Source organism: Dysidea avara, chromosome 2 (assembly GCF_963678975.1).
Source record: "Dysidea avara chromosome 2, odDysAvar1.4, whole genome shotgun sequence".
NCBI lineage: Eukaryota > Metazoa > Porifera > Demospongiae > Dictyoceratida > Dysideidae > Dysidea > Dysidea avara.
This window is the reverse complement of record NC_089273.1, coordinates 19,437,113-19,509,201: the sequence shown is the minus strand read 5'-3', so window position 1 is coordinate 19,509,201 and position 72,089 is coordinate 19,437,113. Positions and strand designations below refer to the sequence as shown.

Here is a 72,089-nt window from a genome sequence, read left to right as displayed (position 1 = left end):
TGTGGAACATTGTTGGGGTAGCTGTAATATGCATTAAGCAGCTGGCTCATTCAGTTTGACAGCTAGCTTGATCAAGTGCTGGTATGGCTGATGAAGGTAAAAACCCAAATCTCACTTAACCATACAACCACTAATTATATCAGTGACATAGAAAACTCTTTGAAGTGTTGCTGAATTTATCATAACAGTCTCATGTGACAACAGGTCTCTAAATGAAACTTAAGAGCCCTCACCTCAGGTCTCTAAGTGGTATTAATAACCTCATTAACTGTGTCAACATCAAAGAGAATTATTCATGTTGCTTTCTAAGTGTACGTTAGTCACTTTAGCATAATAGCATGTTATTCTTAGTTAAGGATATTTCTGAGATACAGACAGTAGTGTGTACCAGACCGCCCAGTTAAGAGAGGTTCCACTGTGTTTACTGTAGATGCTATGAAACTGTTTGTGAAGCTTTACGGACTGCAGTATCCTTGTAGTATCGGGTATTGGGTAACAGCTACATAAGCTGTGCTTATATAATGATGGCAATGGGCCATGTCCACTTAAATGATCAGATACACCTTTAATAATCAGTGTTGCCATTCAATGATCTAGTTCCATAGAAAACATGTATTGTACTACAATTTACTGTGTAGTAGTGTAGCAAGATCAAGATATTCAAATACAGTAGTCATAACCACACATGCTTTTTATATGTACATAGCTACGTATGCTCTAACAAAAAAGTTAAACTAGTTAAAATGAAGTATGGTTCTGTGTAGCTATAGAACAAGTGATGATGAAGGAGTATCTCTACTTGGTATTTTAATAGTGTACGACATTAAAAAGATGGCCAATTTAGGGATTTTCCCACTTTTCTACACAGCCAAGTAGGGATTTTCCCTCATAGCTACCATCATTTCATAATTCACTACTTTTTATAGTAGGAACCCTACACAAATAATTCCATAAAATTGTAAAATGTGACTGGATCTGCAAGAATCCCATATATTAGCACAAGCCTAATTTTACAGTAGAATGCAATAAATGCAATGGGTGGAGTATTTTTAAAATCAAAAGTGAAGGAAGGTGGTAATGCCAAATACTTTGGTACCATTGTGATCCCCAAAGCAAGAGGAGTTCGGAAATCTTAGCTTCATGTCAGTGCTCCCAAGGATATGGAAGATATGAGTATAAGTCTCTGCCTCACATTGGATGATCAGTTTCTCATATTTTCACCTTGAAGCCAGCAATGGATCCACCTGAAGCCAGCAATGGATCCACCTGTTCATGGAGAATCTGATGGTGTGAGTCAAGTTTCATCTCAGTAGAGGACTGCATTTGTAAGTTATGAACATTTATTTAAGTGCCTGTGGTTTATTTTCTGTATTGTCACTGTACTAATCAATTTTCCTGTTCAGTTAATGCTTCTAGAACTGAAACTTTAGTTGACCATTCCTTTGGCTATCTAGATAAAGAAAATGGAATAAAATGGAATTCAACAAATGCACTAACATATTTGGGTTTTGAATATCTGGTCACAAATAGTACTATGTTTCAAATTAATTTCCCAACACGTTTAGCAATGTGGCTGACCAAATTTCAAATTAAGTTTTTTTTCCGATAGTTAATAGTCTTTTTCAACATTTGGTAAATCAGATGAAACATGTCAAAAAGTCTAAATATATTTCCAATACAAAGTCCTTCACAGACCACGCCCACAAAATTTTTAGAATTCCGTAAAATGTATTAATCCTGTTGGGAAAACCAAAAAATAATTATTGCACTTTGTTAAATTACGTTCACACTAGAGCCCAAACAAACTTAGGTGAATTCGAAGGTTCGTTCGAACGAACAAACATTCGAATGCAGGTTGAACAGCTCGAACTATCGTTACTAATTAGATAGTGATATAGTTTAGCTATCCATTTTGCTTTGTTCCATAATGATGTGGAGGAGGCCAGACAAATGGTATTAGGCATTTAACCCTTTAAGGACCACTGTCGTAATATTACGTCCAAAGTAGGTATTGCTCGAAAGACCAGCGCCATAATATTACGTCCAAGATTATTGGCAGTAAACAAAGAGCTATAACTCCGCAACAAATGAAGCTATTAGATCGAAACAAGGACCACTGTATTCGCCATTCACAGGCGATTCTTTTGATATATAAGGCCAACTTATCACGCAAAACTAAGCCTGTGTAAAATTCCTAACAAAGTACAAACATTTAATATTTATACAACAATAAAACTAACCTTGTAGAAATCGCTCCATAACTTTGGCTATAGGCAAATACTTAGAAGTCATAAGTGTTGTGGCAAAGCATGATACTATAGTTCAAAGACGGCTTTCAGAAGGGCCAAAGAATGCTTCATATACATCAGCTGAAATTTAAAATGACATGATAAAAGTGTTGGCCAAAACAGTGACTGAGAAGATTTGTGATAATCTCAGAAAGGCTGGTATTGGGGCTGAGCGATACTATTGTTTTAGCAATATATCGCAATATTTTGAAAGTATCAATATCGCTATATTTTGTTATTAACTATCATGATACCATGCCTGTACATTATTATCATTAAAAATTCATTTGTTATGCTGTACTAGGCTAAGAATCCTTGTAAGTGATAACCTGGTCACCCCTGCAGAGAGGTGTGAACACCATAACATAACCTCAAAGCATGTGTTACAATAACTGTTACTGTAAACAAGGATGATAGTGGCTAGTTTGATGCACTTCCTGCAGGAATACTGAGCAATACACTATGTAGCACTAGCTATGATCGGCTTATTTGTAAGTATCGTGAACTATTCAGTATAATGAATAGTGGCTTCAGTATTCATTGTGATACTAAAATGGCAGTATCACTCAGCCCTAGCTGGTATGTATTCAATTTTGGCTGATGAAACCAAGGATTGTAGTAAGAAAGAGCAGCTTTCTCTAGTTGTAAGATATGCTGATGTCAACTCTGCAACCATCTTTGAACATTTATTTATCATATACCGATGCAACATCTGTGAATGCTGAAATCTTTTCTTCATATACAATAGGAGCATTAGAATCAAAACATTAAAAATATTGAGAAGTTCTTTGCCATTGTCTATGGCTCACTTAGCAAATCAAATTGTACCCTTTGCGCTTTGCTTGTCAATTTCCAGCTTGTTTTCATTCCTATGTTGACAATGGAAAAATCTGACGTTGATGATTATCTGGACTCCTATTATTTCCAAAGTGTATTTGAGGTATTTCTTTACCAAGTTTGATGTTGAGCGCAAACTGGCTGTGGCCCGTGAGCACTAGTTGGAGAAGTCGAATAAGAATTGTTGGCTCATTGGCATAGATTGGTGCAAGGAGGAATGAATTTGTTGCTATTATGTGATCAGTTGTTAAAGAAGTGGAAGATACCAAGTCATGTCGGTCGGTATGTGGTGGGCGTGGAAGGCTTCATCATTCTGACAGTCTTTGTAGTTCCACGTTGTAGTCATGACTACTTCACTCACTAGACTTATGTAATACACACATTCCAACAAATTTTGATGCGTAACTCAGCTGCTGGCCCTTCAGCCAGTTTCACTTTCACGTGTCATACGAGAGGTCACGTGCACAGATGATGCCTGAGCCAGTGATATTGGTGAATTCTACTAGCTGTGGTATAGTTTGCCATAGTTACTGCATGCTAATCGTGCAAGAGTGTTAAATAGTAAATAAGCTGCAGATACGTAACAGCAGTGTGTAGCTAGGTGCAATAATGCACTTAACTATTTTAAACAATACGAGTCCGTAAAAGACAGGTCTTGCATTTTATCTAATGCATGGGTAAACTTCATTCGTGAACAGGCTCTACTTGTGCCTCACCATCACAGAAATTCTGGCTATGCCACTATATATGCATGTGTGTTATATGTATCTTCTCTGCTTCCATCCAATTCTTCAAGGTAAGGGATAGCTAGTTGTAAACAAAATAGTTTGTACAAAAAACTCAGCCATTTTTTTGGTTTTGGAATGTTTGTTAATCACATGTATAAGAACTGGTGTCGTGGTAGTGGTCCAGCCTTTGAATGATCCCAAGTAAATGATCCATATCCACTTCCTCACGATTGGTTCCTCCACCACTATTGACCCTATTTTTGCATTTACTTATGTATCTTGTGAGTTGCAGCAAGTTACAGTAGCAGAATTACTACTCATATACCTTGCTGTATCTCATGGTTTCAACCATAGTTCACTGCTCCCACAAGTGGTCAAGATAACAACAATATCATTGTTGTAAGATAGAGGTGTACTATCCTGGTGTGCGAAGCACAAGCCTTCTAGGGGGTCTGGGGCATGTCCCCCCAGGAAATTTTTGAAAAACGATCACTCTAGGATTGAATCTGAGACCACTTTCAGCTACTTATCACTCAACTTTATGCACATACATTTTACAGAGAATTAATTGTGTTTATTAGTAACACATGTACAAAATTTGTATTGCTGCATACATATTTTACAAAAAAAAAACTATGAATCAATGTATATAATTATTGTACAGCCGGTTTGTAGACTTAGCTGGGCTAAATGCTTTATTACAAGTGGTGTTGAGTCAACAACACAGATTGAATTGTAACTATCCAACTAGCTATTTCTCTTGTGAATTGCAATAGATCAAAACTTACTCTTGAACCTGCCGCACTTGCAGAACTTTTATCACCTGCCTTTCAATTAATTAATTAGTTTTTTGTTATGCAAGAATCAAATAGGAGTGTATAGTGCATATCAAGTTAACGTACACTTAATAAGTTAATAAATGAATGCAAGGTAGGAGAATTAACCGTTTCTTCTGACAGAGAGTTCCATAGTCGAAGTATGAAGGAGTGATAGTAGGTGTTTCTTTTAGCAGGAATAGTCATAAATCTCATTTGATTCCACTTTCTACAAATTCTAACGACAAAATGGCCATCTTATACTTAATATCATACCTTCACTTCGCAAATATCACTTCCTTTTCTTATCCTGAAAAGCGCCACTCGTGTAGTCAGTGTAGTGATCGCTTCTTTCAACATCGACTGTAACCCACAATCGATAATTAGGGTAAACACGAGGTGCAGTGCTCTAGCTTACGCATGCACATCAAATCGATGCTTCAACGGGATCAAGACTTCACGTAGCGATTAAATAGCTTCGGTAAGGAAACGTATCGATACGACAATAATAATAACTATAATATTACATGTTATAAAGACTAATAATAAAGAATTACAGTTGTGAAAGATTTGATCGGCACAAATGGCCGACCAACGGCTACATTGATCGGTCAACAGCATAACTTGGTTGGAAAATGGCCGATGGCCGACCGTTATATTGTACTCTGAGTAGGTAAGTCAGCACTGTATTAGGTTAACCATATTATGAAGTTAAGAAACATGAAATTGGTATATAGAGCAGATACATGTACAAGACCACATTTCACATATCCAGTGAACTATTACATGTACAAGACCACATTTCACATATCCAGTGAACTATTACATGAAGTAGCCAAATTTATCTAGGCTATCATAATACTGTTTATTAAACAGTTTGTAATTACTCACTGGGTTACCCATTATGTTGTGTAGCACAAACTACTAATGACTATACTACAAGTCAGCACTGAAACCAGGTTGGGTCAACCTGTTCATCTAGATGACATTTTGCCCTGATCATCTGGGTCTGACCTACTTTTACAGATTATCTGGTCTGACCTGCACTAATTTTTTGTACTTGAACACAAACTGTCTTGTCCTTTGAGGTCATGAGTAATGTAAATCAAACTGGAAGTTGTTTGCATTTCCTATCCATTTTATGTACTCTATTATCTATGCCATGATAATGTAGAGTTCATGAAACCTCTAAGATATTGGACTACAGGTTTTCAAGAAGCCATTGAGCAAATAGGACGTTTTCATAGAGTTGCACTTCTTAAAAATCAGCAGAGCCACACATTTTGATAGGTTAAAATAAAACTGTCAGCAAACAGCCCACAGATGAACATAATTCAAGTCCTACACAGTCACTTACAGAATAAACCTCTTTATTATTATTTATTATTACTTTGTCAACTTTGCAAGCGAAGACTTTACACAGGGGGATATTTATGCAATTACAGTTGATTAATTTGATTCTTAAATTGTTCAACAGAGGTAATTTCTTTGATGAGATTAGGTAAGTTATTCCAGATATTACAAGCATTAGGTCCGAATGAGTGCTGATAAGTGTCTGTTCTTGCAAATGGAACTAAAATATTATTCACGTGAGATCTTCTTGTGATGGTGGATTCTGCTGTTGCTGTGGTATTAAATGAAATGATGTCACGGAGTGGGACACATGTCAAGTTGTGAATGATCTTGAAAAGGAAGCACAAATGGAAGTTATGTCTACAAGTTTCTAGTTGTTGCCACCCAAGTTTATGAATCATACTTGATACACTGCTAGCATGATAAAAATTGTTTGTAACAAACCTTGCAGCTCTTCAATTAATCTTCTCTAACTTCTCTATGTCTCTTCTTTGCCATGGCGACCAAATGATACTTGCATATTCTAATTGTGGTCGGACTAAGGAAAAATGTTTCTTTAAGGTGTTGATTAAGATTTCTTCTTAGGAAGGACAAGGTTAACAGTAATATTGTGTATAGATTTGGACCACTTTATAATGAAATCTGAGAGCTCCTGGAGTTGTCCTACGAATGTAAACAAGGGTAGAACTCTACAATTATAACTGCATTGGATTTCTAGAGCACTTGTACTATGCAAAGATCATGTCTGGGCCTAGAAGCGAAGACTACTGTACAGAACAAGGTTAGGTATGAAAATTGTATGAATTCTCATAATGCAGAAAAGGGACAGTTAAAAACACCATTATAATAGCTACATTTTGTAAACTGGTAGTAGTAGCAGTGTACAATATAAGGAAAAATTATTGCTTGGACAGAATGGCCAATCAAGAGTAGATTTGATTGGCCATTTCTGAAATTGTATGGCCAGATCGGATCACATGGCTACTGTATGTAACCATACATGTAGCACATCCATTTATCAGTATGGAAGTCTGTAGATATACACAAAATTCTGTCCGCAGATTAGAACTACACCCACTAATCAATTGCTATTATACAAAACACGGTTGTCTGGTAATACACCAGTTTCTTTATGGAACCACACTCACTTTAGTATTAAAAACGTGTGATACTTTTTATAAGCATATGTGGACTAGTGTTGCACCGATAATCAGATTGGTTATCGTAAAAACCATATACCGGCTGTGTTTTTTGTATATCGGTATCAGATTGGCACCAAGATGAAAAAAGCAGCAGATACAGATACGTACGTATATCAATCTATTCAGAAATACATGCTCATGTGCACCAAATGATGTCTACAAATGTAATGAGTTGCATTTTCCTGTATTATAATGTTGTTATTACTGCTTCAGTGCACTGTCAGCTGTTGTTGTAGCAATACTGCCACTATAAACAAGCTAAAGTGGTCCTTTACTAGTAAAAAATTACTACAAACTAGACATGTTGTACTATATCGTATCAGCTACGTATATCGGTTTGATAATATTATCCAATATCGGTTATCAGCAAAATCTCATATCGGTGCAACACTAATGTGTACCCACCCTAATTTATTAGTACAGTATGTTGAAATTTGTATGTTGCACAAAGCCACACCCACTTACAGGAAACACATCTTCTTGTCTACACACTTACGTACAACCACACCAAATGATGATATAAACCTTAGCTTTATACACCTACCCTTGTGCTTGACCTATAATGCTAGTCAAGTGTACAAAATGTACGTAGCTATTGGCTTACACCTCAGTTTTAATTAATCCACAGATTGCATACAGGTCAGAAGGTCATCTGAGTCAGCAGTACTAACCTGGTTTTAATGCTGCTTCAAGTAGTGCATGTAAACAATTTGATTACAGGTTTTTGCAATCAAATTCGTCGCCTTTGCAATTGACTTTGTCCTGTTTGCAGTAGAGTTTGTCACCTTTGCAGTAGAATTCGTCCCGTTTGTAATTGATTTTGTCCCTTTTGTAATTGATTTAGTCACTTTTGCACTAGAATTTGTCACGTTTGCACAAGAATTCATCATAATTACATTGATTGTAAGAAACCAGCCACTCATCACAAGGTGAATTATTTTCACCATGGAGAATACCACTTGAGACACCATAAGGTAGCTGGAGCTGGTTTTACACAAAGCCATTAGAGTTAATTAGCTTGCTTGAGAGTGACCACACCCATAGCTAATGGCAAAGTACAGTTGCAAATGTTGTTGAAGAAGCCATAGCTGAAGAATTATTGCCTTATAAAGGGTTGTTTAAAACAGTTGTACTTCAACAAGATCATGGAGCAGCTGCTACATCTTGTTTTCATGTTTACTGCAGCTGACAATCTTGTTACAGATGAATTCTTGTGCAAACATGACAAATTCTAATGTAAAAGTGACTAAATCAATTGCAAAAGGGATGAAATCAAATGCAAAACCAATGAATCCAATTGCAAACGTGACGAATTCTACTGCAAAGGCGACAAACTCTACTGCAAACGGGATGAAGTCAATTGCAAAGGTGACGAATTCAATTGCAAAAACCTGTAATAATGTATACCATTATACAACAAAGGGTGATAGTATAGTATTATAATACACTGTAACTTACTCCATACTGTGTATCCATCAGATGTGATGGTAGTATACATGAAAAGTGAAACACATCAAATAATAACAACATTTAATACCTGTACCACACATATCATACACATATACACTTGTCTACAAGACAATAAAGTGTATAACACTTCTTATTGTTTTACTGTGATTTAATATCAGCACTACTCCAGCCTTTTTTAGCACTTTTTATTGATGTGCTATGGTCCCTAGTGTAGTTGGAAATTCCAATTTTTTGTGTACTTGTTTGGTAACTTTTTGTTAAATAAAATTATTATGACTGGTGAACCTATGCATACTGCATCAAAAGAAAGAAATGGTGTAGAACTCCCAAGCTATCAATTATTGCCTAAAAAGTAAAATACCTTTACGTTTCGTTGTCTGCTATGTTCAACCTGTTACACAGCATTGTGAATCAAGAATTGTTTAAAAAGTACCACTGAATTCTAAGTAGCCACTATGAAAACTATGGACGGTTTCAGCTGCAAAGGGAAGCCATCATGTGCTACTGCCAAATCAACACCTTTTGTAGTCAGCAAAGATGAAAGGGATACAAAAGAGTACACTGGTAAGTCCATGAGAAAATGCATTGTATGCACTGTGGGATTCCAAAACACACATGTCCCACTGAAGCAATATATAACAGTGAAAAAAATCAAACCCATAGCCTGAGCCGTTATAGAGTTATGCTTGTCTGAAGGCATCAGTCAGTTAGCCAATTACTCAGTAGAAAATTCTGATAATATATTTAAATTCCATAGCAAATTGTTGAAAGCGGTTTGGATCAATCGGAAGGCTTGTTTGGGCCTAACCAATACTGCTTCATCATTGTCAGGGAGAAGTAAGGTTGGTTTTAGGGTGATGTTTCTCCATGGGTGATGTTTCTCCATGGGTGATGTTTCTCCATGGGTCATACCCAAACCTTTGTGGTCCCTACTATACAGTACTATTGTACTGTACATTTGATAAGGTTACTATTATTATGGAGAATATCAATATATCCTTGATTAAAGACAAAAGATTCACATACTCTAATAGAATAGTCAAGGACTTATTCCTTCCTCCATATCACAGATGACATGTTTGTCACTTCAGTGGCTAATAAAATACAATTCACTGGAATTCTTTATTAACAGTTTTTCAGGCATGATTACTGCCACCATTCCATTGATTTTGAGAGAAAGAGGTATTACTGAGGAATGGTCTGCCCTTCATCATTTACTCCAGCGACATGTTACTAACTGTTAACTATTGTATATTATGTATTTGTACACAACTATCATATATGTGTGCACTGTATTTGACACCATATAAGAGCTGACATGAATGTTTTAGTAGAGTATTTTACCAGATTTTAAAGGAATCTTCTACACACACCAAGTTCAGTGCTGCCACAATAGCAGAAAACACTACCATACATCACCAAGGTTGATATGAACATAAAACATGATACAGAACTAACTATAGCATAAGTTAACATTCCTCAGGTAAGCATACTTAACCACCATTAAATTCCCGACTACACATTACAAACATCGATATAACTGATTGGCTATAAAGTGGAACCTCGATTATCCAAGCTAATTCGGGGATAGGGTGTTCATATAATCGAACTGTACGTAAAATTGAACTTCCATACATTTATATACAGAGCTTTGCTCAACTACTCTAATAAAGCATACGCTCTTTGATAAAATACCCTAATTGAGTAGTCGATTTGGTGGCCGGATAATCAAAACATTGTTTGGATAATCAAGGTTCCATTGTATCATAATTATATCGCCAAATATTATCAAACAGTACGGTAGTACTGTTCAATAGTGTTTCTACCTAAAATGACACCTGCCTGTACCTAAAAACCATCATTGAAATATTATATGGGATGAAATCATCTTTACAGAATAGTCTTGCTCCATTAAACATTAAATACAGCATTAAAAAAAAGACAACAATAATACAGGAGGTCAGATATAAAATTCTTTTTACAAAAAAAAAGTCAAAACCCATTATTGTTGGTCTGCCTGCCCCACCGTTTGCCCCACTGCTTGCCTCACAGATCAGTACAAGGCTAGAGGCCAAATGAAGCAATGTACAGCCAACATTTTACGCCACTACAACAAACTCACTGCCTTTTGTGGTTCCGATGAATGCTCATTACAGCATTAAAACGGTACTACTGTAATGGTGTATGTACAATGCAAACTTTGTAACACTTCCATTAAATTACAACCTAAATTAACCCAAAAATGGGAGTTCAGCATAGAATATCAAACTGGACAAAACATGTTACACCTTGCTATCTTAAAAGGCTTAAAGCAGACTCTGGACAAGCAAAGCTCACATTGAAGCCCATTCAGTTAGATTCTTCAAATGAATGTAGTTCTTCACAATCACGTACATTAGACAGTGTATTAGTGAAGAAGGTAGTGTTATGCTTAAATGATAAAATTTCAAAACGGCCTTCACGAAGTGAGTGTACTCAAAGACAGCTTCTTAAAGCAGCCAGCAACCCATGCCAATCACGCATAACGGATTAATTTCAAATACTAAATGATATTGAACAATTGTTAAAAGCCAACTGGAAGTTGTTTGATTTGCTACAACAGTATAGAAAAGAGCAGTCAGAGACAATCATTAGTCATGATGCATCATTTACACCTATTCTAAGACAGCTTAGTTTGAATGCAGAAAGGAATTTAGATCAAGCTCCAAACCATCGGCAGCATTTAGAAATTCTAAAAAAAATCTCAACAGCTCTATTAATTTATGCTGGGCCACTGACATATGATTTAATCCAGAAAAACTTACCTGAGGCATTACCATCACTTCAAACTGTTCAGAGAATTATTTGTTCTGATTACAAAACATTTCCTGAAGGTTAATTCAAGTTCGATGAGTTTGCTTTTCACATCAAGGAGTTTAAGGCATCTACAGCTCTATCTGTTGGAGAAGATGCCACTCACGTAATATCTCAAGTAGATTATGACTCTGAAACTGATAAATGTGTTTGTTCTTCCATTGAATGATAACGGTCTTCCTCTTGTAGATTCTTTTTTGACTGTTTCTTTTAATGTTATGGAAGATATGTTCAGGTCTGCTGCAAAAGCTAGTATGCCTATGTTTATATGGCACAATCACTGTGCCTGACAGCTCCACCATTTTGCTTAGCCTGCATTGGCAGTGATAATAAGTTCACTGCTCAACATGTGATGTTGCGGTGGAAGCACATATATGAGGAATGCACCAAAAGTGGTTTGCTTGTATTAAGTTTTGGTAGTGATGGTGACTCAAGTATAATGGATGCTATGAAACAATCTGTGTCTTTGATGAGTGCATCCAAAGAGCCACTTTTACAAAGCATTCCTTCATCTTCTTTGGTCCCAAGAATATCAGCTACTTGGAAGGAATGGTTTTGTGTGCACCCAAGATTAACAGTATCTTATGTACACGATGTTGTACATGTTGGCGTAAAGTTGAAATCTAGGCTATTGAAACCTTCAATTCTTCTACCAGTTGGCCCAAATTTCTTTGCTAGTGGAAACCACCTTCAAATGGTTCGAATGGCATATGGTAAAGATCAACACAATCTCAGGGAGCATGATATTAATCATAAAGACAAACAAAATTTTGATTCTGTTTTGCATATTATGGGTTCAGTCCACTTGTTAAGCACCATTCCTGAGGCTAAGAGTACCTTTGTTTATGTAAAAATAATGGCATCCACAGTTGATAGCTACCTTGATATGAGCCTCAGTCCCCTGGAAAGGATAGAAAAGGCATGGTATGCTAATTTTTTTTTGTCAGATATTGGAGGGAGTGGATACTGCTAAATGAGAAACATACTTTGAAGCAGAATTTTCTCACCAACAATACATATCTGTGCATTGAACTCAATGCTCATGCTTTGTTAACATTCCTAATGAATACTCGTGACAATGTGAATAAGAATGACATTGTTTTCTTTCCTTGGTTACTAGGATCACAATCCTGTGAGAAGACGTTTAGGAGTGCCCACAGCATGAGCACTGTATTTTCTTCTGTACTAAATTTCAGTATTTTATGGTTACTTCGCCGATTGCACCACCTTAACATCCAAGCAACGCTACAAGTGGATGCAGAGAAATCCGGAATTAGATTTCATCGCCCAGAGAAGCACATTGAGAGATCTGGCACAACATCATATGTTGTTCCATAAGTTACAAATATTACCAATCAAGAAATTAGCAAAGCAGTTGAGAATGCATTGGGCAGAGCAAAGGAAACTTTGGTAAATCTTAAAATGGATCAATTACTGAAGAAACATTCAAAGTGGGACAATGTGAAGTGGAGTACTGTAGGTGATTTAAAGTGGACAATGTAGTGTAGTAAAGTAGTAATGTCGAAATATACGGCATTTACAAGCAGATGAGAGCCTTGTTTCTCCGTTCGCACCAAGCGAAGATGCCATACAATGGATATATGATTTATTCAGACACTATTGCTTACCATTCATATGAGGTTTCATAGCTGTTCAACTCATGTCTACAGAGAAAAGATAATGTTTGTAACAGACTGTAAGGTGAGTCGAAATAAATAATAATTATTAGTGGCGTTTGTTTTCACATTGTCAAGGTTGTCAATTTGTGGTAAAGGTGAGTTACATTCCACCTGAACTGTGTAACAGCAGCTGTTTATTGTTTTTGCTAACAACTCACCTGTTATTCATGGCTGTTTTTACTCTTGGTAAGTTTATTATGGTTTTGTGCGAATGATATGTATTTGCTATGGCTTCTTGTGCGCGTCATTGCTTTATCACCACCTTAATTCCACTGATTATTCCCGTGGACGTCCGATAATTCTAAAATTATGCCTGTAACCATCCTATTATTCCGGAATTATTCTCATGAAATTGTTTACCTATTATTCTCATAATTATGCCAGCATTTTAGGCGCAGGCCTAAATACAAGTCACTTGAAAGTTATATTTGCACTCTCCGAGAAGATTGCATTATCATAAAAAATGACAGTAGCAATAATGATTTATTGCCAGCAAGGCAGTTATCATTGACAGCTAAGAAGTTTTCCATCAAAGAGCAATGCATGGAGTCTGTACAAGTGATGGTAGAAGATTACAAAAAATCCAACAGTCGTCAGAATACCAGAGAAAGATCAAAAAACAGTGCTACCATAGCCAGTCCAGTATTAATACCTGATGAAAGTGAAGTCGATTTAGTTACAGCAAAAGACCACTGTGTAAAATGTGGTGGAATTTCCCTAAACAAAAGAGATCTACAGCGGCTTACCAGTGGAAAGGAATTGTCTGATTTACATATTAATGCATTTCAAAACCTTCTTGCAATTCAGTTCCATTGGTGGATTGCAGAGCACTCTTTTGCAGCAGAATAAGTCACCTCTTTCAAATAAAAGAGAATACAACTTGCAAGCTATTAACATATCAGTTAGTTCTACTGTTAAACACTGGGCTGTACTTGAAATTAAGAACAAAAGTATTTTTTTGTATGACTCTGCATACACGTCAGTTGCTGGTGATGGCAAGCAAGTTATTGCTCACCTGATTAACACTAATGAAGACCAACTTACTGTGCATGTGATGAATATCAGCAAACAGTCCAGGACTACAGACTGTGGATTATGCAGTAGCCATTATGTCCAGCTTGGCACTAGGCAAAGATCCATGCAGTATAGTATTTAAAAAAGAAGACTTGCGAGCATATTTATAGATCATCATTGAGAAAGAGCAAATAACAGAATTTCCATCTACCCAAAGGCGTAAGGTAAAATCAAGGATACTACAGACAGAAGTTCTTGATGTGCACTGCATTTGCAGAAAACCAGATGATGGATTGAAGATGGTGTGTTGCGATACTTGCAACAAATGGTTTCATTCCACTTGCGTTGAATATTCTTATAATAGAAAGAGCTGGTATTGTACTGTGTGTAGTGATGCAAAACAGTAACTGACACTTAACTATATGCAGTAAAGATATTCAGATATTTTTATTCTGTTGTCATTATTACAGCATAATATGACTACCACATAACAATAAATTATCAGTTTATTTAATTATCAACCAATGTTTGTGACTAAAACATAATCTTTTCAAACATTTGAGCTCAATCAGAATTTTGAGACCATTGTGGTAAATTATTTTCAAGCTATATAATTGTGTCAAGTTTACGCTATTTGTAAAAGGGTACTTTTCACAAATCCTGTCACATCTTGAATGATAAAGTCAAAATGTTACTGTGCAATTTGATATTATGAGTTTGATAGTGCTACTAGCTAGCTACCTTGCATGCTGTAAAGTGAGCTACACTATAGCTAAGTAGCAGCCTATGCTATAATTACAGTACAAGCTGAAGCTGATATAGCTAGCTACGTATGTAAGCAAAACCGCTATATATATGGCTAGCTAGCTGTTTGAATTGTAAACTGGAATCTAGGTATGGAATCCGGAATCTTTACCTGAAATCTGGAATCTTTATGAAAACTTGGTGGGATTCGGAATCTTACACGCAATTTCCAGTTGGTGTCAGGGCCCCCCGAATTGGCCACAAAGTTACAACTGGCCATGAAGCGACAAAAGTTGCAAACAGGTGCAATAGCACAGCTGAAGTGTGTTGATGGTCTAATGACGACAGTGTTGATAAGCAGACAAACGCCAATATGCTTGCTGTAAACTCAGCAACACCAGTAGTTTCACTGATGGCTAGCTAGTTGTGAATGTGGAACACTGTTGGGGTAGCTGTAATATGCATCGAGCAGCTGGCTTGTTTGGCTTGACAGCTAGCCTGATCAAGTGCGGGTATGGCTGATGAAGGTAAAAACCTAAATCTCACTAACCATACAACCACTAATTAAATCAGTGACATAGAAAACTCTTTGAAGTGCTGTTGAATTTACCATAACAGTCTCACGTGACAACAGGTCTCTAAATGAAACTTAGAGCCCTCACCTCAGGTCTCTAAGTGGAATTAATAACCTCATTAACTGTTTCAACATCAAAGAGAATTATTCATGCTGCTTTCTAAGTGTACGTTAGTAACTTTAGCATAATAGCATGTTATTCTTAGTTAAGGATATTTCTGAGATACGGACAGTAGTATGTACCAGACCGCCCGGTTAAGACAGGTTCCACTGTGTTTACTGTAGATGTTACGAAACTATTTGAGGAACTTCACAGACTGCAGTATCCTTGTAGTATCGGGTAACAGCTACATAAGCTGTGCTTATATAATGATGGCAATGGGCCATGCCCACTTAAATAATCAGATACACCTTTAATAATCAGTGATGCCATTCAATGATCTAGTTCCATAGAAAATGTGTATTGTACCACAATTTACTGTGTAGTAGTGTAGCAAGATCAAGATATTCAAATACAGTAGTCATAACCACACATGCTGTTTATATGTACGTAGCTACGTATGCTCTAACAAAAAAGTTAAACTAGTAAATAATTTAAAATGAAGTATGGTTCTATGTAGCTATAGAACAAGTGATGATGAAGGAGTATCTCTTCTTGGTATTTTAATAGTGTACACTTTGATATTAAAAAGATGGCCAATTTAGGGATCTTCCCACTTTGCTACAATGCCAAATAGGCATTTTCCCTCATAGATACCATCATTTCTTATTTCACTACATTTTATAGTAGGAACCATAATTATGTAAATAATTTCATAAAATTGTAAAATGCAACTGGATCTGCAAGCATCCCATATATTAGCACAAGCCTAATTTTACAGTAGAATGCAATGAATGCAATGGGTGGAGTATTTATAAATCAAAAAGTGAAGGAAGGTGGTAACGGCAAATACCTTGGTACCATCGTGATCCCCAAAGCAAGAGAAGTTCGGAAATCTTAGCTTCATGTCAGTGCTCTGAAGGATACGGAAGATATGAGTGTTAGTCTGCCTCACATTGGATGAGCAGTTTCTCACATTTTTACCTTCGCCCTAGTTGTATGAAGCCAGCAATGGATCCACCTGTTCATGGAGAATCTGATGGTGTAAGTCAAGTTTCATCTCAGTAGAGGACTGTATTTGTAAGTTATGACCATTTAATTAAGTGCCTGTAGTCTATTTTCCGTATTGTCATTGTACAAATCAATTTTCCTGTTCAGTTAATGCTTCTAGAACTGAAACTTTAGTTGACCATTCCTTTGGCTATCTAGATAAAGAAAATGTAATAAAATGGAATTCAACAAATGCACTAACATAATTATGGGGTTTTGCAGATCCGGTCACAAATAGTACTATGTTAAAGTATGTTTCAAATTAATTTCTAAACACATTAAGCAATGTGGCTGACCAAATTTCAAATTAACTGTTTTTTTTCCAATAGTCTTTATCAATATTTGGTAAATCAGATGAAACATGTCAAAAAGACTAAATATATTTCCAATACAAAATCCTTCAAAGACCACATGCCAACAAAATTTTTATAATTCCATAAATGTATTACTCTTATTGGGCAAATCATAAAATTATCGCACTTTGATAAAATACGTTCACATCTTACAGTAAACTGTCTTATATCCGTCAAAAACTAAAAGTACATCATATAACAAACCATTTTATCGACCATGCAGTAGTCTGACTAGCCTTCCAATAGCCGCCTTTTGGCAATGAAGTGTGGGTTTCAGTTGAAGCGCCCAATACGCAATGTATTGTGGGATTCGCCCAGAGGGGAGAAGGGTCTTCTGAAGCGTAACTGAAACCCACTTTATGTAAATATCGGGTAGATATATATTCTACCTTCGTGCCTCATTATATTGTCTCTACAAAAGGGCTCAAATAAGCGGCCTAATACACTACCAAAACTACATTTAGAAACAAGTGTGGTTTACTAATGGTGATTTACCTTTCTTCACTCGAATCTATAGTTGTTTTAATGGTTACAGCAAGCACTAAACATGAAGTTTGATCACTAGACATTACCAAGAAACAACATGCCTAGGTTAGTTGTGTACAAATTTGTGGTTTGCGGTATAGAAACCATACATGACTGTTATTAAGTACATTATTATTAATTACATTAGCTAAGCCCTTTTGTAGTGTGTCCATTTCATCAGATGATAGGTCTATATGCAGTGTTGGGAGTAACGCGTTACATAATATTATTACTTTTGTGGTAACTAAGTAATATAACGAAATACGCTATAAAAACAAGCAATATAACTCCAGTTACTTTACTTACAAATGTAACGCGTTACCTAAGTAATATAGTTACTGTAACGAATCTAATATTACGTAATATTATTACTACAAGTAACGAAGTTACTAATCTCGTTAGTAATCCACTGAGTAACGCTTAGCCACAACGAAGTAATGAAGCCTACTGAATGAGGCTTATTCACCAGCTTCTTACTTATAATCAAGATTTGCACGTTGTCTAACAACGCAATCGTGTCACATGATAAGGTGACACGATTGACACAGTTTCACACGTGACAGCTAAAGGCTGTGGACACAAAGTAATATAATATGTAATATTATTACAGTTACTTTATTTTAAGGGTAATATGTAACTGTAACTAAATAGTTCAGCTGCAAGTAATATGTAATATGTAACTAGTTACTTTTACAAAGTAACTTGCCCAACACTGTCTATAATTATGTGGCACACCATAATTGTTGGGGTGACTGATGTTCTATAGCCAGTAACTAAACAATGTTATATTACAAGCTAATATTGTATCAATACTATTTTTGTAGAATACTAGCTGTGTACTGACCAACAATCAGTTGCTAATTGAGAGGGTGATATGCAAAACTTTTTCCCACCAACACTTCAACATTGTCATCACAGATTGTCTTTATTATTCATGAATAAACTAACTGGAATTAGGAAGGCAATACACAAACAGGGCTGGAGAGCTAGGACGACAAAACATGCAGTCATGACAAGATCAGAGACAAACTGGACAATAAGTTTGTATCTCAGTGAAATAGTCACTAAAATGGAAAACAGAAAATGTGTTTGTTCAGAGCCAAGCAACAAAATGTTCAACTAAGGGAGGATGTAGAGACAGTAGCCAACAAACATTAAAAGCTACCAACATGGAACTATAGGGGAGACAAACAACTAGTAGCATCTTGGACCATAAAAGCCCAAACACCACAAGTCATGGAGTGGGTATACACACTCGAAATTCAAAGGCAACAGAAATTAGCCATCAACATGTAAGATTTATGACAGATACTTTTTCAAGCCAGTGAGGGTTGATATGGCCAATAAAGAATTGATTTCAATTGATCCCAAAGGCTGCTGTACAATATCAAAGTAAGGTCCCCCTGAAAATATTATGGAAACACTTTATGTGAAACAGCAGTTTGATGTTTCTTACAAAGCATGCCATGAATTATCCATGATTTACTCATCTCCCGTGCTGGTGTACTATTAACAAAGAAGCCAAAAAAACAACTTTTTATGTGATGTTTATACTACACCAGGACCATTCTAGGGGTACAGCAGTCACTTCAAAATGACTTAGTATAAAAATTGAAAACTTAATAATACAAAACTAGCCAAACATAAAGAATGAGTTGTGTATATGAATCAGAAATAACTGATGATGATACCTAGTTGAACTGTTACAGACCAGCAATACTTTAGAGGGCACAAACACTGTCACGAACTGAACTGATTATTATACTTTAATCTAATGATGTACTCTTACATCATGTAACACTACGTATTATATCTATTACGTCATTACTTAGTATTGTATAAATATGTTGATTTGTTATTAAAATTCACTTGAGAGAAAGTTCAGTTAAGAAGTAGTCGATTTCATTGCTCCTTGACTTCTCTTCTCCGCGACACAGTTTATTAGCACAGTGAGCAGGAAATATCGCGTTTTAGGCTACTGAGCGAAGATGTCTGGGCCAATTCGTAAGCTACTTGGACTCGATTACAAGGATATTTGGAGGACGCGGAGAAATTTCTTGTCTTGCCTATTAATGAAGAAGACATGGAAAATGAGGAGGTGACTATAGAGGAGTAGCTATGTAGAATGTATTAATAATAATGTTACTATTCCTGAAAGATGTGACTGTGAGTGGGGCATACTACTGAGCAAATTGAAAGGAGAGAAAAGGTCATGGAAGAAAAGGAGCATGCACGAGTAGCAGAAGGTACAGAAGGGTACAATGACACAATAATGAATGCTGGTAAGATTATAGCTTGTTTTAAAGGAAAATTAAAACACGTAAAGTGTAAATTCAAGCTGAGCCAGCAAATGGTAATGCTTAACTCACCTGTCCTAAACCATTCTCCGTTTGACCAGTCTAATGTCCACTCTAATCTCTCAAGTCAAAGTGTTTTAGATGGCAGCCTAAGTCAACGCAATAGTGTTAAGGTCAATTTACCTAAAATACAGCTTCCTTGTTTTGATGGGAACATTCAGCAATGGACTGAATTTTGGGAAATGTTTACTACATCTGTGCATCAACAAAATTTGTCCAAGGTGTCAAAAGTTTACTCTTCTTAAGGGTGTTTTAAGAGGTGCTGCAGCAGCAGCCATTTCTGGTATAGCGATTACAAAATTAATGATAATTATGATTTAGCAGTCATCCTGTTAAAGGAAAGGTTTGGAAGAGTGGATGTTACCATTGAATCCTTGTATATTAAGCTGCAAGGTCTTCCAAGGTCGGTTAATAAATTTACAGAAATCCATAAAACACAAGAACAAATAGAAAAGATATTGAGGTAATTAGAACTACAAGGGGAGGTTGTTAACAATCAAATAATACTAATCCAACTAGTTTTGCCAAAATTTCCACTTGAAGTGGTTATCAAGCTGGAAGAATCTAAGCCACCCACTGAAAGGTGGAATGTGGAGAATCTGAGAAAGGCAATTTTAAAGCACATAAGAGTACAAGAAAATGTTTTTCGTTATACTTATAACACCAAGGGTCAGTTCCAAGTACAAGGTGACAACAATAAAGGTTGGGGTATAGGGCAACGGTCTGTTTATTGTCCCACTAACAAGGAGACAGGTTACCAATCTCAGACCACTACAGCAGAAGTGTTTGCTAGTTTCAGTGGCAAAGGGAATAGTCAAAGGGTAATGCAACCTTGAATATTTTGTGATGGTGACCATTATAATGATCAGCGTGATAGGTATGCCACAGTTGTGGCTAGGAAAAGGAAATTAAATGAAAAGAAGCGTAGTTTTATCTGCCTGAAACCTGGTCATGTTTTGAAGAGCGGAGTTGATAATTCTACCCAAGGAAATATTACCTACCTCACCATCCTGTGTTGACCCCTTCGAAGGCTACAACAAAGGTCCGTATAGTTTACGATGGTTCAGCAAAAATGCAGACTGTTTCAAGTAGTTTGAATGACTGTCTACACCATGGTCCTAAAGAGAGCCTTAAGGAAAGGGATGGGCTGACAAGTGTTGTACTGGGATAAGTTGATGACACTGCTCTCAGAGGTGTAGGCTATTGTTAACACTCGTCTGTTAACCTATATTTATGAAGAGTTTGAGTCAAGATTTGTTCACATTTCTTAGAGGGTAATTACAACAATGCAATTCTCTTTGACACTGAGGATAATTTTGAAGATATTGATTATGTTCCCAATTTGGATTCGACACAAAATTTATTGCAGTACTAGAAAAAGAACCAAAACAACTTCAATTGTTCTGGAATGGATGGTCCAAAGGCTATTTACTCAGTTTAAGAGAAACCTTACCACTATATAGTACATGTGGGTCCACAATTACAAGTACGTAGACAACCAGAAGTTGGTGAAATTGTAATTTTAAGAGATAATGGATTACCACGCAGGGAGTGGAAATTAGCTAAGGTAGTGGAACTGATAAAAGACAAGGACTCTTGGATTTGTTCAGTGAAGATACAATTGTTTAATAAAACAATCTTGGAAGAGCAGTAAACTATTTACATCCTCTAGGAATCAAGTCAGTGAGTGGTAATGAGGATGAACCAGCTAAATCCAGTACCGCAAGTACCTCAACACATGAAGGAATCAAGGAAGTAGCCAACAACTAAGTTTTCCGCCATCTTAGATAGTTTTTAAACCATGGTTGACTGTATTAGGTGAGCTCCAAAAGGGAAGGAAGGCAGGGGCCAAGAAGGAGCTGTTCAAAAAAATTAAAAAGGAAAGTGTAGGGATGAATTAGGCCAAGTTACAAGCCATTCAGGTATCAAAACTGGCTAAAATGAAAGGAAACTCACAGAAGAGGTACTTATTAAACACTACAGAGCTGTACAGCCACATACAGCCATCCTCAGGCTGACCAGAGCTCCACTAAGGCCCCACATCGCATGTACGGATCACCACTGGGCTTAGGAAATGCAGCCAGCAAAACCAGACCACTCAAGTCTAGCTGATTTTGATTGTGAAATTAGGTAGTCTATTCATGTAGCTTTGTGTTCTGGGTGAAAAATTCAATCTGCTGATTTGAGCGACAAGACCGGTTTTCCCACAAATATGCTAACATATGGGGTTCATGCAAATTCAGTCACCTAATCCTTTATTGTGTATATAAATGACATGTCATGGTAAAAAGATTGACATACTCTAATAGAACTGTCAAGGACTAACATGATTGTTTTATTAGAGTATATTAGAAAATTTTTAAGGGATCACATACATTAAATTCAGTGCTATCTCGATATCAAAAACACTATATCATATATCACCAAAGTTTGATACGTACTAGTAATAGCATGGGTAGCAGTGAAATTTGGGATAAATACCATGAGTGTTGTATTGGAAATTTACCATTTCCAATGCAACAAGAGTGGTATTTATCCCAAATTTCACTGCTACCCATGCTATTCCCAGTTAATACCATACTCGCTGCATATACACATGCTGCGCATTAGCATTGCCATATACGCAATTTGTCACTATGTACTAAACACGCGTCAACACTAATTGGCGCTACATTGTTAACATAAATTCTAGCCAATGAAATTGCAATTACAACTTTTTCACTGCTACCAGTAAAATACGGGATAAATTTCACTGCTACTATTGAGACTTTTGTATGGGCAGTAAAACAGGTATGGTATTAAGAACATAACATTAGTAACTGTAAAATGGTACTATATTTTATTATTGTTATGTGACTACCTTTTTCTTAATTAATTAATCAATTTAATAATTTATCCCTTTCATGGCTGAATTTCCCGGCACACTTTACAAGGCATGCTGTATAAGCCTCACTGTACACTACACCACTTGTTTATTATACCTCTACGTAAACGCTGTGGACTAACAATCTCGACTGGGTTGTTTTTGTTTACATAAAGAAAACCACAAAGTAATTATAAGACAACAAAACTACAAAATACACTAAAAGCAGCTTTGAAAAATAGGTGGCCACTAATAAACTACCTACAAATAAGTGTTCCAGTATCTTATATTGTTTCTTTACTGAATCATTGTCTTCATGGCTGGATTCTTCAAGTTTTATCACAAATCCAGTGTCACACATGTATGTATGCACACGATTGAATCACGCCACATGTCTAAAAACCATCCACAGCTACTTGCCAGTTGTCTTAGCCTATCTATAACAATGTATCTTTGTTCAAAACGTTACTATCAACTAAAATATAAATGAAATAGCCTTTCAAGAGTAAAGTTTTATCAAGTAACGTAATAAACCCGCAATAGTGCGTGAACTATCTGGTGATCCCAGAAACGGGACCTCTGTGGGTATGCCCACTTCAGGGTTAGTGCATTGTACTATGAAATGCACAATAGGAAGGCTAGTGCATTGGAATTGCACTCAGCGTGTGTTTTAGACCATCATTCCGGAAAAATCCAGTTACAGCCATGAAAGGGTTAACAAAAAGTCACTATAGAGAGCTTAGCTATTAATGCAAGGATACCTTAGGTAAAATTGAACCATCAACACACAACTTAACTAAATACCAGACACTATGCTACTAGGGTTGAGACAAATAGTTTGAAGCTTTGAAGCTTCGTTCGGTCTCATAACATTCAGATGCTGTTTTACCCCACCAAAGCTTCATTACTTTGGATACCAACATGTTAAACCAGTTGCACAAGTAATATCACTCCTTGTGGAAGCAGCCATTTACATATTTTTTTGATGTAATTGTAGTCTAAACAATGGTTATATTGGAGCTATAACAAAGTGTAGGAGTTTGTGCTACAGTGTACACCCTAAGAACCATCAATTGTGGTCATTAATAGTTGACATGACATTTGCAACAAAGCTGTGAAGCTTCAGTAACATTTTGAGAAGAAGCTTTGGAGGAAGTATTTGTACATTCGTTCCAACCCTATATGCTACATATTGCCACCATCATACAGTACAATAGTACATAATAGGGACCACAAAGGTGTGGGCATGACCCATGAAAAAAATCACCTAAAACCAGCCTCACTTTTCCGTGATGACGATGAGGCAGCATTGATTAGGCAGAACTAAGCCCAAACAAGCCTTCAGATCAACTCGAAATGTTTTCAACAAGTTGCTACGAATTTTTTAAAGAAAAAACTATTGGATTTTCTAGTGACTGTCTGGTTGACTGAGCAACTGACTGACTGGATAACTGACTGATTCCTTCAGACAAGCATAACTTGGTAGTGGTTAAGGCTATGGGCTTGATTTTTCCACTGTTTGATATCGCTTCAGCTGGATACTATTGTTACAAAACAAGACAAAAAATAAAGCTACCACATAATCTATTTAACAAAGAATTGATTCAAGAGATAGTTACTGGGTTCCTGGTTTGTAGAAGTAGCACAGCATCAACTTGTTCTCTCATGATTTTTTGTAACATCATAATGTCCACACATACTGCAGTAGAAAGAAGAATAGGACCAGGTTTATTGTTTGTGTCTGAATGAGTGCCCCAACTATCAATTACTGAAATAGTGAAGTGATCATTAACCTTCATTTTCAGCTATGTTTAGCCCGTTACACAGCAAGAACATTATGAGGAGGACCTCTGCAATCAATCCAGTTAAAAAGGAAAACTCAAACAATTTCCAATACAAACGTAGGGAAGCCATCACATAGTGCTACTGCAAATTGACACCTTGTGCTGTCAGCAAAGATAAATGGTATATACACAAAGGAGGACACAGGTACATAAGTCAATGAAACATACATTGTACATGTGGAATACTATAAGACACTGTTGGGATGAAGCAATTTGAACAGTGTAAAAATCATTCATATAGCCTTAGCCACTATTAACTTCTCATATCAAGCAGTTGGTTGGTCAGTCACTTGGTAAGTCAGTCAGTCAGTCAGTCAGATAGTAGAAAATTCCACTTACACTCTGAAGACACTGCTGGACTCTGACCAATCTGCCAAGGCACCTGTGAGGTTGGTGTATTATTGGCCAGGAAAACCCATTTGATTATATATTATTTTGCTATAACTATAATTCAAGATTGTGATGTTCATAGTGTATATCAGGGATCATGAAGGTTTGAAAATAGACAAATTGTTTAGTACAACAACATAATTATAACAGGTGATATTAAAATCATAACAGGTTGGGATTGTTAACACTGGAAATAACTAGTGATTATAATTGAATAACATTATGATATATCATGTGATCACATCACTACTAATCCATACCATATTTTACCAGTTAATAGTCATGTAAACTAAGGATAGTAACTACGTCACAGAATTATAGTCATAAAAGCTACCTTTAAATAAGAGCCACTATTTCTATCTGAATATTCTGATAAAAGTGTTGTTAGTATTACATGTAACACTTTCACACCTCAGATCAAAGGAGCTGACCAGGCTACATTTTGTGTGTAGCACAGCTAGCCGGGCTACATACGAAATGTAGACCGGGCTACAACTGGGCAGTGATTATATAGATGTTGATACCAAAACCAATTGTGGGGATCGATTAACACTCACATGATTAGGATATACGACTTGGATTTTGCTATAAAACCACTCAAATGGTGAGCGTTTTGTTATCCTCGCGATCCTACAAGTTGAAAAACGTTGGGTTAAGGTGAAAATTAGTGCTATAACTTATTCATCAATCGTTTCAGCACATTTTGAAATACGGACATGCCCCCATCATGAAGCTACTACTATGCACGGAGTAACCACTCTACAAGAAAGCTTACCTGTCTAGGCCTTTATTGAACTGTGTAGTTTTTCCATAAACGATTCAGTAGCACTGATTAAAACATTAAACTTGCATAACGGACATTCTCTATCTCTAGGATATGTCCGTTTATCATAACCAAACGTAACCAGAACGTACTAGCTGCTGACCCATAATCGAAAATTTTAGGTATGCAAACAAATTAAGTGGCTGCACTTGTATTGGCTTGGGTGATTGATCGCCCTGTACAGGCTATCAGCCTAATAAATGTTACATAGTAGCTGTAACATGGGCATTAGGGCTTTGCCTGCTATGTATGCCCTCTGCCCTCGGGCAGTTAGGCATACATATCAGGCAAAGCCCTCATGCCCATGTTATAATTATTACATGTAGCTTGAAGTAGAAACCATACAAAAAGTTGCTTTAAGCCAGTTGTGTTCTTGAAGTAGTTTATTGGGAACCAAATGGAAAGATGGTTAAATGAGGTCAATCATTAAAATAATTCATATACACACAACTAGCTTACTACTACACAAGCTCATAGTAACTACCCTCAGATAGTAACCACATTCACATAGTAGCTGTATACTATTGTGTTGAATGGTATAGAAGTCACAACTATTAACTGGGAAAGTACAGGTATGGTTTTTGTGTTATATTACCATACCATTGTACTGGATTAGTATGTAACAATACTCACTGGTGTTATGTCAGCATTGATATCAATGTTGTTATCTATTATGGTAGTTTTAACCATAACAGCATCTCCTTTGCAAATAGCATCTCTCAGTCTCTCCCTCTCCTCCTACAACAAATATGTACCATTACTCACAAATGTATCACATGACCTTCACCACACCCACTAATTTCACAAATAATAAACAAGTTTCACAACACCTCTATACCAACCCTACATGTACCTGTATAGTACAATAGGAAATGTATATGGTGTACATGTTGTGATCATTTGTAATTTTGAAACTGGGAAGAGTCCTACACAGGACTACAAGTACATATTGAAGCCTATGATATGTAGAAGTGTTAGTAGTGGAATAGTGGAATAGTGGAAATGAAGAATTTGGTAGTTGCTACAGTAAATCATTCTTAACTGACACTACAGTGGGTTGTGTCATAACAATTCTGTACTAGTGTATATTACTGTGACAACTGGACTGTCTGTGGATAATAAAATTTCTTCAAACTATTAGACTATCTACAGACATGTACACACAATAAATTATATTACTCACCACAGTTGGTTTCCTTCCTGTCCCACGTTGAGCCATACCAGCACTACTACTATAGTAGTAATAAAACATCTCATAATGTGTGCTCTATACAACATTATAATGTACACACATGTTCAGACCACAACACAATCATTAACAACACAAACTGAATTACTCATACTCAATCATTATTATGACACACATACATACACATCTAATGGTAGGTGTGTGTACACCAGTGGTTCAGGTCACCTGGGTCACATTCAAGTCATCCAGGTCTCACCCACTTTATAGAATATTCAGGTCTGACTCAGATTGGATCACATGTGAAATGTGTTAATTAGTTTGATGGTGTGGAAGTGTGTTAACCCTTTAAGGACTGCTGCTGTAATATTATGTCCAAGTGTATATTATGTAAACAAAAGGCTGTAACTCAACAGTAATTAAAGCTATGAGCTTGAAATAAAGGCCATTATATTTGCCACCATTTCCGTTGTTCATTTCCATTTTCTGTTTCTGGTTTCCATTTCCATTGTTTCCAATTGCCCCATTCAGGGTCTTCAGGACACACCAGACACTGTCTGTCTGTCTGTCCATCCAAATTAAATTAAAATCAATAAACAAACAAATGTGTCAACATAACAAGGGAGTGTCACATATGCTGTAGGTAAGTCTGTTATTGTGGTCAAAGACTGACTGACCAAAGTATCACTTAGATTTGTGACTTGGACCAATACCCTGAGTATTACCTGTTACTCGATGATAACTATTAAGTTTTATGTACTTATCAATCATGAGTCAAACTTGTATCTTTGATCACTGACTTGGTATAAATCTAGCAGGATTGACTTGCAAATTTTATAATATTCACAGATCAATCTACATGGATCATACCAACTGGTTTATACCCAGCTTTTAATAAATATACAGTACACATGAGTAATAGGCCTGGCCATAGATACAGTGTTATTTTGATTGTGGAAACTATGATCAACCGACGATTTGGTAGAGTTTAAACTGCTACCCACTACCCAGGGATTGCAGACTGGTTGTTGATGGCACCTCTAGGTACCATCACAATCCAATTTGTTTCCATATACGGAAAGTTATTTGACAGAATTGCAAGTAACGTACAAGATGGTGGTAGTGTTCCCACTTGAGGATTGAACTTTGTACAGAGTACAAGGAGATGTACAATGAGTGAGCCAGTGCCAAAGTGTGCACAGTTAGACAATGAAGGGACCCTAAGGCACCATAGAACAAGCCAAGGAAGGAGACTGGCAGTGACGCATGGTGATGGTGAAGTTGGCTGAGTCTTCCTTGTGGTCCTTCTCTTCTTCGATGGTGGTGAACTTGTCTCTACCTTGACCTCAATTAGTGTAGCTGGAGCTGTTACATGTTGAATTACTCATGTCAATTACATAACCATTATTTTGTATGACGTACAGCAGATTTTTGTAATTTTGCCATTTCAAATATACATGTGTGGATTTTAAAACAGCCGTGCGAGCTGTTTGAACAAAGTGATGCATTTCTGGTGAGCCTTTTAATGATGTACAGTTCTGTTATGATTATTCTATAATGAAAATCTTCAGCTCTGGATGGCATGAACTCAACCGTGATATTTAAAAGTACATGTACATATTGAAAATAGCCATTGGGATTGTGCACCTAATAAAATTTACTGGTTTTAGCAGAATTCTGCATATCTACCAACATGGTAAGGCCAAAAACGCATGAGAAACGCATGTGAAATCATTGTGTGTTTTTATGCCATTTTAAGCATTTAACATAATTTTGGTGCGTGTCCCTTAAATCAATACATTAAGGTGGCGATAAAGCAATGATGCGCAAAAGTAGCCAAAGCCATAGCAAATACATATGACGTAACATATCATATACTACACAATTTGTGGTAAATCAGGCAGGCTTACCAACAGTGTAAAAACAGCCATGAATAACAGGTGAGTTGTTAGCAAAAACAACAAGCAACTGTACAGTTCAGGAGGAATGTAACTCACCTTTACAACAAATTGACAACCTTGACAATGTGAAAACAAGCGCCACTAATAATTATTATTTGTTTCGACTCACCTTACAGCCTGTTACAAACATTATCTTTTCTTTGTAGACACGGCTTGAACTTCAACTTCGTATGAATGGTAAGCAATAGTGTCTGAATAATTCTACGTATTAGTATATCATATATCCATTCTGTGGCTTCTTCACTTGGTGCAAATGGTGGAACTAGGCTCTCATCTGCTTGTAAACGCCATATATTTCGACCTGTAAATCGCTTCTACTTATTGATATGTAGAATGATTCTTGTAATAGTATGCTTTCATCATGTGAAGTATTGGAGCTAAAACTTAAGGTTATTGAGAGATAACACGTCTTCTGTAATCCACTAAGTCCGATTTCGAGAGCAGTTCTACGCTTTATGCTCTCTACAAATGATAGATTCTTGTATGCATAATTTATTTGTCTGCAAAATTAAGTACTAGCTTTCAATATGTCTTAAATTGAAACCACGTTGAGACACAGCAGATTGTTGTCAAGAATGCGTGTTATTGCTTTAGCGCCACCTTAATATCAAAAAATTTGATATTAATGTATTGATTATCAACCAAATAAATTCAATGCGAAGATTACAAAAAAATCGCTGAAAAATCACTGTAAAGCTATTTATTTCAAATGCTGTTACGTAATTATGGACTGTCACAGAACTCAGTTCCATGCTCCATCAGCGGCTAATAAGCTCCTGACTAGAGCTACAGAAAAAAGAAAATCCTAGGTAGAGCACCAGGCCTTAAATTAATGTGCGGTCAGGACAAAATCTGCACAAATAGCACAATGTTTGCACATAATGAGATTTGAGCGGACACACATGTCCTTGCTAAACCAATAGTGGTACCATAAAGCGGGCGTCTGGATTCAGTGGAATGGAATGGTGGACTGGAATGGTGGAATGGACTGGAATGGAATGGTGGAATGGAATGGAATGGAATAGTGGAATGGAATGGAACGGTACTTAGGTAATTTCAACTAGTGGTCACCTCTTTTAAAAGACCACCTTCTAACAAAGACCACCTCTTTACAAAGACCATTTAACTTTAATATCTGAATTGTTGTTTTAGAGCCCTATAAGACAGTCTTATTGGTATACCAGTGATATCTGATTTATGATACAATACTGTAATAGCTATATACCCACACAAAAAAACAGCTTGGCTATACAAAAAAAAATGTGTCCACGAAATTAAAAGCAACTGGCGGAGCTAACATATATACTGGCAACTAAGTATAATTTACAATAATCTTGGTCCTTTATCATTGACTTGTGCAGTCTGACTGTATTAATTCCCTGTAAATCTAATTGGCTAGTAAATTGGTACCTCTCTCAATAGTCTGGTGTTGTAGAGGAGAAAAAAGGCAGCTAGTTCTAAGTCCTTGAATTAGGTTAGGTGACCTAAGGCTGCAGCACATGTTGCTGTCAGACCTTCAGTGCTGGTCACTATAAAGTGCTAATAATAATAAATTACTAGCCAATTAGAGTTACAGGGAATTAATTAGGAATGCAGCAAGACTGTATGAGTGAATGATGATGGACCAAATTTTTATAAATTATAGCAAGTTATTTGTCAGTATATCTTGGCCTCACCCAAATAATAGCTCCTTTAGTTGTCAGTTACTTTTAGTTTGATGGGGACGTCACTATATACAGCCAAACTGTTTTTGCATGGGGTATATTGCTATATTACAAATCAGATATCACTCTGATTTTTCTAGGCATGTGGTGCACAACTGATCAATAAGACCATTCTATGGGGATACACTCTAAAACAACAAGATGGCAGCATTTTAAACATTAAAGTAAAACGGTCTTTATAAAGAGGTGGTATTTGTTAGAAGGTGGTCTTTATAAAGAGGTGACCACCAATTGAAATTACCAATATACCGTTCCATTCCACCATTCCATTCCAGTCCACCATTCCATTCCATTCCACCATTCCATTCCAGTCCATTCCACCATTCCAGTCCACCGTTCCATTCCACTGAATCCAGACGCCCCCATAAAGCTGATGTGCACATGTTTTTTGTAGTGCTAACAATAACTGTCACTTGGTTGCTAGGAGATACTACATTTTCCCAACCCAAGGATTTACAGGTAGGTATAAACAGTGGACCCAGGACCAGGGGAGCCGGGGGAACCACGAAGATCCAACTTTTTTTGGAATTTTATACAGTTGACAATATTCTATACTTGTACTAGATACCTCTGCAAGTAGTCTTGCATGGCCAATCCACTTTTCCCCGTCACAGTGTCTCACATGTTTACACCAATTAGAAATTATAAGCACCTCTGATAAAGTGTTTGAAGCTGACTGCATTTATAGGCCACTTGTGAGACCACTTGCCTACTGCACAATAAGCATAACAGTCTATTATGTTGCCTAGCTACTAAAGTTTAGTGAAAATGCACTATTTTGTATGAGTCCGGTTGTAGAGTTCACTCCTGGGATGAAACTTTCCAGCTACAAGGCTTAGCTAGTAATTGTAATTTCCCCGGAATCAAGACACACGGTAGTGTGTCGTGCGGCCCAAGAAGCCGGCGCGTAACACCCGTGAGTATATTGACAGGAAGAAAGAAAACGCAATTTTCGCACCTCCGTAGCTCTGTGCTTCCTTGATGAAACAAGACGATTTTTGCTGTGGACATGCCCTCCAACTGCAGCACTCCACATTCCTAATTTGAGCGAAATCGCTTCGCGCGTTCCCGAGATATGCAACTTCACAAATTGGCTCAGTTTCTTCGTTTTCTTCTTCTTCTTCTTCTTCTTATTTTTCTTTTTCTTGTCGCACACTTACAAAAACTGCTATAAAACTCGAACGCCATATCCGATTGCCTTGAAATTTGGCACACAGAAAGGGGATATAATGGCGCATCTCGGTACCAACTTTGGCTGGAATACGATAAACAGGCAAAGAGGTATGAGCGATTATTCAAGAAAAATAACACCAATATGTTGTTGTCACGCCTGCAGGGTAAACCGCGTATGGGATGAAGCTGAAAATCGGTAGGTGAATAGGTTAACTATTGAACCTCAAACCTTTTGTGGTTTGAAAGAAATCGAGCTAAAAACCAGGAAGATACAACGAAAAAACCAACAGTGTGTAACAATTATGCAATCGAGATCACCTAATAAAAAAATGACTGCTTGCCACGCCTACCAGATAAACCGCTTGGGGTAATGCTTTGAAAATCGTTGTACAGATGGAGTAATTATATTAGAAAGGCTCATCAATGGTGTAGAAGAATCAGACTTAAAGCCACTGAGTTATAACACGAAATCCAACTTGGTTGGGCAAGTGCGAGATCGAGATACTCTAATAGAGCAGTCATCCTAATAGAGCAGTCACCCTGAAGAGAATTCAAGAGATCAGCTAGAAATAAGAAACCTGTATAGAGATCAGCTACACACAAGTCACCCTGTAGAGAGATCAGCTAGAAGAAGTTACCTTGTAGGGAGTTCATGCAACTATGGAAAGAGATAGTTCAGCTAGAAAAAATCACCTTGTAGAGTTCAGCTACAAAGAAACCAACATGTAGAAAGTTCAGCTACAAACAAATCGCCCTGTGGAGAGATCAATAGAAGAAGTTACCTTGCAGAGAGTTCAGCTACAAAGAAACCATCATGTAGAGAGTTCAGCTACAAACAAATCTCCCTGTAGAGAGATCAGCTAGAAGAAGTTACCTTGTACAGAGTTCAGCTTCAAACAAATCACCCTGTAGAAAGATCAGCTAGAAGAGGTCACCTTGTAGAGAGTTCAGTTACAAAAAAACCACCATGTAGAGAGCTCAGCTACAAACTAGTGACCTTGTAGAGACATCAGCTGGAAGAAGTTACCTTGTAGAGAGTTCAGCTATAAAGAAACCATTCTTTAAAGAGCTCAGCTGCAAACAAATCACCTGTAAAGAATTCAGCTACAAATAAATTACCCTGTGGAAAGATGAGCTAGAAAAAGTTACCTTGTAGAGAGTTCAGTTACAAAGAAACCACCATGTAGAGAATTCAGCTACAAACTAGTGACCCTGTAAAGACATCAGCTAGAAGAAGTTACCTTGAGAGAGTTCAGCTACAAAGAAATCATTATTTAAAGAGCTCAGCTGCAAACAAATCACATATACAGAATTCAGCTACAAACAAATCACCATGTAGAGAGATCAGCTAGAAGAAGTTAACTTGTAGAGAGTTCAGCTACAAAGAAACCATCATTTAGAGAGCTCAGCTGAAAACAAATCACCTGTAGAGATTTCAGCTACAAACAAATCACCCTGTAGAGAGATCAGCTAGAAGAAGTTACCTTGTAGATTGTTCAGCTACAAACAAATCACCCTGTAGAGTGATCAGCTAGAAGAAGTTACCTTGTAGAGAGTTCAACTACAAAGAAACCACCATGTAGAGAATTCAGCTACAAACTAGTGACCCTGTAAAGACATCAGCTAGAAGAAGTTACCTTGAGAGAGTTCAGCTACAAAGAAATCATTATTTAAAGAGCTCAGCTGCAAACAAATCACGTATACTGAATTCAGCTACAAACAAATTACCATGTAGAGAGATCAGTTAGAAGAAGTTAACTTGTAGAGAGTTCAGCTACAAAGAAACCATCATTTAGAGAGCTCAGCTTCAAACAAATCACCTGTAGAGAGTTCAGCTACAAACAAATCTCCCTGTAGAGAGATCAGCTAGAAGAAGTTACCTTGTAGATCGTTCAGCTACAAACAAATCACCCTGTAGAGTGATCAGCTAGAAGAAGTTACCTTGTAGAGAGTTCAGCTACAAAGAAACCACCATGTAGAGAGTTCAGCTGCAAAGAAATCACCCTGTAGAAAATACAGCCACAAACAAATTGCCCTGTAGAAAGATCAGTTAGAAGAAGTTACCTTTTAGAGAGTTCAGCTACAAAGAAACCACCCTGTAGAGAGATCAGCTAGAAGAAGTTACCTTGTAGATCGTTCAGCTACAAAGAAACCACCATGTACAGAGTTCAGCTGCAAAGAAATCACCCTGTATTAAATTCTGCCACAAACAAATTGCCCTGTAGAAAGATCAGTTAGAAGAAGTTACCTTGTAGAGAGTTCAGCTACAAAGAAACCATTTTGTAAAGGGCTCAGCTGAAAACAAATCACCTGTACAGAATTCAGCTACGAACAAATCACCCTGTAGAGAGATCAGCTAGAAGAAGTTACTTTGTAGATAGTTCAGCTACAAACAAATCTCCCTGTAGAGAGATTAGCTAGAAGAAATTACCTTGTAGAGAGTTCAGCTACAAAGAAACCACCATGTAGAGAGTTCAGCTGCAAAGAAATCACCCTGTATAAAATTCTGCCACAAACAAATTGCCCTGTAGAAAGATCAGTTAGAAGAAGTTACCTTGTAGAGAGTTCAGCTACAAAGAAACCATTCTGTAAAGAGCTCAGCTGCAAATAAATCACCGGTACAGAATTCAGCTACAAACAAATCACCCTGTAGAGAGATCAGCTAGAAGAAATTACCTTGTAGATAGTTCAGCTACAAACAAATCACCCTGTAGAAAGATCAGTTAGAAGAAGTTACTTTGTAGAGAGTTCAGCTACAAAGAAACCATTTTGTAAAGAGCTCAGCTGCAAACAAATCACCTGTACAGAATTCAGCTACGAACAAATCACCCTGTAGAGAGATCAGCTAGAAGAAGTTACCTTGTAGATAGTTCAGCTACAAACAAATCTCCCTGTAGAGAGATCAGCTAGAAGAAATTACCTTGTAGAGAGTTCAGCTACAAAGAAACCATTCTGTAAAAAGCTCAGCTGCAAAGAAATCACCACTGCCCAAGTTTCAAGGCAATAGCTCTTTCCAATCTGAAGTTATCAATTGTCAAAATTGGCAAATTGGATGTGTGTGGAAGGCCCCTTTTCGCAAATCCGGTCACATATGTATTATATATATAATTCGTACATTTACTGATAAAATATTTAAAGTACATCTACTTCATCTTTTCTTCTTCCTGTAGTAAAGAAAAAAACATAGATTAAAAAAGTCCCAAAGCTGGCCATAGGCCGGCTTTGGGGTATACAAATACAAAAAGAAATGAAATCTAATCCAAAACAGCCAAGCTGTAAAAAAAGTGTGCGGCCCTCAGAAAGGCTATGGTGAAAAAAGATGTGAAATCCAAGGTGGCGGCCAAGAAATGGCTGTGATGGTAGGTTAATGGTAAAAATTTTAATAACGACAATTCAGGTGAATTTTTGTGCCGCTTCACAAAATTTACCTGAATTGTCATTATTAAAATTTTTACCATTAACCTACCATCACAGCCATTTCTTGGCCGCCACCTTGGATTTCACATCTTTTTTCACCATAGCCTTTCTGAGGGCCGCACACTTTTTTTACAGCTTGGCTGTTTTGGATTAGATAATTGTTTACACAATGCTAGGTGACATAATAGACTAGTATGCTCATTGTGTAGCTGGAGAGTGGCCAATAAATGCTGTCAGTTTTAGACACTTTTTCAGAGGTCCTTATAATTAATCTCTAGCTAATTGGTATAAACATTGTGTGAGACACCGTAACAAGGAAAAGTGGATTAGCCATATGAGAGTACATGTAGAGGTACCTAGTACAAGTACAGAATATTGTGAAGTGTATAAAATTCCAAAAATAGTTGGATCCTTGTGGGTCCCCAGATCCCCTGGTCCCAGGTCCTTGGTCCCTGAGTCCACTGTTTATACCTGCCAAGGATTTACCAATGCCACCTCCCCTTTGTACTGCTATCACCAGCAGCTGTAATGACCATAGCCTGGTGGTATGTTGCAGCATAGATAATATTATGTCGTATGGATTGATCGGAAATGCCCGTATCATTTACATAGTGATGTCATGGGCCATGGCTGTGTTCTGCTGTTTCGCTGCGTAAACTTTATGGAATCAACAGGTGGTAGATTTCACTGTCCTTGTAACCAGCAAATTAGTGTTTGTTGTTTACAGCTGGGTTAGTTACCACCTATACTAATTGGAGGCTCTGGGCAGAGACGCTGGAGAGTAGTAAACAACAGCATAACAAAATTCAGGTTCAAAGTTGAAATATGGTGTTTCAAAATGGTAGTGCAAATTTCCTGAAAAAACATAAAGTGCAGCATTGTTTCTTTGCTGCTGTTTACACCACTTGTAGCAGGTAGAGTGTAGTAGGCTAGCTAGATGTTCACTGCTTCGCTGTATATTTCCACTGTTTCGACAAAACTTCCCAATGTCCACAGACAAGCTGTGTTTTTGTTCAGTACACAACGCAACACAATAAACAATGTAAAAGGAATATCCACGTCTTCAAACTGGCCTTCAAACAAGCCAGAGAAAGCTAAACAGCCACTCAGTACATTTCCTAATGTATTGGCTCACTGTAACTAGGATAGGAAAATAATTAACGGGCATTTCCTATCCATTAGGAACGCATACATCATCTATGGTTGTAGCTATATTATGTGGTTGTATTTAATTTCAAACTTTCAATAGAAATTCCCTATTCCAATTCCAGCAGTGTAAAGTGCTCCTCTAGCTCATGTCTGTACAATTTGACTCTATGTCTGTACATTTGTGAATATGTAAGGACATTTGTCCTCAGCACCTTAAACATTAAATTAAGGTCTGGAACACAAACCCTCAAAACACACATTTGTGATGAAGGCAATCAACTCACTGCGATTACGTATGCTCGTTGCCATTTGAGACATAAAGTTAACAGAAGTTTGAGAGCGACCAAAGCAGAAATTGCCCTTAGCGTCTGCCCATAGATATATACTAACCTCATCTATACTCTACCTGGCAAGGGGGTGTCACTCCAATACACACTGTAGTACAATCTGCGACCACGGTCGAAATCAATTTTCGATTTTGACGCTGACTTTCACTGAAAATTTGTCTTGACCATTGATTAATTTTCACTGTATTATTGTGCACTACTTACTCACTAAGCTTTGACCGTGCTGGGAAAACTTGACCATTGTTCTTTGTGAAAAATTGGCCTTGTTCATTGACCTTTAGTTTTACTTTTGGCCGCGGTCGCAGATCGCAGTACCTATATTGGAGTGACACCCCCTTGCCTGCAGTTCTAAGGCCACGCTGACAGCGATAGTTCCACAAAGAAAGGAATTTTACCTTCGCTGTAGCGCTTATTAATTCCTACTGTACAAATTCAATAATTAATATCACCCATTTACAATACAGCCAAACAGCTTAAGAAAACTGTAAGTGAGCGATTAAAAGCCGAGTTAAAATCAGTGGTTGGGTTTGGTTGGCCTGGCCGAGCGCGACAGAATATAACGCCCTTCCAGCATACAAATATTTCAGTTGAGTGGAGGACAAAGTGACCTCTCACTAATAAATCAAGTGTTTCTATTGTTCCTGAGCAATGACATTTCCCCGAAGGGGTGGGGCACGATATTGATTTGTTCATTACCACAAATACCACACAAATATAACAAACACTTACCGTGTATACTGAAATAGAACACTTGAGTGGAGATCGCAAGGTAGTCTTCTCCGCCTAATTCACGCCCTTTATTTCACGTGATCAGTAATTGAATAAGAGTGGGCGAGAGACTAATGATATACACAGGACACGGGAATGGCGTGGACTTCGCTTCGCTGCTACAAAGTATCAGACAGTAACCTGCGATAGCAACTTGTAATAGTCTTTATGATTTAGATACAGAAGTATTAGCAAAAACTCAAAGCCGGTAATAACACTCCACGAAATATTCCATTATTCCGTATTCTTCCATTATTCTCCGGATATTCTTGCATACTGTACGTGTTCAGTAAAATTCACCTTGTAACAGTCAGCTGACAAGTCAGTATGCTATCTAGCTGACACAAATCTTTAAAAGGGAAGGACAAGCTTAAGCATGCTATTATGCAGCTTTTCAGTATGGTTGTGCTAGTCAAATAATGGCTTTCGGCCGGAGGAAAAGCTGCCAATTTTATATCAGTACTGAAATAATGCAGGGGCGGAGTGGGGGGGGGATTCAAAAGGTTCCATGGAACCCCCCTTTTGAAAGAGCCCCTTTTACTCGAGATATTCTAATAGACCAATCAAATCAAGATCAATCATAGTAGTTTTTTGAGGAGCAGTGTAGCAAGTTACTGTATGTATCTACTGAGTTATAAATAATGAAATATAGTTGGTGAGGGCATCTATGGTGATGGGAAGCTATTGTCAGCAGCTGATGACCTTTTTTTTGGTCTTCAACTTACAGCTAGGCTGAAGTTGCAATTCAAAAGTGGAACCCCCCTTTTTTATAGAGCCTCTGCAATGGACTGCCTGCCTGCATGCAAATATGCCTGAGTCCAGGATGGGAAATGGAGGATTTATTTGGAGTGGCCTAAATGCCAAGAGAAATCTTGACTGAGTTATTTAGTATATAGCTATGTACCAGTGATATTAATGCTGTCTTAGTTGGCTGCTGGACAAGCCAGCCTAGTCCTTACAGATGTAGGCCAGTGTTGTAATTGAACTGAGGATGGAGCATGATTGGCCAATGGAGATTTAAAGTATAATATATGGATAAACTATGTAATCTATAATGTTCTTCATCATGCATGGCAACAAATGAGGCGGTCTACTCATGATCACTACTGTAGGTAGTTTCTGGGCCAGTGTTGAAACCAAGTTGGGTCACCCAGGATAACCAGATCACATTTTGTCTGGGTCACCTGCTTTACACAGAATACCCAGGGTTGGTGAAAATGAGATCAATGGATCATTATCTCCTTTCTATTATCTCCTATACATGTATGTACCATGTGAATATAGAGAATGCACAATGTATGTTATTGCCAAATGGGATGAAGCTGTTATAAATTGCACATTGTTGATATAGGTCAACTTGTGTAGTACGACTTTAAGTGTATAGCAAATCCAGAAGTGTACTGTATTGTTTGGTTTGGTCCTGTAGTATCAGTGTGTCCCAGCCCCCTAGCTTTATCGATGAGGTGGTCACATAAGTAGCTAGTACTATAAAACCAACTACATAAGCTGCCTGTAAGTAACACAGGGTGAGGCAGTAATCCAAAGTACTGTAACACTGTGACTACGATAAATACTTTGTTTACATTGTAGCTAAGTATTTCATACTTTAACATCAAGTTTATTCTTCACATACTACATCTGCACTGAATGTGATGAACATGTATGGCTAGGTAGTAGTAGTGGTACTGTAGGTGTAAACAGTGGACCTAGGATTTGGAAATCAAACCTTTCTTGGGTTTTTATGCACTTCACAATGTGTACTCATTCTGTACTGTACTAGATACTTTTGCAAGTCAATTTAAGGTGTCTACATTTCCTCATCCTGGTGTTTGCACAATACAAATAATTATCGGTTATGAATTAAACACCTACGTCAGGGGCGGATCTAGGATTTATAAAAGGGGGGGGGGGGGGGGGCTAACTCAAGGTACTAATCTGTTGGGTAGAGGTATGCAAAGCACACCTCCCAGCATGCGAAGCATGCTGGAACTAGGGGGTCTGGGGGCATGCCCCCCCCCCAGGAAATTTTTGAAAAATAGATGCTAAAATACTGCAATTTGGAAACATTTCCACATAAAATTCATAATATTTTCTGCCTGTAGATATTTCATATACTGCCTTTAGATTATAGGTATGGCTTTCTAAAGCATTTTGCTAATCAAAATGTTTGGGTAGGTACAGACAACCAAGTACACAATGCACCCCTCTCACAATTGCACAACACCGAGTACGTGCATGTTAGAATAATATAATGTTGAACGTGGAAAATTTTGAAATTAGAACAATACAAGATTGAATCTGAGAGCATTTTCAATGAAAATTGTGTACCTGAATTAAGTATTGCCATATATATTAACTACACAAGTGGATGAATGAAGCCCTTTAAACAAACCAATGTACTTCATTGTATATATGTATAGGTGCAGGCAGATTTGGAAAAATTCCATAACAGAACCAACTACATGTTTCCAGTGAATGTTCTATTAGAGTAGTTAGCTGACTGCTCTATTAGAGTATCTCGATCTTGTACACCTCCAATGCTGATCCGGGTCCTTGTTACATAAACTTTAGCATAAATCCACTGATAATACCTTGGAAAGATGTTTATAAGGTGGTTTTATGAGTATTTGTATTATTAGTGATCATATAATTATGCTAAGACAAAATTTCATTATAATACTCAGCATATTGATCAAGTAAAGCCTAAATATGAAGGGGGGGGCTTCAGCCCCCAAAGCCCCCCCCCCCCCCCCCTAGATCCGCCCCTGTACGTAGTCTAAAGAAGGTTTGGGACTGCTTAGCACAGCTAGGCCACTCATTCTCTACCCACACAAGGATACCATATTAATGAACAGTGTTAGGCAAGTTACTTTGTATAAGTAACTAGTTACATATTACATATTACTTGCAACTGAACTATTTAGTTACAGTTACATATTACCCATAAAATAAAGTAACTGTAATAATATTACATATTATATTACTTTGTATCCACAGCCTTAAGCTGTCAGTGTAAAACTACCACTTTAATATTTATCACGTGACATGATTGCGTTGTTGGACAATGTGCAAATCTTGGTTATAAATAAGAAACTGGGGAATAAGCTTCATTCATTAGGCTTCGTTACTTCGTTGTTGCTAGGCGTTACTCAGAGGATAACTAACGATATTAGTAACTTCGTTATTTGTAGTAATAATATTACGTAATATTACACTTGTTACAGTAATTATATTACTTAGGTAACGCGTTACATTTGTAAGTAGAGTAACTTGAGTTATATTAACTGTTTTTATAGCGTATTTCGTTATATTACTTAGTTATCACAAAAGTAATAATATTACGTAACGCGTTACTTATGTAACGCGTTACTCCCAACACTGTTAATAGAGATTTCCAACTAAATTAAATAATTAACATTCCATACATTCATTGGTATGACAAATATTGTGCATTTTGTCAGGGTCATTTTAGTACAAACCCCACCTCAATCAGTGGTTCCTATCAAAAGATATAAGGAAAAGAAGTTGAAAGTGTGATGATTTTTGTGTACAGCATTTAAATGCTTTTTATGTATATTGCATGGCACCAAACACAATATACAAAGTGTCATAAATCTAGATAGGAAACTAATAACGACATGAAATTTTCACCACATAACTATTTTATGAAGAACACCATATGAACTAAGTAAAACCTCTCAAAAGTGACCACTTCTTTTTAGACTGACCACTCAGAATATTACAAGTGATTCACAAATAAAACTGTGTGTATTGTGTAATACTAAGTATACACAGGTACTTAATGCAATTTCAAGGATAACTAACTAGACAAATCAGTAATATTTTATAAACAGCAAGTACTGGCATCACAAGTCACAATTAACACGTACTTCGGAAACATGACAATCAGATAACACACTGTAAGAGCAACATTATTTTTAAAATAGATTTGTTTGGACACTGCTCAGCTTTATTTGTCACATTGTAAGCACTAAGGATGATAATTATTATATAACACAATGACATCACTATACTACAAAGAGAAATTATAAATAGTTTCTGATCAAAATTACAATCACTGAAGCTGCTATAAAATGGATCAAAACAGCAGTAAATACACCAGAATATAACAACAGGTACGTGTGAAGCCATGTAAGGCTGGTATCACATGCCAGTCTCCAGTTTTGAAAAGATTATGCTCAACCTTGAACCTTATTTTGCAATTCCGCGCAAGACAACAAACTGCTCACCTTCAAACTATACTTGCATCGATGCAGGGGGATGCCTTGAAGCCCAGGGTGATTGTAATGCTGAATTCTGAGCAGTGTTAGATGGCGATTTACCTTTAAAAGGGCCATATTTCCATCGTAATCCTACATCAATCGTCCTCCAATCAAATAACACATGGCAAAATCGAAATCAGCATATACGGTTTGCCCAGAACCACTTTCTTCGTCCTCATCAGCAGAAGATTCACGCGGAAACACTCAGAAACTTCGGCTATCACAGGTGCCACATTCTTCCAATTAGAATTACGTACGCAATTATTTGTATGGGCTCCGTATGGGGATTTTTATTTCTCAAACTTTGATTTGCTGTATTTCAATAAATACCGCATAGATTTTAATCCAGTAAAGTGCAATACAAAGTACGAAGCATTGGCTACTATTTACTGGAACGGCAGCTTGTGAAACGTTTATTGAAGGTGTATAATTTAAGTAGCAAAAATATGTGTGAAAATTGGTAGGTTGGAAATCGCTACTGTTAATGGACCCTAGCAACTATTTGCTTTTGTGTGCCAAATGACACTTGTAGTGTGTTTGCTAAGCTAATTGTGTAACCTATACAGTGATTGCTTCACTGAAGCTACGCATTTCCTTGGAATAATTACTTACACAAAACAATTGCAAATTAAAGTTATGCAGCTATGGACTACACTGTTAGAATTGATACTCTTAAAATTATTGATTGCTTCACTACTTGAGTCAAAAATGGCTGCCAACTTTTGTTTTAACATTGTAGCATACATGAGTAATATCACACCACATGCATGATCAATTTATATTTTGCATGTGTACTAAGTGAGTATAACTGAGTAAATTTGAAAGTGAAAGTATTAATGGCAGCAGTAATGAGCATTATTACAATAAGATCAAATAAGTGAGTAGAAGGACAGCAAGAAGTAGAAAATAAAAAAGGAGAAGAAGTAAGGTTCATGATCATAACCTATAGGCAGCTACAACAACCAATAATAACAAGCTTCTACACTACAGGTACAAAGGTCAGTCAGCAGTAAACAGTTACTGTAGCTGCCAATTGTAACAATAACAATCAGCTGCCAGCAGCAGCAAGCTATTAATAGAAGCACCAGCTATCTGCAAGCAGCAGTATAGCCTGCTAAAGTAGTTCACAGCAAGAGCAACAGCAAGCTTTAATAGCATAAAAACTGCCACAGCAGCAGAGACACCAAGTGTGGCATTGAAGAGACAATAATCCTGTTCGTGAATGAATAAAATTATTTACTTGTACTTGATGCTTACTTTGTAGTTCTAGAACATTCTCTTAGTAGCTAATTTACTAAAGTTAAATTCACACTAATTAATTTATAATTTACCCTCTGAAAGTATTAGACAGCACACATTTATATAGCCACACTAAGATATTGTCAGCATTATTGTAATGCACCATGTTTTTTTTTTTGTTTTTTTCTGGAGGTTCTGTTGTAGCTGAGTTAGTGGTACGTATCCTCCTCCTGTGGTGAATAAATGTCAATGTCAATACAGTCAGATGAGGTGGTATCAGGTGTGGCTATAGCCTTTGATGTTACTCTTCTATGATGTAGTTGGTCTGTGTGACATTTCATGGTCCTACCATTATTATTACAATACTAAAGTCACTGGACAGAATATGCCAGGTATCAACTTTTATGGTACATTTTATTCTCTGAAAATTACAGTAGTACGTGGAAACATGGGTTGTGATCTGGAGTGCTTGCTTTTGATTTGCTTGTTTATATGTCAATAATTATTGTTGTTTTGTGTTTAATATCATATAATTGTTCTGGCCATCCATGACAAACAAACAGTGACCTTAGGACTTCAACTGTCTTCTCAGTGGTATATAGTGATTGACATCACTTCTATATGTCTGACCACTTCAAGTGCAAATCTACAACAATGAAATACATGTTACCCAAGTATGTATGGCTCTGCAAAATAAACATGCAGGCCATATCCAAGTGTGTTATTTAGAGATGAAGCTGGATTAGCTTGGCTAGCTTAGCATGAGTTAATAATACTCACCCAACCTTTTAATTGCTTTGTCTAGTCCAGTCCACCAAATTATATAACTTTGTGCAATTGCCTTCGTTCTGGTGATTCTAGGTTGGCATGAAGAGATTTCAATACTTGTGAATGAACTGTCTGTTAAACAATTACACGCTTACCCCATGTCTATACACATCACACAACCATTCTCTACACCAAGTTCATTCTCACATTGGTGCTTTGTAGGGCCATCCCTCTTGCATATTATGGCAGACTTCACTAAGTATGGTATCACATCTAGCAGCTTTCTGAATGTCTCCAAAAGTTACAGTGATTACGACTCCCACTCCATAGAAGCATCAACTACTAAGATGATTGGTAAGTAGGGGTTATAATGAGTAATGTTACTACACAAACTAAAGTTAGCTGATTCTTCATTCCAAAAAGTTTTGGAACTCTCAGTTGACCAACTCCATTTCTTGTTGATTGTAAAAGAGTGTTCAAAGGGTGTAAAAGTGTCAGCAAATTTTCCATGATAGTTAATCAAGCCTAAAAATAATCTAAGCTGCTGCATATTGGCAGGAGGTGGGGTTTTTACTTGGAAGGGACAGTTGAATATCATCTTTAGTTATTAGATGTCCTATGTACTCAGTAGACTTTAGTAGGAACTCAACGTTCTCCAGATTCAGTCTAACACCATGAGTAAGTCAAGTAAACGATACAGAAGTGACTGTCTCTTCATCTGAGCCAATATGTCATCAATATAGCAGCACACTCCAGGAATTCCTTGTAGAATAGCTTTTTGAAAAATAGCTAGAACTAAGATAATGCCAAAAGGCAAGCAGTTGTAGGCATACAGACCTTAATAATCAAGTAAGGCTTTGAGTTGTCTTCAATTAGTAACTGTAAGTATAGGCTTGTGACAAGTCTAGCTTTCTTGTTGCTAAGTAGAAAAAAGCTCTTCAGTTATTTATAAAATAATCCTTTGACATCATCTGCTGGTCATTACATTCACAAATTGGGATGTTACTGAAAGACAACATGATTGTTACTGAATATTTGCTAGCAGTAAAATCATCCTTGATGATCCATTGAAGAATCTTGCTGAAGCTGAATTAAACTATTATAGTTTAAAATTAGTCATTGAGTTGCAAAGAAGTAATTGTGTAAACATGTCAGTAAACATGCAGTTTCCAATTATTTGGCACAAGTTTTTATTGAACTGTAACTTACACGTGCATCTCAGTCTTTTAATGGGTCATCATTTTCATCCCATGGATTACCTAAGAATGTATTGTCATCTTGTATGTACATTTTTGAACAAACATTGGCATGTATAACCTGTAGTGCAGAAATAGTCCACCATTGAATCTATTGAAAGTAACCCTGTTAACTTTAGAGGACATGTCTTAAATTATACTAAATACGATCCCCTTTGTGTTACTGTAATGTCAAGTGGCTGTACATTACTGCCAGTGCCACCAGTTACCAGTTGAGAATGCTGTGCAATCACAAAGAAACTAGTTCACTGCAATTTATTACATCACTTGATCAACACATGTAGAGATAAGAAAATATGTGATCGGTCACTGCGTCCCATTTTTTTAAAAGCTTTAACAGCAAACTCTAACCAGCACTTACAAAGCTGTTACCATTGTGAGTGTTCAAATCACAATGCAGCAAACTGCAAAGTTAAGGATGCTCAGTGTTACAACTGTGGCAAGAATGGACACATTGCCTCCACTTTTCGCTGTAACGCTCCCCAGACCATGCAGAGTTCCTCAAGTTAAATCAACTCCTGGACAAATGACAAACAAAAGCTCAAGCCATGGGCAAAAAGACTCACCATAGTTATCTGTGACTTATGAAAATACCAACAGCAGTGAAGATAAATTTTGGCTTCATAGAGTGGACACTGATTTTGTGAACTCATGCTGCTGACCCCATTATAGTTTCATCATTTTTAAAGCTAGCTCAATTAACAAAGGCAGACAATCACTATCATATCAAGAATGGCCCCAAATAATTCTTAAAAGTGGTAGCTTCTTGAGTTAATAGCAGACAATTTTACTAAACTAGGCCATAATCAAGAATGATTACTGCATGGAACAGGTTTGACTGATCCCTATGTCTAAAAATGCATCATTCACTTTAAAAAATGTATTACTGGTATTTAGAGATTGGATATGAAAAAGCCATTTGGCCTACTATCTCTTTATTGTATATTTTGCGCTGTCCATTAATTATAATACTATAAATTTGAATATGGGTATCCAGAGGGTTTCTGAAGTTTCCAGAAACTGGTAAAGTATATTCAGATGATTTTGCAAAGGTATCAAACGTTCAGATCGAAATACTCTAATAAAGCAGTCAACTACCCTAATAGAATAGTCACATTTTGTACTTATTTAGAATTTGCTTAATTTATAGTAAAAGTTTAAATCCATTTCCCAAAGTTGAAAATATTCATGATGGCATGCTCCCAGATCCTTAGAATGGCATCCATACATGTCTGTTGTATGCATGCACATGGCTTCACCTCTTAATTCTAGATTCCTGCTCATGCCAGCACAAGCAGCCTAAATCAATCAATTCCTAACATATGTTTAAAAAGGCAGCTCATTCTCAGAATGTGCAATTTTCAAAATTTCCTGCCCCCCGACTATTTAAGTGTGCATGCAACAGAAATGTCACCAATATTCCTGGAGCTGCCCTTGTGAAGGTTGATACAGGGACAGCCTTCTCTGTCATATCAGAGGTCACCAAACAAGCTTTAACAAAATTCTACTCTTGTCTAATCTGGTACTCAAAACATACACAGATGAATGTATGAAGGTATAGGGCACACTCAGTGTAAATGTACACTATGGCAACCAACTGAGTTGGACCAATCCTCCCAGGTAGGAATTGGCTGAAACAAATCCAACTTGACTGGCACAGCATTTTCACCATATGAACAGCTGAAGCCACTTAACTCACTTCAACAACATGAGATTGTGTTTTCAAAAGAGCTTTGAAAGATTCAGCCATTTACAGCTCACTTCACATAAAGCCAGATGCTACTCCATGATTTTTCAAGCCATTACTAGTTCCCTTTGTAATCAAAGGTGCCATCAGCTAGCCAAGAACTTGATCAGCTAGAAAAACAAGGGATTATCTCTAAGGTTTCTCATAGTCAGTGGGCAACACTAATTGTCCTACTTCCAGAGAAAGATGGGAAATTTTGTGTTTGTGGAGATTAGAGAGTGACCATCAACCAAGCTTTGTAACACTGCACAATATGATATAATTATTTCCATGGTGTTTCTGTAATGAAACTTAAATGAAATTTCCAGGAATGTGTAAGTTTGTCACAAAACTGTCATAATTCATGCAAATTTCCAAGAAACAAATTTGTTTACATTAATTACCAAAAAGTAAATGTGACAGAACTGGTTGTGGTACTTCTGTCAAGTAGAGTTTATTGTGAAACCATATTTAATACAGGTGTTAACACAGTTGGTTGAATGTTGTATTTATCATCACATGCAACAGATGACCATCTTGTATAATTAAGAACAGTCAACTATAATGTCCCACTAGTTGAGCTACACCAGTACATGCTCTGTTAACCATTTATTATCCAATACAGATAATGAAATTGTATGATTTGTGTAAACTTTGTGTGATACATATGGACCCACCCATTAATTAACCCTTCAAGCTATATGGCAAAGTGACACTACTTGTTAATGTAATAGAATGAAATATTGGACAACACCAATCTCATAATATTTATGACAGTATGCATAATCATCAGCAGCATAAGCCTTGGCCACTAAACTGTTTCTGTCATAAAATAATGTCTCTATAGTAGTAATTTTATACAGTTCACAATATTCTATACTTGTACTAGGTACCTCTGCAAGTAGTCTTGCATAGCCAATCCACTTTTTCCATCACAGTGTCTCACATGTTTATACCAATTAGAAATTATAAGCACCTCTGTTAAAGTGTTTGAAGCTGACTGCATTTATAGGCCACTTGTGAGACCACTTGCCTACTGCACAATAAGCATACTACTCTATTATGTTGCCTAGCTACTAAAGTTTAGAAATATTGTGAAAATGCGCTATTTTGTATGAGGTCCCGTTGTAGAGTTCACTCCCAGGATGAAACTTGCCAGCTACAAGGCTTAGCTAGTAATTGTCATTTCCCTGGAATAATTGTTTACACAATGCTAGGTGACATAATAGACTAGTATGCTCATTGTGCAGCTGGAGAGTGGCCAATAAATGCTGTCAGTTTTAGACATGTTTTCAGAGGTCCTTATCATTAATCTCTAGCTAATTGGTATAAACATTGTGTGAGACATTGTGACAAGGAAAGTGGATTGGCCATATGAGAGTACGTGTAGAGGTAAGTACAGAATATTGTGAAAAGTATAAAATTCCAAAAATTGTTGGATCCTTGTGGGTCCGGTCCCGGGTCCACTGTTTATACCTACCCAGGATTTACCAATGCCACCTCCCCTTTGTACTGCTATCACCAGCAGCTGTAATGACCACAGCTTGGTGATATGTTGCAGCATAGATAATATATGTCATATGGGTTAATTGGAAACTCCCGTATTATTTACATAGTGATGTCATGGGCCATCCTCGTTTCGCTGTGCGTAAACTTTATGGCCTCAACAGGTGGAAGATTTCACTGAAATTGTAACCAGCAAATTAGTGTTTGTTGTTTACAGCTGGGTTAGTTACCATCTACACTAATTAAAGGTTGGACTGGGTAGGGACGCTGGATAGTAGTAAACAACAGCGTAAGAAAATTTAGGTTCAAAGGTGAAATAAGGTGGATCGAAACGATTGCACAAATTTCCTGAAAAAAAAACATAAAGTGCAGTGTTGTTTCTTTGCTGCTGTTTACACCACTTGTAGCAGGTAGAGTGTAGTAGGCTAGCTAGATATTCACTGCTTTGCTGTATATTTCCACTGTTTTGAGAAAACTTCCCAATGTCCACAGACAAGCTGTGTTTCTGTTCAGTACACAACGCAACACAATAAACAATGTAAAAGGAATATCCACACCTTCAAACTGGCCTTCAAACAAGCAAGAGAAAGCTAAACAGCAACTCAGTACATTTCCTAATGTATTCGCTCACTGTAACTAGGATAGGAAAATAATTAACAGGCGTTTCATATCCATTAGGAACGCATACATTATCTATGGTTGCAGCTATATATGTGGTTGTATTTAATTTCAAACTTTCAATGGAAATTCCCTATTCCAATTCCAGCAGTGTAAAGTGCTCCTCTAGCTCATGTCTGTACAATTTGACTCTATGTCTGTACATTTGTGAATATGTAAGGACATTTGTCCTCGGCACCTTAAAAATTAAATTAAGGTCTGGAACACAAACCCCCGAAACACACCTTTGTGATGAAGGCAACTCACTGCGATTACGTATGCTTGTTGCCAATTGAGACATAAAGTTAACAGAAGTTTGAGAGCAACCAAAGGAGAAATTGTCCTTAGCGTCTCTGCCCATAGATATATACTAACCTCATCTATACTCTACCTGGCAAGGGGGTGTCACCCCAATAGACACCGTAGTACAATCTGCGACCACGGTCGAAATCAATTTTCGATTTTGACCGTTGACATTCACTGAAAATTTGTCTTGACTATTGATTAATTTTCACTGTATTATTGTGCACTACTTACTCACGAAGCTTTGACCGTGCTGGGAAAACTTGACCATTGTTCTTTGTGAATAATTGGCCTTGTTCATTGACCTTTACTTTTACTTTTGACCGTGGTCGGAGATCGTAGTACCTATTGGAGTGACACCCCCTTGCCTGCAGTTCTAAGGCCAATAGTCCCCAAAAGAAAAGAATTTCACCTTTGCTGTAGCGCTTATTAATTCCTACTGTAAAAATACAATAATTAATATCACCAAGATATCACCCATTTACAATACAGCCAAACAGCTTAAGAAAACTGAAAGCGAGCGATTAAAAGCCGAGTTAAAATCAGTAGGGTTGGCAATGAAAAAATCGACCCTCCTTGGATTAACTTTTAACTCAGGTGATGAAGCCTACCAATGGTCTAGCTTTAGATGGTGGGTTGGGTAGCGACCAAATGCCTTCCGTTTGGGATATAGCCGTGTCGTAAATTTTGACGAATTTCGGCTCATTTTCATAAAAATGGGCAGGAACATCTAGAATGTTGTCCATTGCTGTTTTGGGTTATTGGGTGAGGTGCTCTACAAAATACACTTGCTTAAAAGGTGATTTGCTGTACTTCAATTTCGCTAAAACGGCGCTTGACGGGTGTGCAATGAAAAATCAACCAACTGAAACTCACTTAACGAAGTCCAAGGTTGGTTTTCTAACTCCCAGGCACCTTTTTGGACCTTATTAAGTGGAGATTTATAGTGTTTACGTGCCAACGCAAACTGATGCCCTCGCTCACGCTATAATTTTGAAACTCGCAGCATCTGTTTCACCAAGAATACGCATCCGTTTTCGATAGTATAGTGACCACCATGTAATGCACCGTTCATGGAAAAATTGAAGTGCTCTAAATAGCATCGCTGATGTTGCTGCCCATTTTTATTTAAAAACCTGAAAAATCGCGAAAACTCAAAATGCGCACTACAGAAACAGCAGGGGAAATACCGCATTATTACCCTATGGTTTTGATGTAGACTTGGATAGGATTGATCACCCAAAGTTGGAGGAGAAACTATAGAGATTGATTTTTTCATTGCCAACCCTAAAATCAGTGGTTGGGTTTGGTTGGCCTGGCCGAGCGCGGAAAAATATAACGCCCTTCCCGCATACAAATATTTCAGTTGAGTGGAGGACAAAGTGACCTCTCACTAATAATTTATTCTATTGTTCCTGAGCAATGACATTTCCCCGAAGAGGTGGGGCACGATATTGATTTGTTCATTGCCACAAATACCACACAAATATAACAAACACTTACCGTGTATACTGAAATAGAACACTTGAGTGGAGATCGCAAGGTAGTCTTTTCCGCCTAATTCACGCCCTTTTTATTTCACGTGATCAATATTAATATCACAAGAGTGGGCGAGAGACAAATGATATACACACGGGAATGGCGTGGATTTCGCATCGCTGCTACAAGGTATCAGACAGTAACCTGCGATAGCAACTTGTAACAGTCTTTATGATTTAGATACAGAAGTATTAGCAAAAACTCGAAGCCGGTAAAAACACTCCACGAAATATTCCATTATTCCGTATTCTTCCATTATTCTCTGGCTATTCTTGCATACTGTACATGCTCAGTAAAATCCACCTTGTAACAGTCAGCTCACAAGTCAGTGTGCTATCTAGCTGGCACAAATCTTTAAAAGGGAAGGACAAGCTTAAGCATGCTATTATGCAGCTTTTCAGTATGGTTGTGCTAGGCAAATAATGGCTTTCCGGGGGAAAAGCTGTCAATTTTATATCAGTACTGAAATAATGCAGGGGCGGAGTCGAGGAGGGAGGGGGGGTTCAAAAGGTTCCATGGAACCCCCCTTTTGAAAGAGCCTCTTTTACTCGAGATAGAGCAATCAAATCAAGATCAATCATAGTAGTCTTTTGAGAAGCAGTGTAGCAAGCTACTGTATGTATCTACTGAGTTATAAATAATGAAATATAGTTGGTGAGGCCATCTATGGTAATGGGAAGCTATTGTCAGCAGTTGATGACCTTTTGTTTTGGTCTTCAACTTACAGCTAGGCTGAAGTTGCAATTCAAAAGTAGAACCCTCCTTTTTAAAAGCCCCTGCAATGGGCTGCCCGCCCGCATGCAAATATGCCTGAGTCCAGGATGGAAAATGGAGGATTTATTTGGAGTGGCCTAAATGCCAAGAGAAATCTTGACTCAATTATTTAGTATAGCTATGTACCAGTGATATTAATGCTGTCTTAGTTGGCTGCTGGACAAGCCAGCCTAGTCCTTACAGATGTAGGCCAGTGTTGTAATTGAACTGGGGATGGAGCACGATTGGCCATGCAATGGAGATTTAAAGTATAATAATATATGGATAAACTATGCATATCTATAATGTTCTCCATCATGTATGGCAACAAATGAAGTGGTCTACTCATGATCACACTGTAGGTAGTTTCTGGGCCAGTGTTAAAACCAGGTTGGGTCACCCAGGATAACCGGATCACATTTTGTCTGGGTCACCTGCTTTACATAGAATACCCAGGGTTGGATCAATTGTGAGAATGAGATCAATGGTGTGAAGTGTATTAGTACATTATGGTCCTGCTGGAACCCCTGAGCCACACCCACTTATCAAGATTATGTGTAGCTGTCTCAGACTCTGTACCCACACCCATGCATTTATCAGTATGCATATTGTCTGTAGGTATTAGGTAGGCTTATTTGAAGCCATGTCCACTATTTTGATATTCGAGCAGGTCATCCTCTTTTGTGAGTCATGCAAATGCATTTATCAACACACTCTAAAAAATAAAGTGTACTTTGCACACAAAGAGTGTGCCCTATGACGCCAAAGTGTGTTGTTTTGGTGTCACGGGGCACACTTTATTATTTTTAGAGTGCAATGCATGATTATATCCTTGGAGCCACGCTATTTTATCAGTACATGTGTTATGCACCTGTCAAAGTCAAATGGTTTAGCAGCCCGGCAGGTCAGCAGTAGCAGCTAGGTCAGGGCATGTGTGGCATACCAGTAATGTTGGCTTCAATGGGATGTAACTTGTATGATAATATAAGCTGATGAACTCTGCTTTTTATTAGAACTTTCAAATGGGAGTATACACTGTAGCTATGTAAATCAACTAAGCTAATAGATTGTTAATTATTTATTAATTTAAGCTGCAAATTTAGAACATGACATCATTGGTTTTGTTGTTTTCTTGTGCTTGTTTTGTTGGTATACAAAGCCTATTTTCATTAATTTCACTAATAGATGTAAAATGTGATGATACCAATGACATTTGTCATCATCCCAGCATATTTAGTTGTGTCAGAAAAAGCAGTATTATTGGTACAACATTATGCTCATTGTGATGTAACATATTGTGTGAAAATGGGTTGTTGATTTAATTAGTTACTGGCTGGACAATTACTTTGATCCCATGTGACTAGCTACTGGTACGTACTTTCTGCTGGTGGAGTAATCAATGCAATTATTAAGCTTTGAACGAGTCTTGATATAATAGTGCGAGCCTAAAGTTTAGAGTTGAAGCATTGAGTAAAATACTTGCATACTTGTAAAACAAAATTCATAATTTTTTTAACACTTTGTCTTCATGAAAAAATAGTCATCATATCATGCACAAGGGTATATTTAGGGGGTTTCCTGGGGTTCCAGAAACCCCCTCTGAAATTTTGTGTTACCTTGTGGTCTAGCAGCAGGAACATCAGGCTTATCTTAGTTTGGCAGCACAAATAAATGGGGGGCAGTAATAGGAAACTTACATTGACCCCTCAAAGGTTGATTGGAAATCAATTGTGTTGAAAAACTTTTACGAAGATTGAGTTACTGTAATAGAGCAGTCAACTACTATGATAGAACATTGATAACGGTATTAACAAATAATGTAAGACTATATGGTAACTTGAATTTTATGGAGTAATTTATCAATATCTTGAGTTTTTCATTTCAATGGGATAAGTTGAATAATTATGTATTTTGATCACTAAAATTATAGTTGACATTTGATACTTAAAATGGAACTAAGCGTATATTGAAATAGTCTATGAAATCATGAACCTGGTAAATTTTGAAACATTTTAAATGTTCAAAACCTATCAGTGGCTAGGGTTGCACCACAGACCCTCTGCACTTATACTCATTACCAAATCTTGAAATGTCCTTGGAAAAATTCTGATATGCCCCTGATACACATGAATGTACAGGCACAAGCCTTTATCCTTTTAATTACAATTATTTGTAGGACTGGAGATAATTAGGTGTTTAGATGTATAATGGTCCAGAATGACCACTGTGGGAGAAAAGTGGTACTTATATTTCTCAGCTTTAAATTTGTCAAGTCTAACACTATCTTCCAGCTCTAAGGGATTCTGTATTTCACTAGTCCAATGCATATACCATAATCAATTTGCCCCGACCAGCAGCCATACAAATCAATTTCCCACAGCCTTGTTGTGTATTATATTTTGTGTTTGGTATGTGATAGTCATTATTAGTTCTATCATCTCCTATACATGTATGTACCATGTGAATATAGAGAAGGCACAATGTATGTTATTTCCAAATGGGATGAAGCTGTTATAAGTTGCCACATTGTTAATATAGGCCAACTTGTGTAGTATGACTTTAAGTGTAGCAAATCCAGAAGTGTACTGTATTGTTTGGTTTGGTCCTGTATAGTATCAGTGTGTCTCAGCCCTGGCCTTATTAATGAGGTGGTCACATAAGTAGCTAGTACTATAAAACCAACTACATAAACCGCCTGTAATTAACACAGGCAGTAATCCAAAGTACTGTAACACTGTGACTACAATAAGTACTTTGTTTACATTGTAGCTAAGTATTTCATACTTTAACATCAAGTTTATTCTTCACATACTACATCTGCACTGTATATATGAATGTGATGAACATGTATGGGTAGGTAGTAGTAGTGGTACTGTAGGTGTAAACAGTGGACCTAGGATATGGAAATCAAACTTTTCTTGGGTTTTTATGCACTTCACAATGTGTACTCATTCTGTACTGTACTAGATACTTTTGCAAGTCAATTTAAGGTGTCTACATTTCCTCATCCTGGTGTTTGCACAATACAAATAATTATCAGTTATGAATTAAGCACCTACGTAGTCTAAAGAAAGTTTGGGACTGCTTAGCACAGCTAGGCCACTCATTCTCTACCCACACGAGGATACCATATTAATGAACAGTGTTGGGCAAGTTACTTTGTATAAGTAACTAGTTACATATTACATATTACTTGCAACTGAACTATTTAGTTACAGTTACATATTACCCATAAAATAAAGTAACTGTAATAATATTACATATTATATTACTTTGTATCCACAGCCTTAAGCTGTCAGTGTAAAACTACCACTTTATCACGTGACCTGATTGCGTTGTTGGACAATATGCAAATCTTGGTTATAAATAAGAAACTGGTGAATAAGCTTCATTCATTAGGCTTCGTTACTTCGTTGTTGCTAGGCGTTACTCAGAGGATAACTAACGATATTAGTAACTTCGTTATTTGTAGTAATAATATTACGTAATATTACATTTGTTACAGTAATTATATTACTTAGGTAACGCGTTACATTTGTAAGTAGAGTAACTTGAGTTATATTACCTGTTTTTATTAGTTATCACAAAAGTAATAATATTATGTAACGCATTACTTATGTAACGCATTACTTATGTAACGCGTTACTCCCAACACTGTTAATGAACCCTAGCAGCTCTTTGCTTTTGTGTGCCAAATGACACTTGTAGTGTGTTTGCTAAGCTAATTGTGTAACCTATACAGTGATTGCTTCACTGAAGCTACGTACTTCCTTGGAATAATTGCTTACACAAAACAATTGCAAATTAAAGTTATGCAGCTATGGACTACACTGTTAGAATTGATACTCTTAAAATTATTGATTGCTTCAGTCAAAAATGGCTGCCAACTTTTGTTTTAACATTGTAGCATGCATGAGTAATATCACACCACATGCATGATCAATTTATATTTTGCATGTGTACTAAGTGAGTATAACTGAGTAAATTTGAAAGTGGAAGTATTAATGGCAGCAGTAATGAGCATTATTACAATAAGATCAAATAAGTGAGTAGAAGGCCAGCAAGAAGTAGAAAATAAAAAAAGGAGAAGAAGTAAGGTTCATGATCATAACCTATAGGCAGCTACAACAACCAATAATGCACCTATCAATGTTAAGCCCCACTACCCCCCTCCCAGGCTTACTAAGGGATTAGTGGGGGATTTTCGCCGATTTGATCAGAAATTTTGCCCCACTAGTGGGGCATTTGACCGTTCGAAATTTTAGGCATTTACTTTAGCTTGCGAGCTATAAGAATTGATCTGTTTCCTAAAGTTTATTCCAGCGATACTACATGGAGATTTGACCACTAGTTGTTCCCCAGTGGGTGGAGAATTTGATTTTTCAAAAAGTCAAATCCCCACCATTTCCCCCACTACACCCGGGAGGGGGGAGGTGGGGGATAACATTGATAGGTGCATAATAACAAGCTTCTACACTACAGGTACAAAGGTCAGTCAGCAGTAAACAGTTACTGTAGCTGCCAATTGTAACAATAACAATCAGCTGCCAGCAGCAGCAAGCTATTAATAGAAGCACCAGCTATCTGCAAGCAGCAGTAGCCTGCTAAAGTAGCTCACAGCAAGAGCAATAGCAAGCTTTAATAGCATAAAAACTGCCACAGCAGCAGAGACACCAAGTGTGGCATTGTAGAGACAATAATCCTGTTCGTGAATGAATAAAATTATTTACTTGTACTTGATGCTTACTTTGTAGTTCTAGAACATTCTCTTAGTAGCTAATTTACTAAAGTTAAATTCACACTAATTAATTTATAATTTACCCTCTGAAAGTATTAGACAGCACACATTTATATAGCCACACTAAGATATTGTCAGCATTATTGTAATGCACCATGTTTTTTTGTTGTTTTTTTCTGGAGGTTCTGTTGTAGCTGAGTTAATGGTACGTATCCTCCTCCTGTGGTGAATAAATGTCAATGTCAATACAGTCAGATGAGGTGGTATCAGGTGTGGCTATAGCCTTTGATGTTACTCTTCTATGATGTAGTTGGTCTGTGTGACATTTCATGGTCCTACCATTATTATTGCAATACTAAAGTCACTGGACAGAATATGCCAGGTATCAACTTTTATGGTCCATTGTATTCTCTGAAAAATACAGTAATACATGGAAACATGGGTTGTGATCTGGAGTGCTTGCTTTTGATTTGCTTGTTTATATGTCAATAATTATTGTTGTTTTGTGTTTAGTATCATATAATTGTTCTGGCCATCCATGACAAACAAACAGTGACCTTAGGACTTCAACTGTCTTCTCAGTGGTATATAGTGATTGACATCACTTCTATATGTCTGACCACTTCAAGTGCAAATCTACAACAATGAAATACATGTGACCCAAGTATGTATGGCTCTGCAAAATAAACATGCAGGCCATATCCAAGGATGTTATTAAGAGATGAAGCTTGGCTAGCTTAGCGTGAGTTAATAATACTCACCCAACCTTTTAATTGCTTTGTCTAGTCCAGTCCACCAAATTATATAACTTTGTGCAATTGCCTTCATTCTGGTGATTCTAGGTTGGCATGAAGAGATTTCAATACTTGTGAATGAACTGTCTGTTAAACAATTACACGCTTACCCCATGTCTATCTATACACATCACACAACCATTCTCTACACCAAGTTCATTCTCACATTGGTGCTTTGTAGGGCCATCCCTCTTGCATATTATGGCAGACTTCACTAAGTATGGTATCACATCTAGCAGCTTTCTGAATGTCTCCAAAAGTTACAGTGATTACGACTCCCACTCCATAGAAGCATCAACTACTAAGATGATTGGTAAGTAGGGGTTATAATGAGTAATGTTACTACACAAGCTAAAGTTAGCTGATTCTTCATTCCAAAAAGTTTTGGAACTCTCAGTTGACCAACTCCATTTCTTGTTGATTGTAAAAGAGTGTTCAAAGGGTGTAAAAGTGTCAGCAAATTTTCCATGATAGTTAATCAAGCCTAAAAATAATCTAAGCTGCTGCATATTGGCAGGAGGTGGGGTTTTTACTTGGAAGGGACAAGTTGAATATAATCTTTAGTTATTACATGTCCTAAGTACTCAGTAGACTTTAGTAGGAACTCAACCTTCTCCAGATTCAGTCTAACACCATGAGTAAGTCAAGTAAACAATACAGAAGTGACTGTCTCTTCATCTGAGCCAATATGTCATCAATATAGCAGCACACTCCAGGAATTCCTTGTAGAATAGCTTTTTGAAAAATAGCTAGAACTAAGATAATGCCAAAAGGCAAGCAGTTGTAGGCATACAGACCTTAATAATCAAGTAAGGCTTTGAGTTGTCTTCAATTAGTAACTGTAAGTATAGGCTTGTGACAAGTCTAGCTTTGTTATCTTGTTGCTAAGTAGAAAAAAAGCTTTTCAGTTATTTATAAAATAATCCTTGACATCATCTGCTGGTCATTACATCACAGTTTGGGATGTTACTGAAAGACAACATGATTGTTACTGAATATTTGCTAGCAGTAAAATCATCCTTGATGATCCATTGAAGAATCTTGCTGAAGCTGAATTAAACTATTATAGTTTAAAATTAGTAATTGAGTTGCAAAGAAGTAATTGTGTAAACATGTCAGTGAACATGCAGTTTCCAATTATTTGGCACAAGTTTGTATTGAACTGTAACTTACACATGCATCTCAGTCTTTTGATGGGTCATCATTTTCATCCCATGGATTACCTAGGAATGTATTATCATCTTGTACAAGGATTACCTTTTGAACAAACATTGGCATGTGTAACCTGTAGTGCAGAAATGGTCCACCATTGAATCTATTTGAAAGCAACCCTGTTAACTTTAGAGGACATGTCTCAAATTATACTAAATGTGATCTACTATGTGTTACTGTTATGTCAAGTGGCTGTGCATTACTGCCACCAGTTACCAGTTGAGAATACTGTGCAATCACAAAGAAACTAGTTCACTACAATTTATTACATCACTTGATCAACACATGTAGAGATAAGAAAATATGTGATCAGCCCAATTTTTTAAAAAGCTTTAACAGCAAACTCTAACCAGCACTTACAAAGCTGTTACCATTGTGAGTGTTCAAATCACAATGCAGCAAACTGCAAAGTTAAGGATGCTCAGTGTTACAACTGTGGCAAGAATGGACACATTGCCTCCACTTTTCACTGTAATGCTTCCTAGATCATGCAGAGTCCCACAAGTTAAATCAACTCCTGGACAAACGACAAACAAAAGTTCAAGCCATGGGCAAAAAGACTCACCATAGCTATCTGTGACTTATGAAAATGCCAACAGCAGTGAAGATGAATTTTGGCTTCATAGGGTGGACACTGATTTTGTGAACTCATGCTGCTGACCCCATTATAGTTTCATCATCTTTAAAGCAAGCTCAATTAACAAAGGCAGACAATCATTATCATATCAAGAATGCATGGCCAAATAATTCTAAAAAGTGGTAGCTTCTTGAGTTAATAGCAGAAAATTTTACTAAACTAGGCCATAGTCAAGAATGATTACTGCATGGAACAGGTTTGACTAATCCCTGTGTCTAAAAATGCATCATTCACTTTAAAAAATGTATTACCAGTATTTTGAGATTGGACATGAAAAAGCCATTTGGCCTACTATCTCTTTATTGTATATTTTGCACTGTCCATTAATTATAATACTATAAATTTGAATATGGGGATCCAGAGGGTTTCTGAAGTTTCCAAGAAACTGGTAAAGTATATTCAGATGATTTTGCAAAGGTATCAAACGTTCAGATCGAAATACTCTAATAAAGCAGTCAACTACCCTAATAGAATAGTCACATTTTGTATTTATTTGGAATTTATAGTAAAAGTTTAAATCCATTTCCCAAAGTTGAAAATATTAATGATGGCATGCTCCCAAACCCTTAGAATGGCATCCATGCATGTCTGTTGTATGCATGCACATAGCTTCACCTCATAATTCTAGATCCCTGCTCATGCCAGCACCAGCAGCCTAAATCAATCAACTCCTAACACAGTGGCTGATCTAGGATTTTTAAAAGGGGGTTTCTGAAAGTTGCAATTGGTATAGCTGAATAAGGCATATGGTGACATTTCTCTGGAAAATTTTTAGATTTTAGAATCTCTGAGATCGGATCTTAGGCTACTTTTAGTTAGCAATCCAATGCAGCTAACTATAGGGCAAATATGGTGGCTACAAGCTGTAGCCTTGATAGCTCTATTGGAGTAGTTACATGACTGCTCTATTAGAGTATCTCGATCGTTTTTAATGCATTGGGAGATGAAAATTGAAGTATTGCTGAGGGTTTAATAGCTATAAATGGTGTTAGTTAAGTGCAATGCATGCACGCTACTGAAATACAGTGGTATATAGTTGTTTGAACAATGTTTATGTATCTAGACTGCCACTGAGCTACATTTAAAGGGGGTTTCTGTCGAAACCCCAGAAACCCATCTGGATCCGCCACTGTAACATATGTTTAAAATGCCAGCTCATTCTCAGAATGTGTAATTTTCAAAATTTCTTGCCCCCAAACTATTTAGATTTAAGTGTGCATGTAACAGAAATGTCACCAATATTCCTGGAGCTGCCCTTGTGAAGGTTGATACAGGGACAGCCTTCTCTGTCATATCAGAGGCCACCAAACAAGCTTTAACAAAATTCTACTCTTGTCTAATCTGGTACTCAAAACATACACAGATGAATGTATGAAGGTATAGGGCACACTCAGTGTAAATGTACACTATGACAACCAACTGAGTTGGACCAGTCCTCCCAGGTAGGAATTGGCTGAAACAAATCCAACTTGACTGGCACAGCATTTTCACCATATGAACAGCTGAAGCCACTTAACTCACTTCAACAACATGAGATTCTGTTTTCAAAAGAGCTTTGAAAGATTCAGCCATTTACAGCTCACTTCACATAAAGCCAGATGCTACTCCATGATTTTTCAAGCCATTACTAGTTCCCTTTGTAATCAAAGGTGCCATCAGCTAGCCAATAACTTGATCAGCTAGAAAAGCAAGGCATCATCTCTAAGGTTTCTCATAGTCAGTGGGCGACACTAATTGTCCTACTTCCAGAGAAAGATGGGAAATTTTGTGTTTGTGGAGATTAGAAATTGACCATCAACCAAGCTTTGTAACACTGCACAAAATGATATAATTATTTCCATGGTGTTTCTGTAATGAAACTTAAATGAAATTTTCAGGAATGTGTAAGTTTGTCACAAAACTGTCATAATTCATGCAAATTTCCAAGAAACAAATTCGTTTACATTAATTACCAAAAGTAAATGTGACAGTACTGTGGTTGTGGTACTTCTGTCAAGTAGAGTTTATTGTGAAACCATATTTAATATAGGTGTTAATGCAGTTGGTTGAATGTTGTATTTATCATCACATGCAACAGATGACCATCTTGTACAATTAAAAGCAGTCATCTATACTGTCCCACTAGTTGAGCTACACCAGCATGCTCTGTTAACCATTTGTTATCCAATACAGATAATGAAATTGTATAATTTGTGTAAACTTCGTGTGATACATATGGACCCACCCATTAATTAACCCTTCAAGCTATATAGCAAAGTGACACTACTTGTTAATGTAATAGAATGAAATATTGGACAACACCAATCTCATAATATTTATGACAGTATGCATAATCATCAGCAGCATAAGCCTTGGCCACTAAACTGTTTCTGTCATAAAATAATGTCTCTATAGTAGTAATATCTGGGACAGCATTTCTAGGTTCCAAATGCTGAACGCTGAGGCACTAGTGACATTTTGTGTAATTGCATAGCTAGTTTCTTTGTGGATAATTAACTGTCTGCTGCACTTGTGTAATAATCCAGGTATAGAAACCTGTTGACTAAACACATAGAGTTAGGCATTTGACAAAGTTTTTATTGCAATGAGATCATTGTTAAATGATAATGGATTTGTCTTTCATCTGGTGTCTACCGTTAAATTCAACAGTAAAGTTGACACTAAATTCAGAGGTCAGAATATTTGCTGTAAATATTGATGCAGCATGGTATGCATAGATCTTGATGTTGGGCTGTAACTATTCTTACAGCTGGGAATCGATTTGTCGAAAAAAACAATTCAAAGTTTCGTTTCAAAGTAAACTCTTATCACTTACATTTGTGGTGAGTCTGTCCAGACTATCAGCTGAAGTTATCAGGTGCACTGATCATGATGTAGGAAATTGTATAGTTTTACATTGTCCAAGCTCTATAAGACAACATACATAACTAACTAGTAATGTTATGTGTATACCAGATTTGATTGATCTAGCTATATACTAAAGAACGATAATATGGGTCACAGAAGTAAAAATACTGGCCAATGTTAAAGTGTTTAGCTTAACATCAGGTAGTGATACTAATGGATCTAATTGGGTAAACTCTGCCTTAATACTTCCAAATTGTAAGTATGTATCACCGTTAAAGTTGGTCTAACACTGGTACCGTTGATGTAAGAACTTGTTCTTATATGGCTCAGAAAGTACTGTGTTGATCGATACATATGACTTTCTTGGTAAATGGAAATTTATGGGATCTCTAAGTTTTGCAATCCAAAAAGATGAATCAGTACTTTATCATGACACACATATTATTGGTTGCCTCAAACTATTCGTGAGTATGCAGTGGAAACACTAGTTGTATATATACCCACAATAAGGTGTTCAGTTGTGCAATGATGGATCCACGATGGAGCATTTGGGGCAAATGCTCCCCCCCTTGTGCAGGAGCCAGTCATAGCTACATACTTCTGATTAAAATACTAAACTTTATGTCAGGCCAAGATTAGTTTATAAAACTCATGAAAATATGCTCATTTTACTAGCATTTATTACAAATTCACTTGAAACCAAAGCAAACCAAGGTCAAACTAGCTGTGAAATTGTCATCCAGCACCTTCGTGTGTACTAAGCTCCTTTAAAATAATTATTGTGTTGCTGGAATTCAGTGCCTTTCAAGACTTCACAAACATCTGCAAATGCCAAAATAGCAAGACTAAACAGTGAGACACTACTAAGAGATGACTATTTGCTGCTTCAAAAATGCAGCAGCTAACAAGAGAATCTGGCTCTCCCCAACCACCTTCAATTTAGCCTGTTTGTGTCCCACCCCTTGCCAGCTCCTGGATCCGCCCTAACGCTTGTTGTGGTATGAATAATTACAATGTATACTTGTTTTAATACTTTTATAACTTGATTTCTTGAATGATGATTAATCGTAACAGCCAGTAAAGTCCACTCCACAGTTGTACTGACTTTAGTGGTCATATCCTAATTCAGAAACAGAAGCCTGGCTAACTGCAATAACCACTGACTAGTCATCATTTGATGGACTATTTAAACATATTGTGGTGAACTGTTGGATATAGATAATGTGTTGCTATACAATGTGTGTTGTCATTAGTATTGCACCGATATGAGATTTTGCCAATATTCTGATAGCCAATATTGGACAACATTTTCAAGCCGATAAATGTAGCCAATCTGATATATAGCCCAGCTTAACTATTTTGTAGCAATTTTCACTAGAAATTTGATTATGAAGGATTAATTTAGCTTGTTTATAGCAGCAGTATTGGTACAACAGCTGACATAACACTAAAGCAGTAAAACAACATTGTAATATAGGTAAATGCAACTCAATGCATTTGTAAGCATCATTTGGTGCACATGAGCATGTATTTCTGAATAAATTTATATATCTGTATCTGCTGCTATTTTCATAATGGTGTCAATCTGATAAAAACATAGCCGATATATGGTTTTTCTGATTACCAATCCAATCATCGGTGCAACTCTAGTTGTCATACAATGTGTAGTGTAGCATTAATGAGCCATGGTTTAATAACTGATTGGATTTAGCAAGCTTACTAAGCAACAAATCTGCAAAGCCACACAAACATCAATACGGAATTCAAAAACTTGCCTTTCTTTAATACTGCAATATAGAAGTACCTTGGGTCCACTACAGCCCATCTAATTAATACCTGATTGTTGTATAAATCTTAGAATTTGGATGCTGAATAGCTACGTAGATTTTTATTACTCAGCAAGCTTTTAAGTGTGTACAATGTGTAAGTGTCAGGAGTATTTGGCTGGCTAGTGCCTTGTTGAACCAGCATATTAACTTTGGGTAAGTGCTGCACATCAGCAATTATTGTAGTTGTCAACTGAGCTTGGTGAATATTCCCTAAAATAAGGTTACTAAAATGCTCTTTGGTTTATGATGTATTCAAATATAGATCAGTAGATCACATGTGGACCACCTGGCTTAAACATGTAACTAAGATGACTGTAATGTATGGGCCCTGTTAGAGATACATTATTTATATGTTGTCCATCACTGACACTACTTAACAACATGTTAGTGGTCTGTTCTTTTGCAATATTGTGTAGCTGAGTAAACGCCTCAAATGGTCTTTCTTGAAGTTCATCATGTAAACACTGAGTAACTAATTTTCTTGTATTTATGAAATTTGGTTTTTCTTTCTTCAATAAGATATCTCACTAGGATCTACTCCAGTAAACATGAAGGTCACAATCCAACCAAAACAGTAGATCTAGACATCCAGTTATTTGCTGTAACTAAATATAGTTTGTGTTGTTTCTGGGGTCATGTTCAAAGCTGTACCTGGTGATTGAGTAGTAAGTGTACCATTATCACCCTGGAAACACCAAAATCCCCAATCTTAGCCTTTAAACTCTTAGTAAGTAAAATGTTATTGGGTGTTAAGTCACAGTGGACTATGTCAAGAGGACACGAATGCAAGTATTTCAGACCTGCAACTATGCCACACAAATTTTTAACCTTAATGTGAACTGTAGACACCATTCATTAATGACATACCTCAATGAAGTGTGTAAACGCTCCATGACCAGCCACGGAGAAAAATTCATACTATCACCTTTATAGTACATGCCAGAAAAGTGAAGATGATCCAATATAGCCAGTATAGAAGCCTCATACTCAAATATATATTTACAATGTTTCTTGCCTTTCTGGTAGCATCTATGAGCTTTGGTTGAACTATATATTTTCACCACACACATGATATTATCTGATGTGTAACCTTTTACCACAGCATAAGCACCCTGTCAAATTATCTTTCCATTGAGTCAAATACCTTCAACCAAAGGAGGAGTTTTCTGGTCCACTATAACAACTGCTTAAGAATACAGGCAGTAATATCATAACACAGACTTTACAGTAATTTTGTTTAGATTTACACAATTATACCAACATGTAGACATGTATCAGTGGCTACCCATGCCATTCTAGGAATACAAATGCTGCGCATGACACATACTCAGATTATTATGATCCCACACTACATCCTGATATACAACACTTCATACACTAACTGCATGACCATCATGACACTACAATGTCATTCATTATAGAAGCCAAGTCACATAGTTGTGTAAGTGCCATCCTCAAACCAATTGTGAATCTCATAATATATAACATGTTTACATCCTGTATTGTATAGTTATTGTAGACAAGTTAGCTTAGTACCACCCTACTGCCTCCACTTATATTTCGTTGTTATGTATATATCCTGATTTACGAAACAATAGGTAATATAAGCGGCAACCTTATACTGCCAACCTATATTCATTACTCTAAATTAAAGTCTGCAGGTTTAGAATATACTTCCAAGTTCTTGGCAGTAGCAAAATTTGTTGCCTTATTCCATGCCACAAATGGGATCTACTTAATTACATCAAGGAATTAGTGTGATTCCACTTGGCTTGTCAAATGAGGATGAGTACAGCATGTAGGAGTTGAGTTTCCAAACCCTCGATAATTCACTGTTTTGATACTATAATGGCTTTATTGTACACTTTGAAACCTTGGAAGTAGCCCACAGCATCAGGTACTTTGATAGGCAGAGCCATAGGATGAATACTGGACTAGTCCCAAGCTGTAAACATCACTAAACAATGCAGTCAGGTGAGATCTCTGAGTCATTTGAAATATTGCCCACAAATACATATTTATCCTGGGATACTAAAAACTGCTTTACTATAAACTTGACACAAATGTGTGAAATATAAAATTATAGTAGGTTACTACTACCTGTGATCACACTCAATTATCAACAATATAGCAAATTCATTGTGTATGTTTCTATACTTCAGCAGAAAATTTGAATAAACAGATTTCATATTATTTATGTGATGTCACAAGAATTGCTCTGTAGTGCATGGATGGCACTACATGCAAGTTTATAAGTTATAAGAACTTGCATAAACTTACTCAACTCCTTTAACTATACACAGGCTATAATATTATACACTATTTAGTTGAAGTTGCATATATGGTTCTAGTAGTTTAATTGCATATTAAATTTCCTTGATGTCCATGCACTAGTACTGCTACATAAATACACAGGTGGGAAGTAGTGAAAGAGGGATTGACCACTAGCCTATTTTCAGATGTAGACCTAATTTGTAGCTACTTTTAATAAATGACTTTTTTTGTCCCATGCAGGAATAACTATACTGAGCAGCAAGGGAGATACCTTGACTGAAGGGTTAGCAAAGGCACAAGACTGGAGATTTTTCTCTCTCAGAAATTCAAATCCTCCAATTATCCTATGTAGAGGTTGTGGGGCAAAGCTTGAATAACTTGAAACACATAATCATTATTTTTATTAATTTGATCTTCCATACACTTATACACTCACATGAGACTATATACACATATCTAGTACTAAATGTGTTCCTATAGTACCTAGCTATGTATGTGCACGTTGACAAGCACAAAAAAGTAATCAAAACAATTAGCTATGAATGAAAAATCTACACAAAAAACGTTGTGTATATAGCTAGGCTAATTGTAGGAGATCCCGGCATGCACTCAGTGAAAACACTGATTTTCAGTGGAGGCCTATAGCTGCTTACAAACATAATTTAATCAGCAAAAGTGACAAATACAAAATAAATTAAATCCATTTGAAATTTTTATAAGGTTACAATGTAACACAATACTGTCACACCATGCAGGGCTAGAACTTGATAATCATGACCCGGGCCCTAGTAACTTGACTCTATACACCTTGTAGCAAACCTATTGTGATTCTGACATATCCTGATCCCACTTTGATGTCCTGCATTAGTGTATTGTTTGTATTCTAGATCTGAACTCATACATGGACAATAAAATCCATGCATGCAGTATAGTGTTTATTCCACTAGTGCTGTAATTCTGCATTGAGCACTATACAGATTAAAATGTAGATATAGCCTATAGCATAATAGAGGTGGATTCATAGGGTGGAGGCCAAGGGGGCCAGTGCTCCCCCTTCCCTCCTACACACACATATACACACTTCAGAAAAATTTTATAGGGTACATTGCTCATTTTACATAGCTAAGCAGTTTAGAGACATAATTTTGTGCAGCTCATTTATTATGTCCAAATATGTCCATTGAATTGCTATACCCATATATAGGCATAGCATAAGGGGAACATGATCATGGGAACTACATTTGAGATTGAAATACTCCAACAGCATATTGTCTATAATGCAACAGTTGAGAGCGGTGTAATTATAAACATTGTTTGTAAACCTAAATACCTTTCCTTTCCCACCTCAGTTAATGCAACAAGAGACAAGATATTCTATAGCTATAAGGATCATACTATTGCACACTACACACCAGCGGCATAATGTCTATGGCTTCATAACGGATATTCAGCCTGCAGTACAGCTGCTTAGATCTATAGATATGCATGCTTGTGCTTTAGTATGGCCTAACTACTAATTCTGTTTTCTATCTCAGTAGTATTAAATTTCAATAAAAACTTTCAGTTAAAATTCAATGCCACCAAATTCACTCTTGGAAGGAAAATTTCTTTTGGAGAGTAATCATGGTGCAATTTTGATTTCTGCTTATTAGCATTCATACAGTGCTGAATTTCATAAAACTTTAATTAAAGTTCCTACCAAATTCAATTGTGGTATATTATTGTCTTGATCAATAAGATGTCTTCCCCCAAAGGGCCATGTGCATGCATTTAATTTGCTAGCAGGCTATATAATTAAGTGTGTCTGGGATGGTGATGCAGATTTATTTATCTATTTATTAATAGCAATCACCCGGCAGGGTTTTAACGCTAATGTACACATTATGTACACACAAGTGCCTATATAGCTAGTTTAAGTTATAATAACGATAAGTGCTAAGTTACAATTACAAAGTAGGAGTTGTTAATTGTTTAAATGTTTTAGGATTAACGCTCCATTGGGGAATAGTTCTGGGTAGGAATGAATAGAGCTAAGCATTTACTGAAGATTTTATATGAATAACTTTCTGATCATGATGAGCTCGGGAAGCAGTTCAATTTAATGATGGCAGACAGCGATTTGGGATAAGTATAAATAAGTGATTGACTATCTTGCACAGTAGGATGAGGTGTGCTTGCTTTCTATGTTCTTGAAGAGTTTAGTTCATTTAACATTTCTGTGATACTGTCTCGGTGGAGATGAAAGTTGTTCAAATCTATAGATATAACTATAAGGATGCGGTGACTGTTCTATTAGAGTATATATTAGGGTATAGGGTATCGGAACCAATTTGAAAGGTGCCTTCTTCTTCTACACAAGAGAGTTTGACACTACACTACATCATCCCTCCCCAGTTTATTCCAATGGAAAGATCTACTAGACTATATCACTCAAGACAATTTATTTTACTCAAACTCATCCACTTAATCACACTAATGAAATTTTTATTCTAGAACAATAAAGGATTGGAACAGTCTACCGTAGTAATTGAAATAATCAAGATTGACTCTTTTCAGCAGACTGTATAACACTCATTGTAACTGCATAATTAATATCCTGTAATTGTACTAGTTACTCTTTTCCCCGAGCACATCAGCTGTGGCAGTGCTGTCTGCTCAGTAATGATCAATAAATAAATCCCTTACCATACATACTGTACTCAGGAGAGGGGTGGGAATGACATGTTAATGAGGCAAAGCTGACAGTACAACAAACATCAAAGGTGCGTATAGGCAGATGCCAATCACGGGTACATAGAATATAGCTAATATCTATGAGCAAGCCAACTTCTTTTGTGAACCACACCCAAATCAGTGGGTTTTAATTAATTCTGGTTTTTAGACTACTACCCAGATCAGTAGTCTGGTGCAGCCACAAGCGGATCAGCGGATCAGCGGGTCATCTGGCCAAGTCAGCAAGTAGCGACCCGGTTTCAATGCTGAATTGTAATGCTAGAACTAGGTGTAGCTAGCTAAATAAATTAAGAAATGCTTCACCTTTGATTAGATCATTGATACACTTTGACCCACAACTGGACTGAAACTTTAAACTTTGAACCTAGCCAACAAGAGGACATCATATGTAGCAAAGGTGGTATAGGCAATGACTGCACTTAGCCGCCTCTGCAGAAAGGTTCACAATTGATTGGCAGATGTAGAGGAAATATCGCTGTTGGGCTTCCAACAGCAGGTGGAATCTCTTTAGATTGGCCTTTTTAAGTGAGAGTTTCAAACAAGCCACACTTAAAGTATTTCTCAATTTGCTACATGATAGTCTACATCACCTAAATAAACTAAATATGCATTTTCATTAACACTATATACCAGTCATGTGACCACACCATAGTGTTTTTCATTATTTAACAACTGCCCATTCCTGCAGATTAAGAAGTGCTTGGCGGTATTGAAATTTGAATACACAGTATTAGTAAAAGGAAAATATTGCAGTATATCGATATATAGTTAACTTGTTATTGTAATTATTGCATCATTTCTTGGGCGTAGTATGAAGTGGTATGCATCCCAAAAACCAAAATATATAGTTCAGTACAAGTAGGCATGTGTTGTAATGTGACAACCTCAAGAGTTTGTTTAGGGCGTGTCTGCTAAACCACCGGGTGATTAAACACCAAAGGCTAGCTGTGTTAAAAGCAATCGTATTTATCAATATACTGGTATTATGACATATCAGTTATCAAAGGATGTCACAGCATGATAACCGGTTATGATAATTTATCACAATAAACAGCATTATCGGTATATCGCAGAGCACTACTGCTCAGCCCTTCTCCATTTTGATATTGTGTGTTTTAAAAATTTGTTCTGTTCTTATTTGTTGGGAGTACACTTGCAGGCTTGTGTGTTTTGTATAACCCTTTCATTTTGTATACTGATGACACTAATCACGAGTACTTTTAAAGAGATCAACGCTCTGCGGGTCATTACTCAACTGATGTAAACTGAAAATGTCTATAGGGTCCTAAAATCAGGGGTACATGTACCTTAATATAAAGTGCTCTTTCACAGATGGTTTAATTATACACAAATATACAATCCCAACATGCACGCACCAGTATAGTACTAGCTAGTGTTTGCACTAGGAAGGACCGTAGGCTCTGGGCAGGACAATGAGGCAAGCATTCAATGGATTATATTAAGGACACCTTGGGACCAACCAGTGTCCTGACTTTATAGTCAGTTTAGACATGCTAAGGGATACTTTGGGCCGACCATACCAAGTGCCTGTCCATACTGAGGTGTCCTATAGTCCTCATTTTTTACTGAAGTGAAGTGAAGTGTCCTGAATATTAAACAGGTTTCACTGTAACTATACTCTCATATTCCATCTCCTTCATGTCCTCCACTGGTCACACACGTGTACAGTCCCACTTGACGAGCACTTGTACTTGTATACATTACGTGTAATCCAGAGCTCGAGGTCACGCGACGCATAACAATAATTATGATGTCATCAGAGATTTGATATTGGCTGACTTTAGGGTAACTTTCGAGGGTAACTTAGCCTGTATTCCTGTATTCCGCGCTCTACATACAGCCTACTTACAACTACTTTGGATGATTATCAAGAAGGAACAGTTAACTATCATTGCAGCCGTGAAAGGTGCTGACTGTCGGAACTGAGGTGCGAATTCTGGCGGTAGCTGCGCTGGAGTCATAGAACTGTAAGACGTGATCCTAGATAGTCCGTTCAGGGGTAACTGTGCTATCTATGATGCGATTTATGTCTTGTTACAATTTTGATTTTGTGTGGTAAAAGCGAGTCGCATGCAAACTGAGGGGTTACCATGGTAAGTACCCCAGGTGCATCAATAGAGAGAGACTGAAGATTATCTCACGGAATATCAGTTTTATATTGAACGTTCTTTTATATTCCGGCTTCCTCCACATTGTTCAACCCAGAGGCCGGCTTGCTTGTGAACAAATAACCAGCTTTAAGTGTTAAATGTTGCTTTAAAAGAATGCTTGGGTGATTATAAGATACCTTTCCACACCCCTAACCTTGGTGTCTTTGTTGCAGACTTATAGTTAACTTTTTTTTTTTGTATATGATAAATATATGCACTACATATAGAGCAAGCACAAATTGAATTATCTATTGCCATTAGGTGGTTAGCTATATAGTACTTCTCAAGTAGTCTTATCATGAAGTATTACAGACTATTGCTGATTGTATAGGTGTGAACAACATTGCTGCATATGCTAGTGTACATGTGTATACCATATTTGTACTGATGAGAAGCACCTGTTTATCCTGTTTTCCCTAGAGTGCTTAAAGTGTTAGCATCTTGTAGCCTTCAGTGTATACACTCCATGTTACAGTGTAGGTAGCTGCAAGTATATTTCTTATCAGATTATGTTCAATTTTGTTTTAGTTACAAGCTACTGTCTTGTTGGGGGCACATTTCAGGATGTGTGACTAAACGTTGAATGGGTTGTATAACAGACTTGCAAACAGACTGGCTTATATAATAAACAGACTGGCTTATATGACAAACATTTTCTGAACTTGTCATTGTACCCACCTTGTAGTTCAATGGCTGACTGCTACAACAGAATTTATGTTTATGATGTTCACAGCACTATATATACTACTTGTCACCTGTAAAATCAGGAACTAATTGTAGCAATTACAAATCCAAGTAACAACATCTCTTCAACAAGACTTGAAGATTGTATCTTGTGCTTTTAGTTGAGATTTAACACCAGTTGTAAGTGCAGAGCTTATATTAAATATCGGCTTGAGGAAACTGTGAGATGGTGTTCAGAGGTTTACTCACTGTCGTTGTCAGAGTTGATATTCTTTCCAACCAGCTATCTGTGATAAATAGATGCAAGGGCATCAGATTAAAAGTGAAAGGGGTAAGGCTCAGTCCAAAGGTATGTAGCTAGTCTATGGGGAGTCTGGAGGCTTATTGTTCTCCCAGAAAAAATTTAAATGCTATTTGGAGGAAGTTTTGGGCTGTAATACTGTGTGCAAGGTGCTAACTAGCTACCTGACAAGTATTCAGGGGATAAAACTGGACATCGACCAAAAATCACCTCCATAATACTGTTTAATCTTACCTTTGAGTTTATTATTAT

General features: G+C 37.0%; 1 long non-coding RNA gene across 1 annotated transcript; it reads right to left on the bottom strand.

The window, feature by feature from the left end:
* Nucleotides 1-26,506: 26,506 nt before the first annotated feature.
* On the bottom strand, nt 26,507-50,900 carry LOC136246780 (uncharacterized). The gene is made up of 3 exons (XR_010696833.1): nt 50,829-50,900; nt 27,046-27,094; nt 26,507-26,600 (listed from the first exon to the last, which is right to left on the bottom strand). It is a non-coding gene; the product is annotated as an uncharacterized lncRNA (long non-coding RNA).
* Nucleotides 50,901-72,089: the final 21,189 nt, after the last annotated feature.